The 72,089-nt window shown below is 38.1% G+C and overlaps 4 protein-coding genes across 14 annotated transcripts in view; all 4 read left to right on the top strand.

The window, feature by feature from the left end:
• Positions 1 to 42,092: 42,092 nt before the first annotated feature.
• LOC114284862 (nuclear poly(A) polymerase 1) lies at positions 42,093 to 43,302 on the top strand. The gene is made up of 4 exons (XM_082909543.1): positions 42,093 to 42,187; positions 42,294 to 42,920; positions 43,004 to 43,081; positions 43,176 to 43,302. Exons 2-4 carry the CDS (start codon positions 42,804 to 42,806, stop codon positions 43,272 to 43,274), a joined length of 294 nt encoding a protein of 97 aa, XP_082765669.1. The 5' UTR covers positions 42,093 to 42,187; positions 42,294 to 42,803; the 3' UTR covers positions 43,275 to 43,302.
• Positions 43,303 to 43,354: 52 nt separating this feature from the next.
• Positions 43,355 to 61,876, top strand: LOC114284861 (nuclear poly(A) polymerase 1). Of its 8 annotated transcripts, XM_082909539.1 has the most exons (11): positions 44,589 to 46,431; positions 46,896 to 47,094; positions 57,340 to 57,402; positions 57,506 to 57,667; positions 58,677 to 58,790; positions 58,890 to 58,952; positions 59,044 to 59,373; positions 59,479 to 59,643; positions 59,758 to 60,564; positions 61,063 to 61,136; positions 61,392 to 61,876. In XM_082909539.1, the coding sequence occupies exons 3-11, from the start codon at positions 57,367 to 57,369 to the stop codon at positions 61,444 to 61,446; spliced, it is 1,806 nt and encodes a 601-aa protein (XP_082765665.1). In that variant the 5' UTR covers positions 44,589 to 46,431; positions 46,896 to 47,094; positions 57,340 to 57,366; the 3' UTR covers positions 61,447 to 61,876. The 8 variants fall into 8 exon arrangements, with proteins under 8 accessions (XP_082765666.1, XP_082765667.1, XP_082765665.1 ...); XM_082909540.1 differs by lacking the exons at positions 44,589 to 46,431; positions 46,896 to 47,094 and adding an exon at positions 43,355 to 43,413; XM_082909541.1 differs by lacking the exons at positions 44,589 to 46,431; positions 46,896 to 47,094 and adding an exon at positions 43,399 to 43,417.
• Positions 61,877 to 65,943: 4,067 nt separating this feature from the next.
• LOC114284863 (transmembrane protein, putative (Protein of unknown function, DUF599)) lies at positions 65,944 to 69,166 on the top strand. Its single transcript, XM_028227819.2, has 2 exons — positions 65,944 to 66,245; positions 68,366 to 69,166. Exons 1-2 carry the CDS (start codon positions 66,084 to 66,086, stop codon positions 68,918 to 68,920), a joined length of 717 nt encoding a protein of 238 aa, XP_028083620.2. The 5' UTR covers positions 65,944 to 66,083; the 3' UTR covers positions 68,921 to 69,166.
• A 1,863-nt stretch (positions 69,167 to 71,029) lies between these two features.
• Positions 71,030 to 72,089, top strand: part of LOC114295200 (uncharacterized) — a 16,115-nt gene continuing 15,055 nt past the window's right edge. For 2 of the 4 annotated variants that reach the window (XM_082909533.1, XM_082909532.1), the window contains exon 1: positions 71,293 to 71,631. In XM_082909533.1, the coding sequence (XP_082765659.1) occupies positions 71,464 to 71,631 (168 nt within the window). In that variant the 5' untranslated portion in view covers positions 71,293 to 71,463. Of the gene's footprint in view, positions 71,632 to 72,089 lie in introns of all 4 variants that reach the window. The other 2 variants (XM_028239397.2, XM_028239398.2) reach the window with 2 other exon arrangements.

Below are 72,089 nucleotides of genomic sequence, written 5' to 3'. Positions count from 1 at the left end.
CATCCACCTACAACCCCACCATATACATCACCCCAGCCCATTTACCCAAGCCTGAGGTGTTCATTCCAGAAAACAACGACTTGTGTATGATGGATGCACTTGAACCCCAATCATCTCAAACCCATGAACCCACTACTTCTGAGCTGATGAACATGATTGAAGATTTGCAGAGAACGGTGGCAGATTCAGCCTTTGGGATTTTGGATCTCTCATCGACCACATCACATGCCAGAAATTTCACACCAAAAGGCTTCCCAATCTTGGGGCAAGCTATAATTGAAAACAACCAACCTAAAGCTATCTCGGGTTCAGGTGATCACATGACAACAACAAATGGGCCTCGCTCCGATATAGTCACCCAATCCCCTAGCAAAGCTGAAGCAAATGGCAATAACAAGGTCAGGGCAAGCACTAATCATCATGAACATCTTTAGTGGGCAATTGAGGCTTTGAAGGTCAAAAGGCGAAACAAGCAGCAAGTGCTTGCAGTTATTGCAAAAATTGTGGATGACACTTTCGTCGCTCAGATTGGGAGCATTCTGAATCAAGGGGCAAGCCAAGAAAAGGGTTGTCGTACCAGAAACACCCATTTCAGCTCCAATCCTACACTCGTAAGGGATCTCAAAACCTAGTCGACACCTGCCAAGCCCTCCATCAATCATGTCAGGATTGGTAACCGCACATTTAATCCTCTTTTCATGACCTTATCCAAAGCTCTCCAAATCCTTATAGGACAAGGCCATCTCAAACCCCTTGGCCCTCAACCTCTCCCTGATCCCCTTCCAGCCAAGTATAAAGTTGTAAAGTACTGCACCTTCCATCAACAAATCGGCCATGACACTAACGGTTGTTTTTGTCTTCGCCATGAAGTTCAAGATTTGATTAAAAATAGGGTCATCACTCCACCAAGTCCTACAAAGTCTATCGGTGTTGGATCAATGAACTTGGTGGATAATGCGACTATGTGATTGGGGATGAACCACTTGCTGATGGCGTTCATTTTACTCCAGATGTGGTGGATGGCATGCACTTTTTAGCACTTTGAAAATGATGTTTATTTTACTTTCAGACTTGGGTATTGAGTCAATCTTGTTGTATTGAGTCAGTCTTGTTATGTTAGAGTTAGGTGATTTCAAGCGTGTTAACTCGAACATCACATCGCTGCTTTGTTTTGTTTACTTTTTTGCACTCTTTTTTTTTAGTCTGTTTCTATCATTGAGCCGGTTGAGCCAGAAGATCTGAATGAAAGGGCAGTAATTTTCACTTACTTCTCTGTGCCTTGAAATCGTTACATTGAACAAAGTTTTTCAAAACTGTTTCCAAAATTGTGGTGAAAACAAAGAGGAATGAATTCCTTGGGATTTGCAAAAATTTGATCAACTAAGAGGAAGAGAGGCGTGCTAAGCCCTTAATGAATGAGGTCATGTCTATTAATATGAGTACTGAGAAGGATCCTAGATTGGTCTAGATTGGTTCTACATTGTCTTTAGAAGAGCATGAGTGACTAGTCGCTTTATTAAAAGATTTCAAAAAATGTTTTGCGTGGTCCTACGAAGACATGCCTGGAATTGATCTTGAGATTGTATAGCATAGGATCACTCTCGGCCTTGAGACTCGACCCCCTTGCTTTCAAACCTTGAACCTTTCGGAATGTTCAACGATCAACCAAAATATGAGGCTTGCATGGTCAGATTTAGGGGCAAGAAGGTCAGATGTGATCAAAGGAAGTTTGCATGGCTAGATGAGAAACAACCCTTGAACTAGGGGCAAAAAGGTCAGATATGCTCAAAGATTCAAAAGTAGGTCATTTCTCAAACCAATGGAGATCAGCAAGAAAGCCAAATCTCAAATATGAGAAAAGGAAATTTTTGTTGAAGGATAATCAAGTTCCTATCCACGACACTAGGGGCATAATCAGACCCAATTGGATGGGCCCTTACATCATAAAGACTACATTATCAGCGAACAAAAACCATTCTCCTAGATTTAAATGGCTTAGAGATCCTACGACCGATCAACATGGATAAGTTAAACTTTTCTATCCTTGAGAGGCTCGTTGGGCTGAAAACCCAAAAGGGCAACCCAGACAAAAGTTAGAGCAAGAAAAAAAAGAAAAGAACAAAAATGAAAAAAGAAAAAAAAATGGAAACAGAGCAAAAAGCAAAGAAAAATAAGAAGAAAGAAAAATGAAAAGGAAAAATAGACCTCGCAAGGTTGAAAACCCGGAAGGACAGTTTTGGCAAGAGCTAGAGCGTAAAAGGAGAGTGTTAATACCCGAGTGCACCTGAACTTGGGAACTACGTACGACTTGATTCCTATCTTTGGAATACGTAGGCAACTTCATCTTGAAGTTTGGCCCCAACCATTTTCAACCAGCTTGTCTCATCCATGTTGGTTAGCTTATCCGTATTCAAACTCGGCTATCCTATCCGTGTGCAAATTGGCTCATTTTCGTTCAGAATCGATTGTCCTATTCGTTAAAAGATTCAACTGCAAGACAAATTAAGTTCAGATCTGAGGTTTTGCATCTCAAGAGTTAATTTCTCATTGGTCAGGGTAATGGTAATTTGCAAAAATAGTTTTGAAGATTTTTAGTGAAATTGACTAATTTTCTTAAAAAATATTCTGTTTTTCCAAAATTGGACCATTTCTCGGACCCAAAAAAGGAAAATTTTCAGTGCTCATAGCCTGACTTACATGATTTCAAAGCAGAAAGTTAAACAAGCATGTTAATCTAACTCTTATGTTGGTCAAAATTGTTTTAGCAAAAGCCAAAAACACAAAAAATATGGTCAAAATGATGAACTAGGGCCATGGTTGAGTCAGATTTTTTGTTTTTTCCACGTTATCAGCACTCGCCAGAAAGAGCACAACTGAAGTTAGCAGTAGGGGGCCAAACGCTCTCTCATCCTCCAAACAGTGAAGTATCGAGCCAAGTACGAAACGTGAATTGGAAATAGAGCAGGATATTCCATCCTCTCATCTGGATGGGTCTAATCACGTCCAAATTGGCCAAGGGCATCATCAACCGATGTCAGTTGTAGATCTGTTGCACGTCTAGTCGCACCATAACCCCTCTGTGGGAAAGCTCACTAGTTGTGAGTGAATGAAGTTGTTTAGAGAAAAAGAGATTGAGGGCCAAAGTGATGTGAGAGCCATAAATAAGAAAATGGTGGGAAACAATACTTGGAGAAGTAAGCTCCCCATGAACCGAGAGGTCTCCCGTCATTGGAAAACATCCAAGTGTTATGTTTGCTGGTGTTGTTTGTTTTGATTCTTGTTTTGAGTCGTTTTGATTTCGCTGAGTGTCAATAGTTGTGTTGTTCTTACCTTGTTTTTCCTTTGTTGAGTTGTGGTGTACTGTGACTAGTTGTAGGCTCAATACCCGATTTAGAACTCATTTTCAATTTGTACAAATAAATTGTTTTGTGCTTAGAGTGCCGTGCTATGCTCAACATGATCTGCAAAATAGGATTCGTTCTTTCATAAAACTACAAGGTCCAACCCAGGTCAAAAGAGAGAGCAATAGAACAAGGACCTATCTGAAGCTACATAGGTTTCGAACTGCAAAGCATAAGGAAAGAGGAAAAATTTGGAGCATCTTAGTGTGTTTCAACTTCATCAAATTCCGAGATTGCATTCCAGGTGCACCTTTTCAGGCCTCGCCATGTCTCTAGAGTTTGAGTGTGCCTCGATCCTGAGGTCAAGCCTGCTTCAAGTCAGAATGGCGATCAAAATGGCATTCGTGCTTCTATATGTAAATGTTACCCCTTGTCAGTATTTGAGGACCTTTGAACTGTGAGTTGAAGGTAAAAGTTTGAAGAACACAAGAGGGAAATCCTTGTCAGAGTAGAGCGGTTCATCGCCACTCGCCCCATAAAGTGCTTTCTAAAGCGCCGCTTTGCTTGTTTATTGCATTCTCTAAACATCATGCACTACATTGCTTGTAACATGTATCATATCATTGCACTTATTGCATTTATTTGCATCTTGTGTTATCTTATATAATTTATCCTTTTACGCTGAGTAGTGTTTAGGATCATTGTCCCTCGGGGCTTTTCTCAAGACGCGTAAGATGTGTTCCCAAGCGATTTTTTTTTTTTTTTTTAATCTCAGGGTGTGTGAAGCATGACCTTGAACGATTTTTCTCTTCTCACGGTTTCAGCGTGATTAGAGTATCTCAGGACGCGTACAATGCGACCCTGAGTGGTTTTCTTGGGACCTCTTCTCACGATTTCAGTGTGGTTTGAGTATTCCTTTCCTTACATGATTTCAGCGTGTTTGGAATTTATCTCAGGACGCGTGGAACACGACCCTGAGCAGTTTTCTTAGGGCCTTTTCTTACGATTTCAGCATGGTTAGAGTGTTCCATTCCTCACATGATTTCAGCGTGTTTGTGATTTGTTCTTCCTTCTCTTACGATTCTAGCGTGGTTGGAGTATGTCACCCTATCCATCTACTACATTATCTATTGCACTGTTTTGTGCACCTTGCATCACACTGTCTTGTGCATTTCACCTTGCATTACACTGTCTTGTGCATTTCACATCGTACTGTCTTGTGCACCTTTATCGCACTGTTTTGTGCATTCTACCTATATCGCACTGTCTTGTGTACTTACATTGTACTGTCTTGTGCACCCTATATCGCACTATCTTGTGTATTCACTCTATATCGTACTATCGTGTGCACTAGTATCACACTGTCTTGTGTAACTTGCATCGCACTGTCTTGTGTACCCGTATCGCACTGTTTTGTGCATTCACCTTGCATCGCATTGTCTTGTGCACCCATATCACACTGTCTTGTGCACCTGTATCACACTATTTTGTGCATTCTACCTGCATCGTACTGTTTTGTGCATTCACCTTACCCGCGCTATCTTGTGTACTCACTGGGCCTAGGAGACCTTAAATCATCTAAATGTGTAATTCCTTTGGTGTTTGTTGTGCTTGAACGACTTCAGGCGGTCTGGTATAGCCACCTAACTGTGTTTGTAGTGAGTTCCTAAGAGATTAACTGAGACGGTGGAAACTAGAATTCGAATGGCTAAGGCCTAGAATGCAAAAGTTCAGAATTTCTGAATCTAAAGTCCAGTTTAAATACCTAGGGGTGTATCCTCGGCTTGAAATTTGTATGGTAGCCCCATAGGTTAAGGTAGCTTGTATGCGCTTCAATTCTGGATACTGAACCAACCTAGTTTGTTACCCTGTTGGAGAATAGGGAAAGTTGCAAACATAGTTAGGGAGAAAAGTAGTACCTATGGTTTGGAAGTGCAACCAAGAAGAAGAGGAAGATCCACAGCAGCATAAGGTGAGTCATCGCCAATTGCCCCTGTAAGTAGGGGTGTGCGCGGTGCGGGTCGGTGCAGTTTGAGAGAAAATAGAAACCGTATGGCAGGTGGCGGATTGATAAAAGTGTCACTAGAATTTGCTCTTTTTCTTATCAAAAATCGGCGGTTCGGGCGGATTGGCGGTTTATAAAAAATATAATTCAAATTACAAAACTTAAATCAAAGAGTAAAAAAAAGACGAGAGATATTGTGATGTTAAGCATCTTGCGAAGCTTTCTTCTGATGCAGCAAGTGTAGCAACAACATGATAATATCAACGACTATGCCATCAGTTCATTCCAAGCATCTGTGGAAGCTACAATGATCAAATACAATATATAAAATTAATATCATTCATGGTTTACAATATATTGAAAATGTTTACTGTTGAAAATTATTTAGATTGAAAAGTGAGCTGATGCAAGTTTGCAACATGGCCAGAAAAAAAAAAGGATTGAAAAGTGAATTGGAATCCAACTTTATTTTGGATTACTAACATCTTGAATTCCCCTCGAGCAGCAATGTAATACTATATTCTAAGGTATAGAACAATAAGCAAGCTTAAGTAAAAAAGAATTTTTAGAATCTTATAAAACATGATTTAATAGCGGTGCGGGTCGGTGCGGTTTGGAAGAAAAATAGAAACCGACAGATTGATGAAAATGTCACTAGAATTTGCTATTTTTTTTTACCAAAAATTGGCGGTTCGATTGGCAAATAATAACGAATTTGCCTTGGCGGTGCGGTTCAGTGCGGTTTTGGCGGTTTCGACAGTTTCGGCGGTATTATGCACACCCCTACCTGTAAGATACTTTCACTTCCTAGCTGCATCGGCGGTATTATGCACACCCCTACTTGTAAGATAGCTACTACATCGCATTTATTATCTAGTATCATCCATTACATCCATTACATTATACCATTTTATTACCTGTATCCTTTCCGTGTTAAGTTTAGTTTGGCATGTGCTTGTACCTTTCCCTCGTTGAAACATGGTTCTGTCATGTGTAAGTACCCATGCTGCGCTGAGGCCAGTATTGAGGGTGTCAACACCTTTTCTATGTTTGATGTGGTTTGTTTTGTGTCTATGCCTTTTCTAGGTAAAATGTGGTTTGGCCTGCGCCTTATTCACTTCATCCATTGCATCGTACTTTGTCTTGTTGCATTCAATACTTAGGATCATTTTTTTTTCCTAGCAGATCATTCCTCACTTATATCATACCACCCAATTATCTGTACTCTTTCTCTTTCTGCAAAAGCATAGTCCTGCATATGCTCGCACCCCCTTCACGTTGAAACATGGTTCTGTTGTGTGTAAGCATCCATGCTGCGCTGAGGCTAGTATTGAGGATGTAGACACTTAACCTGTGTTAGGCGTCGTTTGGCTGTGCCCACTTCTTTTCTATATAAAACGTAGTTTGATTTTTGCATTTCCATCGCTTTATGGTATTTGTGTGGTTTTGCACTGCTTGCGGTTTAATTATTTCATTACATTGTATATCATTACATTGTTTTGTTGCATTGTGTATCATTTTGCATTCTGCCCATGAACTACGCTGGTTTGATTCCTTGCAAAGGGATACGTAGGTAACCCTCAGGTTCAACCAACTGCACCTGTATTTTGTTTGTTTGTCCAAGTTTTACGGCCATGTCAAAATGGGTCGTCTTTAGGTTTTGACATTCACTCACGTCATTTTATGACTTCGAGCTCTATCAAAAAGGGGCAACTGTAGACACCCCATTTTTGACCGCCCTTAAGACTTGGGTGCCTTAGGTTGATCACTCGATGATGAAAGCTACGCTGTACAAACGTTCGATTTCTTCAGCGAGAAGAGCTTCTAAATCCCAACCTTACACCCTATTTTAGACCAAAACTATTTTAGGCCTTAAAACCCTCTTTTTCAAAATATTTTTTTCAAAAGTTTCTACGATGTTCCGAGGCTCGCATTTCGTTGAAAATATTGTACTTTTCGGTAAATCAAGTAAGGACAAAGTAAAAATAAATAAAAGAGAGGTGATCTCTTTGAAAAATCTTTAAATTTTTTTTATTTAGAGGTTTGGAGTTGAAGAAAATTGGAGGAGAGGGAAGAAAACTAGTTGGGAAAGAAGTTGGGCATCAATCTGTTAGGATAAAAATGAGTAGCCTTCACTAAAATAGGCATATCTCATTGAACACTTAGAATTTAGATATGAGGCCACCACTATTGGAAAGTAGACTTTCGGGGCTTTAATTTATACTTAAGAATGACCTAAAACCGAATCCAGATGAGAGAGATATGTTTGTTTGAAGTTGGGCCTGGAAGTAGATTTTTGTGGCTGACCACCCACTGATAGTGGCCTACCGGCCACTTGTGTTAAATACAGATATTTATTGCCAGCTGTCCCCCAAAAGCTTCAGCTATTCCTATACAGATATTTCTGACCTAAGAGGCTGTTTTTGTATGTATACCAGGCCAACCCTCTTGGTTTTAGGTTAGAAAAAAATTCCTTATGGGCCAAAACTTGAAATTCTCTCTCTATTTGTATCTTGCAACACACACACACACCTTACCCAAGCACTTCGTAAACCGATATTGGAGCTCTTCTTGCTGAGATTATTGAGTCCAAATTTCAGCCCTTGAGAGTGAGAACTTGTTGGTTTGTTAACAAAAGAGTTGCCTTGCTTCAAGAGGTATAATTTTGAGCATCTTTACACTACTTGTTTTCTATATTTTCTTGCTGATTTTGAACTATTTTTACACTGTTTTTATGGACTAAAACTTGTGGTTTAAAGCTACCAAAGGTGGAGGGGTTAACCACCCTTCTTTGAACCTTGTTCTCTAAGCTTTTGCCATTGTGTTTCCTATTCTTTTCGCAACAATTTTTGAGCTTTTTACCACTGGTTTTCAGAGTTTTCCAGAGGCTAAAAATTAGGTTTTGAAGTCCCAAAAATGGTGGGGTTAGCCTCCCCTCATTATGCTTGTTTACTAGTGTAATTTCTCCATTATTTTAGCTTACTCTTCTAGCTATTTTTACTTCAATTCTAGCACTGTTTTAGTGTAATTTAGGACTTTTCTTTTTATGTGTTTACTTCATTTATGCTTTGTATAATATGCTTGTAATGTAATGGTCCTTATAGGTTTGGTGGTTTAGGCCTTAGCCACCAACCTATTTGAGTTGATAGTGTTTATTTATTGTTTTCCATACTTGTGTTCATCTCTAAATACCTCTGTAGCCTCCCTCTTTTCTTAGCTTTTTCTTTTCTTTGAAAGTTGTTTCAAACCAATTACTTGTTTAAACTTGAGATTGAGGTTGTTGTGCTTAATGGTTTAATCCCTTTGGGGGTTCATTGCCAACGGCATGACATCTCTCTCATGCCTAAAACAACACTTGGTTTGGTACTTCTCTCCATTAGTGGACTTAAAGCTCATTATTGGACTCAATTGACTAAGAAATGTAAGGTAATTAAAATGAAGTAATAAAACTTAGACTAAAATGGAACAAGATAATAAAATAATTTGGGGTTCAATCGGACGTTAATTAAACACACAGAGACTTAAGTCATTTCATACTTGTTAGTGATGAAATGGTTCAAGTTTCCAAGGTCAACCAGTTCCCTTGATCAAATCATGATAGGGATGAGGTTTGCGAGTGTTTCATTATGCATTTATTGAAATTGTTTCCCTTGATTCATAAGTCATCACATAATGAAATTGCGCCAATTGATTGCTTGCGAATCAAGCCTACCCCTCATTTGACCTGTTTGCTGATGAGGAGAGGCAGGGTAGAGAAATATCCCCTGTGAATACTCTGGTTTGTGCTCTGTTTATTCTTTGTTGCTGCATGAAAGAACCAACATTAGTGGTCGGCAGATCACTTTTACTGGATGTCTGGCCACTACTTTTAGGTTGCTGGCCACTTTTTCCAAGCAAGTAGTGTCCTTTTTCCAACAAAACAGAACAGAGCAAAGGCTGAGGTTTGAAAACAACGCAATTTTCAAACTATGCAATAGAGGCATTCCGGTAACAAAACAGAGAGCATTATCGGGTGGAAATCCACATCCATGCATGAACCATCCCTCGATTCTCGGGATCCGTCAAGTAATGTTGTAATAGTAGCATGTTGTAAATAGCGGACTTGTAACTAATTAGTTAGTTTTGTGTTGTACTTAATTAATTAGTTAAAGTAGTTAGTTACTTCGTAGTAATTAATTAGCTAGTTAGTTTATTCGGACCCTCCCGCGCGAGGGCAAATTATAATAAGTGTGTATGTCTTCCAACCTCACGTCTTTCTCTCTTTTATTTATCTGCTTATGATGGATAGTTTAGAACATTGTGCAGGGAGCAAATATTCCAGCAAGCCCGTACTCCTTTCTTTCGAGCTCCATTTATGTCCGATCACCTGCGCGCAAACAATGGTGAGCTACCCGGCGGTGTGTGGCCAGAAAAACCCTCCGACGATCAAGTTAGCACACACCTTAGGATAGAGAGAGAAAGAGAGAGAGAGAGAGGTGTTTGAATGTAAGAAATTCCTTACAAAGTGTTCATCTGTCCGCGTATGGGGGGCGCAGACATGCTTATATACCCTCTGCGCTCCATATCCACTCCCAGTCATCTCCTGACACGTGGCTCCGCTATCCCATCTGTCAGCATAAACCTTGCTGAACACCACCTAACCCAACTGCTAGCCCACTCTACTGGGAGCTCGGCAGCCGGGCTGCAGCTTCTCGGCTGCCAACAGCCATACTGCACTTCAAGACCAAGTGCTTCCAATAACCGAGCTTTGTTTCTGTCACGACCCAAACCCGGCCCTATGGGTTTAGCACCGTAACCGGCCAGTAATCCGAGATTACCGAAGGCCTGCTTAACAGTAATACAGTAAAACAGAGTACAGGGCCTGGCGGAAGCCAATACAGTAATTAAACAATGTCCAATGAGCTGTGACAGTCAGTATGCCAAAAAGATTTTTCATGCATTCATACATAACCAGTACAGAACAGTATGTACAATGTTGACATCCATTCAAACTAGGGACTCAACCCTACATAACGGTACAGAAACATTCCGTCTGTACAAAACAGTACGGTCTATACAAAATTTACAGTCACACAGTACGGGGACCTAATCCCTTGATAGCAGTACGATAAACAGTCAGTCTATACAGTACAGTAGTCCAAACAGTATGGAGACAGACGGGGGAAAACAAACAAAACACCCCCAAGCCAAAGCATGGCAACTCGGAACCTCGCAGTGAGGCACAAAGGCTGGCTTGACAAAACTGGAGTTACCCTGACGCTCCTAGCTCCGATCTGGTGCCTGTACACCTACATATATATATGAGCAGTGAGCTAAAGCCCAGTGAATAACATAATGCGTAAAGGGGTTTAGAATGAATGTCCTTACAGTAATGAAAACAGTTCAATTCAATCAGTATTTCAGTTGTTCAGTACAGTAAACAGTCATATGTGGTACATCCATTAGCATAACAGTAACAGTAGGTCTTAAAAGACCAAACAGTAATGATGGCCATCAGTCAGTAAACAGTAGTGGTTCCACGAGGGAACCGACAGAGATCTCTGTGACAGTAACAGTAACAGTAAACCGTAGATACTAAGGATGCCACAGTACAGTTCAGAAATAAAGGACATACATTCATTCAGTAAATAATACCAGTTCAGTAAACAGTTCAGTTCAGTATTCAAAAGATATCAGTTGAACATATCTTTACACAGTTGTTACTCACAGAGTTCTGGGCTACAGTATGCTAGAGCGTGTCTCCCCAGTTGCCAACCCTACACAGTTCACAGGTTGAACACACACTAAGCTATACAGTTGGGAAATATTATAACTTAATCCCTAATTCCTCGGTGTGTTCTACATCTATATCCTCAACAAGATGCCTTAAACTAGGCCTAAGAATGCCTAGAATGGGATGAGGATGCACAGATGTACATTTAAAATCATGTTCAGGATTTTCAGAAAAACAAAGTCCCGCTCGAGCTCAGGTTTCCCCGCTCGAGCGTACAGGCAAACAAAGGTACACGCTCGAGCGCAAACTTTCCCGCTCGAGCGTACTGTAAAAGTACTGGATGGGTGAAATCTCCGCTCGACGCCCGCTCGAGCTTGAGACATGACTCCGCTCGAGCGCCCAATCCTCCGCTCGAGCGGACTGCAAAACAGTGCAGAGAGATGCTGGTTGCTCGGATTCCACGCTCAAGCGTAAATTTCCCCGCTCGAGCGTAAGTGCGAAATCTGGAAAACCCAGATTGCACCTCCAAGCTCAAACTCAAGTTTAAATGCATCAAAACCGATCCTCTTGGGCTCATTTTCTGGAAAACTCTTATAAACACATGGAGTAACATGATTCAAGGCTCAATTTGAGAAATCAAAGCCCAAGGGTGTTTTATTCAAACCCAATTTCAAACCATTTTCCAAGAACAATCCTCAAACATGACATGCATGATCATAAATCATTTTCAAAGCTTCAATGCTGTTTCAAAAGAGCTCAAACCTTCAAAAACAAGATGAACTCATGGAGTATGACCAAAAGATGGACATGCATGTGAGGCATTATGAACTACAACCTCGAAACTTCAATATATGTACATGCATGCAACAATTAAGCTACAATTCGCCATCTAAACCATGTTTGGCTCTACACTCCTTCAATATGACATCAATCATGCAAGATTCAACTTAAAACATGAATAAGAAGACAATGGAGCTACCTTAAGTCTTGTATTTCAAGAAGGGAGCTCAAAAATGCAATCACTTCAACAATTTCTTCAATTTCCAAACAATTCTACAAGTGAACTCAAGGCTCTCACTTCCTCTCTCTCTAGCTCGGTGGTGTGCTCAAAATATGGCTGAGGAAATGTTTTGTAATGCAAGGCTAAGGCTTCAAATATGAGTAAACAAAGGCCCACTAGATGGCAAAAGTGTAATTACGTCAAACTCTTTAATTAGCTTATTTTAATCTAATTTAATCATACCTAATCAGTTTTCAGGTGAATACACCATAAAATCACATTAATTACGATGATCATTAAACATCAATCAGTTTCTAATTCGGCCGCCGATAAGGCCTTCAATTAGCAGTTTAAACATATAAGTATGAACAGATAATCATACAATCAAACAGATAGAATGCAATTTAACTAACATATACTCAATCAATTCGGTTTCCAGTTTCAGTCAGTCAGTTCAGTACTTTTAATCAGTTCAATTATCAGTCAGTTATCAGTCATTATCAGTCTCGTTTAACAGTAATCGGTGATCAATCGGTCATTAATCAGTAAACAGTATGAGGGTTGTTACAGTCTCCCCTCCTTATAAAGAGTTTAGTCCTCTAAACTCGAGTTACCTTTATTCTGGAAGAAAACAGGATTCAGTGGAAACAGTTCAGGATATCTTTTGGCCATGTCATCTTCCCTTTCCCAAGTGGCATACACACCACCATGGTTCTGCCAGTCAACTTTCACTAGCGGGATCTCTTTGTTTCTCAGTTTCTTGATCCGTCTGTTAACAATCTGTATAGGCCGTTCCTCGTAAGTGTAGTCATCACTCAGCACTACACGAGTAGGCTCTATTACATGGAAAGGATCCCGAAGATAGTCTCTCAACATAGAGATGTGGAAGACGTTGTGCATATGCTCCATTTCAGGAGGAAGCGCAACTTGATACGCCACCGGATTGATTTTCTCAATGATCTCATATGGTCCGACGTATCTCGGTGCTAACTTGCCTTTGACTCCAAAACGAGTCTGGCCTTTCATTGGTGTCACTTTCACAAAAACGTGATCACCCACTTCATACTCTCTGTCCCGTCTTCTGACATCTGCATAACTTTTCTGTCTACTCTGCGCAGTTTTCAGTCTTTGCTGTATCAGTTTCACTTTTTCAGTTGTTTCATACACAATCTCGGGCCCAAGCAAAGGCCCATCTCCAACTTCTGCCCAGCAAATTGGAGATCTACATTTTCTGCCATACAATGCCTCAAAAGGTGCCATACCAATACTCGAATGGTAGCTGTTGTTGTAGGCGAATTCAGCTAAGGGCAAATGACTTTCCCAGTCTCCCTGAAAATCAAGGACACACATTCTCAGTAAATCCTCCAGAGTTTGGATGGTCCTTTCTGACTGTCCATCTGTCTGAGGATGATAGGCACTACTCAGTCTCAGTTCAGTACCCAGTGCCGTCTGTAGGCTTTGCCAAAACCTCGATGTAAACTTCGAATCCCTGTCAGAAACAATAGACACAGGCACTCCATGCAGTCTAACAATTTCATCAATATAGATGACAGCCGATTTGTCCGCATTATAAATCGTCTTGACAGGTAAGAAGTGAGCAGATTTGGTTAGTCTATCAACAATAACCCAAATGGAATCCATACCTTTTCTGGAGCGAGGTAATCCAACGATAAAATCCATCGTGATATGCTCCCATTTCCACTCTGGTATGGGTAGGGGTTGCAATAGTCCGGCAGGTCGTTGATGTTCAGCTTTGACCTGTTGGCAATGAAGACATTTGGATACAAAATCAGCAATTTCTTTCTTCATTCCCGGCCACCAGAAATTCTGTTTCAGATCTTGGTACATTTTCGTATTCCCCGGGTGGATAGACAATTTCGAATTGTGGCCTTCTTGCAGAACTCTTCTTTTCAGTTCAGCATCATTTGGTACACACAGTCTTTCATGAAATTTCAGTACATTGTTCTCAAATTTGAATCCCGGTCTCGGTTTAGATTCTCTTCCTTCGATGATCTTCTTCAAGAAGTCATCCAGTTGCTGTTTCTCTTTAATCTCTTCAATCAGTGCCGGTTGAGCAGAAATAGCAGCTAAGGTTCCACCTTGTTCTCGTAAAACAATTTCAATTTCAGATTTTTCAAGGTCACAAAGCAACTCTTTCTGTCCGGTAAGCAAACAGGCTAAGTTTCCAATCGATTTCCGGCTCAATGCATCGGCAACGGTATTGGCTTTTCCCGGATGGTACAAAATTTGTAGGTCATAGTCTTTAATCAGTTCTAGCCATCTTCGCTGTCTCATATTCAGTTCTTTCTGTGTGAAGAAATACTTTAAACTCTTGTGGTCGGTGTATACTTCACATGTCACCCCGTACAGATAGTGACGCCAGATTTTCAGTGCAAACACCACTGCAGCAAGTTCCAGGTCATGGGTCGGGTAGTTCTTTTCATGTGGTCTCAGTTGTCGGGAAGCATAAGCAATAACTCTCCCATTCTGCATTAAAACACACCCCAGACCCTTATGAGAAGCATCACTAAATACAGTATAACCATCCGTACCTGAAGGTAAGGTAAGAACTGGTGCAGTCACTAATCGAGTTTTCAACTCCTGGAAGGCAGATTCCCTTTGGTCAGTCCAGTCAAATGATGTCCCCTTTTGTGTTAACTGTGTCAGTGGTAGGGCAATTTTGGAGAAATCTTTGACAAATCTTCTGTAATATCCAGCCAATCCCAAAAAGCTTCGGACTTCAGTCACATTTGTTGGTCTAGGCCAGTTCACTACAGCTTCAATTTTCTGCGGATCAACAGAAATTCCACTTTTGCTAACAACATGCCCCAGAAACATAACATGGTCAAGCCAAAATTCACATTTAGACAGTTTAGCATACAGTTTCTGTTCTCTTAAGGTTTGTAGGGCAAGTCTCAGATGATGTTCATGCTGTTCTATACTTTTGGAGTAAATCAATATGTCATCGATAAATACAACAATAAAGTCATCAAGGTATGGTTTAAAAATTCTGTTCATGAGGTCCATGAAAGCAGCTGGTGCATTCGTGACTCCAAAAGGCATAACTAAAAATTCGTAATGTCCATACCTCGTTCTAAAAGCAGTTTTATCAATGTCTTCCGGTTTAACCTTCAGTTGATGATACCCCGATCTAAGATCAATCTTGGAAAACACTTGTGCACCCTGTAACTGATCAAATAAGTCATCAATACGTGGCAAAGGGTATTTATTTTTCACCGTTACCTTGTTCAGTTCACGGTAGTCTATACACAACCTCAACGAGCCATCTTTCTTCTTTACAAACAAAACTGGTGCACCCCATGGTGAAGTGCTAGGTCTGATGAACTTTTTGTCTAGCAGTTCTTGCAATTGCACTTTCAGTTCTTTCAGTTCAGTTGGAGCCATTCTGTAAGGAGCTTTAGAAACTGGTTGTGTTCCGGGAATCACATCAACGGTAAATTCAATCTCCCTGTCAGTCAAATCTCCTGGAAGATTATCTGGGAAAACATCTGGAAATTCTCTGACTATAGGAATGCAATTCACATCAGTTTTAACACTATCATCAGTCGACACAGTCAGTACAGAACACAGATATCCTTTACACCCCTTTCTAATTAATTTAACAGCTTTCACTGACGAAATCAAATACGGAGGAGGTACTACTCCACTCCCATTAAACACAAATTCAGGCAGACCAGGTGGACGGAAAACAACTTGCTTGGTCACACAGTCAATAGTGGCATGATATTTTGTTAACCAGTCCATTCCCAATATGACATCAAAATGATCAATGTTCAATGGCAGTAAATCAATAAACAGATGCATATCCCCAACAATAATTTCACATGCGGGGTACATATAAGCACATGTCATAGATCCCCCTATGGGTGATGATACGGCTAGCAGAGAGTTCATAGGTTCTAAGGGTCTATTCAATTTCCGTGAGAAAGCATGCGATACATAAGAATGTGTAGACCCCGAATCAATCAGTACATATGCATTTTGAGTACAGATAGAGAGAATACCTGACACAACGGTCTCGGTATTCTGCACATCTCCCGGTACTAGTGCGAACACCCGGCCTTGCCTCACAGGCTCTTTCCCGGTAGCTTTAGGGTTAGGCTTTGGTGGAGCATTTGATGCTGCTGCGCTTGGTGCAGCTTTACCACTGGCTTGTGGAGCAGAGGGGCAGTCTTTAACCATGTGGCCCACCTTGCCACACCTGTAACAGGCTCCAGATATTCTGTAACAGACTCCCTTGTGCTTCTTGCCACACTCAGGACAGGGTGGTATGAATCCACTCCCTTGACTGGGGCTAGTTGTCGTCCCCGTATTCTGTTTCTTGTTGGCTGGGTTGTGCTTGCCTTTCTTAAATTTGAAACTTTGCCTTTTTCCATGCCATTCAGTTGTTGGTGTTTCAGATTGTTTCACTGCTGCAATGTTCGACTCGGCCATCAATGCCCGGTCGAGAACACCCACAAAAGTCGGTAGTTTCAAGACATTTATTCGATCAAGGATCGCAACATTAAGGCCGCCTTCGAATTTCCTGGCCTTCTTATACTCAGTATCCACCATATGCGGTGCATAACGGGCAAGTTCAGTAAATTTCGTTTCATATTCGGCAACCGACGTGGTGCCCTGTTTCAGTTGCTCAAATTCAGTCACTTTCCTATCCCTGACACACTGAGGGAAGTACTTTTCAAAGAAGGACTCCTTGAACTGAGCCCAAGTCATAACAGTATTTGTATCACGGATCAACATCCACCACCTTCTAGCTTCTTCTTGGAGGGTGAAGGTAGCTAACAATACCTTATTCGCTTCCGAGCACGGAAACACTTCAAATAATTTTTCTGTTTCAAGCACCCAAGCTTCAGCCTTTAACGGTTCGAGGCCTCCCTGAAAGGATGGCGGTTTCATCTTGCTGAATTTATGGGTGAGAGCAATAATATCCCCATCATCCACATTCGCATTAGGTTCCGGCTGTACCGGAGGAGGAGGAGGAGGTGGGGGCGGTTGGTTCTGTTGTTGTTCCAGTCTAGCAGTTATCAGTTCTATCATTCTTTCCATTCTTTCCATTCTTGCCTCAGTAGATGAGGACTCAGGTTCATTTGCATTGTCCATTTCACTATAAGTAGTTATAACAGTTTTAAACATAAGCAGCCATTTGTTTAACAGTTTAACACATTAACAGATATTCAGTCATAACATAACCACACACTTATCATGCTCATGAGATGCCCTAATCACTTTTCTAGGACACCCTATAGCTCATTTGGACACGTGTGTGCGGTATAACTCGTGGTTAAGTATCGCTCTGATACCACTCTGTCACGACCCAAACCCGGCCCTATGGGTTTAGCACCGTAACCGGCCAGTAATCCGAGATTACCGAAGGCCTGCTTAACAGTAATACAGTAAAACAGAGTACAGGGCCTGGCGGAAGCCAATACAGTAATTAAACAATGTCCAATGAGCTGTGACAGTCAGTATGCCAAAAAGATTTTTCATGCATTCATACATAAACAGTACAGAACAGTATGTACAATGTTGACATCCATTCAAACTAGGGACTCAACCCTACATAACGGTACAGAAACATTCCGTCTGTACAAAACAGTACGGTCTATACAAAATTTACAGTCACACAGTACGGGGACCTAATCCCTTGATAGCAGTACGATAAACAGTCAGTCTATACAGTACAGTAGTCCAAACAGTATGGAGACAGACGGGGGAAAACAAACAAAACACCCCCAAGCCAAAGCATGGCAACTCGGAACCTCGCAGTGAGGCACAAAGGCTGGCTTGACAAAACTGGAGTTACCCTGACGCTCCTAGCTCCGATCTGGTGCCTGTACACCTACATATATATATGAGCAGTGAGCTAAAGCCCAGTGAATAACATAATGCGTAAAGGGGTTTAGAATGAATGTCCTTACAGTAATGAAAACAGTTCAATTCAATCAGTATTTCAGTTGTTCAGTACAGTAAACAGTCATATGTGGTACATCCATTAGCATAACAGTAACAGTAGGTCTTAAAAGACCAAACAGTAATGATGGCCATCAGTCAGTAAACAGTAGTGGTTCCACGAGGGAACCGACAGAGATCTCTGTGACAGTAACAGTAACAGTAAACCGTAGATACTAAGGATGCCACAGTACAGTTCAGAAATAAAGGACATACATTCATTCAGTAAATAATACCAGTTCAGTAAACAGTTCAGTTCAGTATTCAAAAGATATCAGTTGAACATATCTTTACACAGTTGTTACTCACAGAGTTCTGGGCTACAGTATGCTAGAGCGTGTCTCCCCAGTTGCCAACCCTACACAGTTCACAGGTTGAACACACACTAAGCTATACAGTTGGGAAATATTATAACTTAATCCCTAATTCCTCGGTGTGTTCTACATCTATATCCTCAACAAGATGCCTTAAACTAGGCCTAAGAATGCCTAGAATGGGATGAGGATGCACAGATGTACATTTAAAATCATGTTCAGGATTTTCAGAAAAACAAAGTCCCGCTCGAGCTCAGGTTTCCCCGCTCGAGCGTACAGGCAAACAAAGGTACACGCTCGAGCGCAAACTTTCCCGCTCGAGCGTACTGTAAAAGTACTGGATGGGTGAAATCTTCGCTCGACGCCCGCTCGAGCTTGAGACATGACTCCGCTCGAGCGCCCAATCCTCCGCTCGAGCGGACTGCAAAACAGTGCAGAGAGATGCTGGTTGCTCGGATTCCACGCTCAAGCGTAAATTTCCCCGCTCGAGCGTAAGTGCGAAATCTGGAAAACCCAGATTGCACCTCCAAGCTCAAACTCAAGTTTAAATGCATCAAAACCGATCCTCTTGGGCTCATTTTCTGGAAAACTCTTATAAACACATGGAGTAACATGATTCAAGGCTCAATTTGAGAAATCAAAGCCCAAGGGTGTTTTATTCAAACCCAATTTCAAACCATTTTCCAAGAACAATCCTCAAACATGACATGCATGATCATAAATCATTTTCAAAGCTTCAATGCTGTTTCAAAAGAGCTCAAACCTTCAAAAACAAGATGAACTCATGGAGTATGACCAAAAGATGGACATGCATGTGAGGCATTATGAACTACAACCTCGAAACTTCAATATATGTACATGCATGCAACAATTAAGCTACAATTCGCCATCTAAACCATGTTTGGCTCTACACTCCTTCAATATGACATCAATCATGCAAGATTCAACTTAAAACATGAATAAGAAGACAATGGAGCTACCTTAAGTCTTGTATTTCAAGAAGGGAGCTCAAAAATGCAATCACTTCAACAATTTCTTCAATTTCCAAACAATTCTACAAGTGAACTCAAGGCTCTCACTTCCTCTCTCTCTAGCTCGGTGGTGTGCTCAAAATATGGCTGAGGAAATGTTTTGTAATGCAAGGCTAAGGCTTCAAATATGAGTAAACAAAGGCCCACTAGATGGCAAAAGTGTAATTACGTCAAACTCTTTAATTAGCTTATTTTAATCTAATTTAATCATACCTAATCAGTTTTCAGGTGAATACACCATAAAATCACATTAATTACGATGATCATTAAACATCAATCAGTTTCTAATTCGGCCGCCGATAAGGCCTTCAATTAGCAGTTTAAACATATAAGTATGAACAGATAATCATACAATCAAACAGATAGAATGCAATTTAACTAACATATACTCAATCAATTCGGTTTCCAGTTTCAGTCAGTCAGTTCAGTACTTTTAATCAGTTCAATTATCAGTCAGTTATCAGTCATTATCAGTCTCGTTTAACAGTAATCGGTGATCAATCGGTCATTAATCAGTAAACAGTATGAGGGTTGTTACAGTTTCAGCCGTGCTCAACCGCATTCCGGCGACACCGAGCACGGGATTGGTCATTTCGGTCAACCAAAGGCCTTCCTGCCAAGCTTCAGGCACGAATCTTCACGCCGAGCTATGGGTGCGCGCCTTCCGACCGAGCAACGTACGAACCATGAAGCCCTTCTAGGCCGCGGACGTCTCAGCCGAGCTCTCACTTGACCGGCCTTCATACCAAAGAGCCCAAGTAGCTCGGCTCCGCAGGCCCTTTGCCATTACTGAGCAAAACCACGGCACAATCTTGAAGCCAAATACCTCGGCCCAATCTTGTTTAGCCGAAACTAGATCATAAATCTCCCTCTCAAACATCATGTTTCATTCAGCATATTCCATGATTTACATCCACTTGTGTTGCATGAATCGAGGCTCGGTTCATCATTCTAATAAAGCATTGCCGATTATTATTTCATTGAATACATGTGTAAACCGTATGCTATCAAATTGACTTACATGACATAATTAGTAGCCGAGCCTATTAGTTACATATCGCATGTGTTGTATCAGTCATGTTACATTAGTTAGGAGCATCCATGTTTTCTAACTCTTTTGTATCTTTTGGGTCGCTTCGAAGTACTAGGTGAGCATTTTTGTGCTTTAGTATATCGCATGTGTGTGATTGTTACCATGTTTAGTATGCTTGCCGTAAGGCTAAGTGCTTAATTGATATACATGCTTGAACGCCTATGGATGAAGGCTAATTGCTTGAATTAGAATAATTTGAGTAATGTGCATATGAAATCACTTTTTCAAGTGATACATATTCAAAACAATTTTCAAAAATAAACATGAAATCAAATGTTTCAATTTTTGCAAATTAGTCTATACTTGTGTATGCATCACATAGTAAGTTAGCCTAATAATCGAAACAAGAGCATATAATGTAAATAAGAATGACATCATGATTAGTAGAGGCCGATCTTTGATCAGGCTAATGGGGTGCTTAATTCATGACATTTCCCTCCCGTACCTATGTTCCTGAGCCGAGACATTTTGGTGATGACGGATAAGTGACCTTTGGCACGAGTCTTGGGTTTCCTAAATTTTTCAAAATATTTAGGTAGCGACTCTATAATCTGGCAAAGCAGTCCATTTTTGACATTTTGATTCAAAATCAATTTTTCAACAGATTTGCCGGACTTGGACTCTCTCGTGTTTATCTATTTCACATTGCACTTGTGAGATCAGATTCAAAACCACGGGAGTCTGAACTGTAGGGCTAGTCGTATCCGAAAGGAGCACAAAAAGTCAAGCTATAGTATGTTCATGCAATTGGCATGGATTTGGCATTTATGACATCACCGTACAAAACCAACACAATCCTCCTCCATGGTTGACTACTAATAACCTTGTTTGAGGATCTTCCGGGCTAACATCACACCATTCATGTGTGCCCCGCACTCTCCTCCGTGGATAGCCTCCATAAGATGCTTCGATTCCTCTTTCTCCACATACAGTTTGTGCATTCCCAGATGACCCATTTTATACAGCCTACCCCCACAGATAATAAATTGGACGGCCAGACACCGTATTCCCCGTTTGTCCTTGGCATTTGCCTCTGGTGGATACGTCTCATTTTCTAAAAAGTTCCAAATATCGTAATACCAGGGGTTTTTATCTTACTCTTCATCTATTGTGGTAATAGTCGCATAAACCAGCGTGTATTTCTGTTCGATGATGATGAGACGTATATTTACTCCCAGGGGGATGTCTACCATAGAAGATAGAGTTGCCAAAGCATCAGCGAACCTGTGGTTATCTCTAAGCAGATGCGTAAATGTTAGTTTTTCAAACCTCGAAATTAGAATATCCAGGGCCTGATGGTAAACCTTCATCTTCTCTTTTTTGACTTTCCAGTCTCTGTTTGGTTGAGAAACAACCAAATTTGAGTCCCCAACGACATCCAACCTTTTTGCCCCTAGTTCTAGGGCAGCTTCTAGTCCAGCAATACATGCTTCATATTCCGCTTCGTTGTTGGACACTTTGAACCGGAGTTTGAAGGCTAAGGGTATATAGGAATCATCGAGTGCAATCAGCAACATGCCTATCCCATAACTGTATTGGTTGGACGCTCCGTCAAAGTACATCGCCCAAGTTTTTTTTCGACTTGCAGAATGTCTTCATCTAGGAACAAGTATTCCACTGCTTCATCGCCCTCTACCGAGTGGTTGGCCAGGAATTCCGCTACATCCCCTCCTTTAACTGACTTACATGTAACATATTTGAGACCAAATTCGGAGAGAAGAAGAAACTAGTTAGCTAGCCTACCTGTAAGCACTGGTTTCTCAAAAAGATATTTGATGGGATCTAATCTTGAAACTAGGATTACAGAGTGAGCTAACAAGTAGTGCCACAACTTCCTAGTAGCTCATACCAAGGCTAAGCAAGTTTTTTCCAAGGGAGTATAGCAGGTCTCGTAGTCTAGCATCTTCTTACTCAAGTAATAGATGGCCTTCTCCATCTTATCCTCAGATTCTTGAGTTAACATGCACCCCATAGTCGAGTTTGTTATTGACAAATACAAAATCAAAGGCTTCCCCAGCTCTGGTGGTGACAACACAGGTGGATTCTGTAGGTACTGCTTGACTTGCTCAAAGGCAAACTGACATCGATCATCCTATCATAATTTCTTTCCTTTCTTCAGGAGACCAAATAGTGGTTCACAAGTCAAGGTTAATTTGAAGATAAACCATCTTATGAATTACACTTTACCTAGAAAGCTGTGCACCTCCTTTTCAATCCTTGGTGGTGGCATTTCTAAGATGACCTTGATTTTGGAAGGATCTACTTCAATTCCCCTCTGCGTGATCAGAAATCTCAGCATTTTCCCTGCCATTATACCAAAAATGCATTTTTACGGGTTTAACCTCAATTTATATTCCCTAACCTGTTGAAAGAATTTTTCCAAAGCGGTGTAGTGGCCTTCTCACTTTTTGGATTTGACAATTATGTCATCCACATACACCTAAACCTCTTTGTTGATCATATCATGTAGAATGGTGGTTGTACCCCTCTGATAGGTAGCCCTAGCATTTTTCAACCCAAACGGCATGACTCGATAGTAGTATATACCCCACGGTGTAATGAAAGTAGTCTTTTCTCTGTTCTCGGGTGCCATCAAAATCTGGTTATACCCGAAAAAATCATCCATAAAAGAAAACAAGGCATGGCCTGCGGTGAAGTCTACTAACTTGTCAATATGAGGCAGAGGAAAGTCGTCCTTCAAGCTTGCTTTATTCAAGTCTCAAAAGTCAACACAAACCCTGATTCTACCATCCTTTTTCGGCATTGGGATGATATTGGCCAACCAAGTCAAATACTCAGATACTAACAAGAATCTTGCATCAATCTGCATAGCGACCTCTTCCTTGATTTTCAGCGCCTAATCCGGATGAATTCTGCGTAATTTCTGCTTGACGGGTAGGCCTCAGGGTCAAGAGAGATCTGGTGTTATAGGATCTCAAGGTCAATTCCAGACATGTCTTTATAGGACCACGCGAAAATATCTTTGAAATTTTTTGACAAAGTGATTAAACGCTCGCGTTCCTCTGAAGACAACGTGGACCTGATCTGAACCAAGCACGGATCCTTCTCAGTGCCCACATTAATGGCATTGATTTCATCAGAACAAGGCTTAGCAAACCTCTCATCCTCTCGATTAATCAAGTTTTTCAAAGTCAGAGGAATTCCTTCCTCTTCGTTTTCGTTAAAATTTTGAAAATCTTGGTCAATACAATAAACCAGCGGTATAGAGAAATACTCAGAATCTATAGCATTTTCATTCAAGAGGTTCAGATCTTCGGTTACAGACTCAAAAGAAAAGCAGAATGAAGACCTAGATAGGACTTTGGCATCCCGGTTATCACCCCTGGGAATGCCAGACTCAGACTTCCCAGACTGACTTGAATCTGATGTCGACCTCACAGACTCAGTGGAATCAGATTTTGGCTCATCACCCAATTCAAGATTGGAAAAAAAGCCTCCCTCCAGCTGCCAAGTAAGACATGGCGCCTTTGATGCATCCAAAATACCACTGGTTGGGTCCACACCCGATTCTTCCCCAATCATGGAGACAGTAAAGTTATCCCCCAAGTTCTCTAGGTCAGCTGCGGGATCTGTAAAGAGATTGGCCAGTGCTGCCCCTACTTCAATCTCGTTGTTGTCTGAGTCATCTTTTGTGCTCTGGCTAGTTTTGATGTTTGCCTCAGCTTTTTCTCATCGTTGTCCTGCAACTGTAGATCAAAGAAGAACTCGAATCCGAGGACGCACTTCTTTGAGGAATTTATCCCAGGCTCAAGAAAGTCGCAAAAAGGAAAATCCTCTCATTCTCGAACAAAACGGCTGTTGAGCGTACCTCGAATTGCCTTATGGATGAGCTCATAATGCTTCCTAGCTCTCTTGGCTTTGGCTCTGTCTCTCATTTCTTCCCCCTTTTTGATCTAGTCCTCTCTGGTAAACACATAGCCCAGTCCAAAGGCATGTAGGTTATGTGGCACATCTGCCAGTGTTGCAACACCTTTCCGACTACTCTTTCTGAGCCCTATTCCTGGAACGTACCACAGTTTGTGCATGAAATAGATGGACTGGGCATTGACATACATGCCTTCATCCGCGGCCAGAATGGTTTGTACTACCTGGGGATCAACGAGAGTGAATCCCGAGAGGAACATATCTTCGTCACCATAGTTGATCTCTAGCACTGGCGTGGTCACCTCCGGAAATAGATAGATGGATAAGTTCCTAAAAACAGGTGCTACCCCTCCCTCATGAGGATACTTCAACATATGATGGAGGGTGGAGGAAATAACTTTCACGTGATGTAACCAAGGCCTCCCTAGCAGCAGTTTAAAGGTAACTGGTACATCCAGAACGTCAAACTCGATCTCTTGCTTTGACGGGCCAACTTGGACTCGTATTTTCACTGTGCCCATGACCTCTCGACTTGTGTTGTCATATGCTCGTATCACTTGGGCCATGGGGGTAAAGTCTGTCAGTTTAAAGCCAATTACATAGGCAGTACGAGACAGACAAACATTGATGGCAGAACTGGTATCTACCAACACGACCGGTACCCACTTCTTCTTACATTCCACAGATATGTACAACGGTTTGTTGTTAGCCGACCCTTCCGATGACAACTCTTTGTCAAAGAAAGTAAGCATTGGCCTGGTACCACCTGGAAAAACCAGGCCCACAAGTTGCTCAGGTGTAGTATCAATGGATAATTTGGCCTTGTCCATTGCCGACAATACGACATGTCGGTGTACTCGTGAAGCTATGAGAAGACCCCAGATGGAGATGTTAGCTTGGATTTTCTTGAGTTGTTTCAGTACTGACTCTTCTTGAGTTGCTTCTCCTTCTGTTTCTCGACCTCCTTGTCCTTTCCTGATGGTTCTGCCTGATCTAAATATGGTGGTTTAAAATACCGCCCACTGTGGGTAAGATGGTCTATCTCCTCAGCATACCATGTATTATCTAGGAGGCAACCTCCCCAATCTTCGTCGATATGGTTCAGAGACAAATCATTGTCATCCCAGCACTAGCTATCAGCTACCGACAAGTAGTTGTCTGGCTCTACTTGGACCATTTTCACATCATAAGTATCTTTCACAAGATGCTACGCAATTACGATTTTCTGACTGTCTTCAATTCTTTCTCTTTCAAACTACTTCAGTGTAGCTTCCTGTTCAGTATCTACAGTGTTCACAACGCCCACTTCCTGGGCTGGGTTTCCCGTACTAGCGCCCTCCAGCAACTTTCCTTTCTTATTAGCCTTTTCGGCTACTATAGCTATCTCCACTTCCTTTTCCTCTGGTTTCATTCCAGTTTCTTCTTCCTTGTCTGGCTCATCACTTAGCCATCTGGTGTTCTCAGTCGATCCGTTCAGGTCGAACCATCCAATCTGTACATATCCTTGATTATGCTTATCAAAGAACTACAAGTTGTCTAGATCTTCCTCAAGATCTACAAGATTGTCCAACCCCTAATTTAGGCCATTTTCCCTGACCACATTAATCTTTACAGAGGTCGGTAACACCACTGCGGGCTTGGATTGAGCGGTTGGCACGATGTAGCAACTCGGATCATATGCCTTTTCATAGTCCCCAAGACACTCTGAGGTCAAAACCTCCTTTACGACGGATGTTGTCACCACTAGTCTAGAAAGCTCAGGTTGTAGGTTAAACGTGTCCATCATGCACAAGTTCGTGCCCTCAGGAATGAACAACGTCGCTTTCAGTAGGTGAGAGGGGATAATGTATATACTGGGGTCATATGCGGTAGACATCATATGAATCAGGTTAAGATTTCGAGGTAGGGAAACTTGATTATGGGCTGGAAGTGGATTTGTGGTTACGTTTGGTTTCTAAGGTGGAGCGATCACCTTGTTGTCAATGAGATCCTGAATCTCATGACGTAATCGAAAGCACTGGTCGGTGTCATGACTGGGCTGCTGGTGAAAAGCACAGTATTTTGTACGGTTATGCTTAGGTGGAAGATGATCAGGAAGTGGGCGAGGTTCTAAGGGTTTTAGGTGCCCTTTTTTTACTAGCACTTGCATAGCGTTGGATAGAGTCATGTACAGCTGGTTAAAGGTCCTACTCTGAGTTCGAATAGGGTTGGATGGTGTTTGTGAACCTATGTTGTCAAAGAGGTCGGTGGTTTTTGTTGTGGTGACAACACTTAAGTCCGAAGGCCTCGCAGTTGTGCTACCACTGGTAACATTGGAACTGCAAACAAAAGGTCTCTTGGATGGCTCCTTGTCCTCAGTGATAAGTCCTTGTTTCATGGCAATCTCAATTTGAACTCCCATTTTAGAAAGCTCTGTGAATGTAGATAGAGGTAGAACAATCATCTTCTGCAGTAACTTACCATACAGATTCTGGACAACTATTCTGATCTGATCATTTTCTGAAGGTCGAGTGGTCATCATCGAGGCTTTGGCCCTCAATCTTGTCATAAACTCTGAGAAACGCTCATTTGGCTCTTGACGGGTTGTCTCAAGATCACAAGTTATGACATCAATTTGTGTATTGTAAGAGTACTGGGCAATGAAGGCTTCTGCCATCTCCTCTCAACTCTGCTTGATTGAATCTTCCAACTTAGCATACCAAATAGCCGCTATACCCGACATAGTACGACCAAAGAGAGACAACTTCTGTGGTCTAGTTAAGCCCATCGGCCACAAGATATCAGAAAATAATCGCAAGTGGACCATTGGATCCCCAGAGCCATCAAAATGATCAATGTGTGGCATCTTAAACCGATCCGGCAATGTAACTGCAAAATCAGTGTATACATTCTCTATGTCAGGGATGGAGTTAACCCTTTGTGCTCTCTTGAACAGCTTCTCCAATTTGTTGACTTTAAGGGCAGTTGGATCGACTTTGAATTCAAATGGTGCCTCGGTCTGATAAATCGGTGCTTTGGAAGCTTGTGCTGGGATTGGCTCTGTTGGATTGCCTTGGTTTTCTTGAACATTAGTAGTATTAGCAGTGGCACCGGGCACAAAGATAGCTACGGTGGATACATGTGATGCAGAGGCCACTATTGGCTGCGGTTACTGTAGCCTGGTTATAACCTCGGCCCGTAACCTCAGCTTGACGGACTGCGTCATGCTGTAGTGTCTCGACTGTCTGTTATAAATGATGTATTAGTTTCTCCATACTGGCCAGGGGATACTATGCCATAAGAATAGGTGACTGGACTTGTGCTGGACTAAAAATAGATGACTGTTCCTGAACCAAACTGGACATAGGTGAGCTGAGGAGTGACTGTTGTAGGAACTGGACTAGTGAATTTTGTCTAATCCTCCTTTACCTTGTAACTAGTGGTAGTGAGGTAAACATGGGTTATTCCCCAACAAGATCCTAGGCTTTACAAAGTCTTCCGACCCAGGTCCAGAGTACTTGGGGGATATCCGAACTTTCTGAAGCTATGGTTTTAGACTACCTAGCAAAAGAAATAAAGTAAAAGAGCAGCAACCAAAAACTACATAGCACCTCAACTAAGATGTTATTAACATAGACATGATCAAAGTTGTAGGACTGCACTCCACACTGAATTCTGCCCAAAACAGATACCAACTATACCACTGATATGCACATTCCTGCACAGTTTCACTGTAAAGTACATACTAGTTAAGAGAGAGCCAAAACACCTCTATGATGGAGGTACGGTTACCTTGTCCTAGTTTTTGTCATGAACTAGGATTCACTATTTTCAGTCAAGCGGTTTCACGTAATCCTGCATTCGGGTGAGCGTCTTGTCCTAGTTTGGAACGGTCACTATGGTTTTTCTATATGCAACTAGGCCAAATAGTCAAAAATGGTGCCTCAGCAAGACTACCTAATATACCTCTCACACTTAACAACGAGAAGTGAAAGGAGGATCAAACGATACAGCGGTAGTCCAGATCCAAGGATTGTGTTCCAACACGACAGAGCCCACGACTGGTTAGCCTTTTGACAAGCTTTTGGGCAAGCCTCTGGCAAACCGTCTAGGATAACAGATGGCAAACACAGTGACTTAAGTGCACCAATGCAAAGAATGTATATGTGTAAATAAGATATCACATCATGATTTCAAGTTAAGTTTTCTATCTTTCTCCAGCAGAGTCGCCAGAAACTGTAGCTTGTTTTTCGTGCTTCTTTCGAATACGATAACCTTACGGTTCGGACTCCCGTGGTTTTGAATTTGATCTCACAAGTGCAATATAAAATAAATAAATCACAAAAGAGTCCAAATCCGACAAGGTTTTTGGCAAATCGATTTTGAATCAAAATGCCAAAAATGGTCTGCTTTTCCAGATTATGGAGTCGCCACCTAAATATTTTTGAGAAATTTAGGAAACTTGAGACTTGTGCCAAAAGCCACTTATCCGTCATCACCAAAGTGTCTCAGCTTGAGAACTTAGGTATGAGAGGGAAAGGTCATGAATTGAGCACCCCACTTGCTCGATCAAAGATCGGCCTTTACTAAGTATGATGTGATTCTCATTTACATTATATGCACTTGTTCTGATTATTAGGCTAACTTATTATGTGTTGTATACACGTATAGACTAATTTGCAAAAATTGGAACATTTTGATTTCATGTTTGTTTGAAAATGTTTCGAATATGTACCAATTGAAAAAGTGATCTCATATATACATTAATCAAACGATTCCAATTTGAGCAATTAGCCTTCATCCACAAGCATTCAAGCAAGTATAACAGTTAAGCACTTAGCCTCATGGTAATCATGTTTGATGTGACAGCAATCACACTTATGCAATATGCTAAAGCAATAAAGCTTACCTCAATTCCCGAGGCGAGCCAAAAGAGAGAAAATAGTTAGAAAAATGTATGATCTTAACTAATGTAATATGCCTAATGCAACATATTCAGTATGCAATTATTTAGGCCCGACTACTAACATGACATGTAAATCAATTTGATAGCATACAACTTTAAGCACGTATTCAAAGAAGTGTTAACTAATAATGTGAGTTAGAATGATGCGCTGGGCCTAATGCATGCAAGACAGTGGATGTAAGTCATGAGAAATGCTAAACGAAATGAGATGCTCTAAACCATCTCATCGCAAGCGGGTAAATAAAAGGGAGAAAGACGTGGGGTTGGAAGACATACACATTATTACAAGTTTGCCCTCACGTAGAAGGGTCTGAATGAATGAACTAGCTAAGCTACTTTAACTAATTATTACAACAAAAAATGAAATAAATCAACTACATTGGCTAATTATTACAAATCGGGAATTGAACTTACTAAGTAATTAATTATTACAAGTTCACCACTTTAAGTACAACATACTACTATAACAACATGATTTAAACAGGCCCAGAAATGCTAGGGATGGCTCATGCATGAATGCCGATTTCCACCCGAAAATGCGTTTGTTTGGTTGCTAAAATGCTTCTATTTTGCAGTCAGAGGATTGCATTGTTTTTTACCTCTGCCTTTGCTCTGTTCTGCAAGAAAAAGGAAACTGCCTGGCTGAAAAAGGTGGTCGGCAGGCCAAAAGTGGTGGCCGACCGCCTACTACTAGTGACCTGCCGCCCAATAAAGATGGCATGTCAGCCACTAACGTTGGGTTTCTCCTGCTGCAACAGAAAACAAATAGAGCACAAACAGAGCATCCTCAAAGGATGTTTGTCCACCCCACCCCTCTTTATCATCGAACAGCTCAAATGAGTGGTATGCTCGATTCGCAAGCCATCAATCGGCGCAAATTCATTGCGTGATGACTTATGAACCAAGGGATACAATTTCAATAAATGCACAATTAAAGACTCATGAACCCCCTCCCTATCATGATATTGATCAAGGGAAGCGGTTGGCGTTGAAACTTGAACCATTTTCATCACTAGTTAGCACGAAATGCTTCAATACTCAATGGGTTCAATTAACGTCCAGTTGAACCCCAAACTATTTTATTATTTTACTCCATTTTATTCCAATTTTAACACTTCTTTTAATTACCTTTCCATTCTTTAGTCATTTTAGTCCAAAATGAGCATTAAGTCCACTAATGGAAAGAAATATCAAACAAATGATTATTTTGGGCATGAGAGAGATATCATGTCGTTGGTAATGAACCTCTGAAGAGATTAAACCATTAAGCACAACAATCTCTATCTCAAGCTTAAACAAAAAATCGGTTTAAAACGACTCTCAAAGCAAGGAATAAGCCAAGAAATAAGAGAAGTACAGAGATGATTAGAGATGAACATAAGTATGAAAAGCATGAAATAAATGCTATCAACTCAAATAGGTTGATATCTAATGCCTAAAACACCAAACTTATGAGGACTATTACACTACAAGCATGCTATATAAAGCACAAATGAAACTAACACATAAAAACGATTCTATATTAGCTCAAAACAGTGCTAGAATTAAAGTAAAAATAGGTAGAAGAGTAAACTAAAATAATAGAGCAATCAAGCTAGTAAACAAGCCAAGTGAGGGGTGGCTAACCCCTCCATTTTTGGAACTTCAAAACCATTTTTTTAAGCCTTTGAAAACCTCTAAAAATTAGTGATAAAAAGCTCAAAAAAAGTTAATGACAAGGTGGGAAATACAAGAGTAAAGGCCTAGAAAGCAAGAGTCAAAGATGGGTAGTCCACTCCTCTACCCTTAATGGCCTTAAACCACAAGTTTCAGGCCATGAATACTGGTGAAATAGTACAAAAACAGAAATAAATGATGGTAAATGAATAAGGGAAAGAAGTGTGGAGTTATACCTCTCGAAGAGGAATGACCCTTTGAATCACAAACCACTAATTTCACACCCTCAAGAGCTTAAAATACAAGCTCAAACACCTCCGCAAATAACCCTCAAGGTTTGGTTTGGAGTGTCTAGGCAAAGGGTATAGAAGTTGCAAGAGAGAGAGAGAGAGAGAGAGAGAGAAATATTTTCCAAGATTTTTACTTCACAAATTTTTCTAATCCTAATTTTTTAGAGAGAGTCCTCTATATATAGAAATATATCAGACCATCTCAGAAATATCCATATAGACACAGCTGGTGTAGTGAATGCATCTGTATAAACAGCTGGCACAGTTGGTAAAAAGATCTAAAATTTTACACAAGTGGGCAGTCGGCCACTAATAGTGGGTGGTAAGCCACTAGGATGGTCAGGCTTGAAAAACTACTGTTTTGGTACAAAAACAAGGCACAAGGCTTGTAGGTTTTTTGAGGCTCAAAACTAAGGTCTCCTGTTGAGGAATTCGAGCATTTGGACAAGCATGCACATTCATCATTGGGTGATCAATCGGTGGCGCCCAAGTCTTAAGGAGAGTAAAAAATGAGGTGTCTACACCCCGTTTGAAAACCATAATTGATATCACTTAAAAATTTAAATGTATCTTAAAATATAGGCTAAAACTTAAGAAAATTTTAAGTCATATAAAACTTACTTAATTCTAACTGAATTTATAAATATTAAATATAAATATTGATATACACTATTATAAACTCACCACTACCACAACCAGCACCATCATGTCACCACCACTATTACCATTGCTATCACCATCACTACCGCTATCATTACCACTACTACCATGCCACCGCTACAACCACAACCACCACCACCACCACCACCACTACCATCACCATCACCACCACTACCATCACCATTGTCATTATTACTGTGAACACTACCATCATTTTACTATTATTATCACCACCACCACCACCATCATCACAATATAAAAATTAAAATACATAATCGAAAAATAATAAATTTCAAATTTTATTTTATACATATCAAACAATTTATTTTTAATTCAAAATTTTATCAAACAGTTTTTGAACATGAAAAATTTAGCATTTAGTTTTCAATACTTAATTTTCAGTTTTCAGTTTTATGAAACACCACCTAAGTCTATTTTTATGTGAATGTGACATTTGGTCAAATCATTGTTTTTTGAAAAAATTATTATTTAGTTGTTTTTTCACAAAATAATTATGAATTCATAAAAAGTTTAAGATTTTAATTATTGATATTCATAAAAGTTATCACCATTATTTTTCGATTTTTTTATGAAGTCAATGATATGATTAATAAAATTATTTAGTGAGAATAACAAATTATTGTTTTAAATGGTATTTTTTTTTCATTTTTACTATGATTAGATTATCGTTGGATCATCGCCAATGCTAAAAAAAGTTGCCTACAACAGTGACTGATGGTAGTGTTGTAGACGAAGAGACAAATTAGATGGATATATAGGTGATACATTGACAATTAAAAAAAATGACAAATAAGTAAACACATAAACAAATAAAAAAACGACATGTGAGTAGATAAACGATACTTGCACAAATAAGTAGGCACTGGATAAGATAAATAGATAGATAGTGGTTATAAGGTCTGTTCAAATTGTTTTATCCTTTTTTTTTTTTTTTTTGATCGGCGAAAAGAAGACTTTATTGATGAATATATAAAAAGTACATCAATAAAGAAGAGCTTGGAGCTAAAACAAGCTCCAACCTCCTAGTTGGTGAGAAACCAACGAGCACAACAAGCACATGAAACATAAACCAGAAAACCAAAAAATAAGGCACAAACAGATCACTCCCTACAATATCCCTACAAAGCAGAACAGCAGCACGTCGAGGTAGAAAAATAGACCAGGCATAGAAGATTATTTAAACTACATCCATCATTCAACCAATCTAAGCACCAAGATTATTTAAACCATCACAGCAGCAAGACTGATCAGACAGATCATAGCACAACAGCAAGCAGCCATGCACCAGAGAAGAACAGCACCCAGATATAACAGAAAAACAGCAGAACACAGGTTACCACCCTCAGTGCAACATACAAAATTTCACATTTTGCAAATTGAAAACCAAATCATCAACTGAATAACAAAAGGAAAGGGTAGAAGCTCTGAACCACAATGCAATCCGTGTTTTGATAAGATCACACAACTTCTCGAAATCTAACTGTGACTCATTAAAAATGATTTCATTCCTCTACTTCCATAAGGACCAAAGCACAGCCAGCGGGATTAGCCTCCAGATTGCCTTCAATCTGTTGTTGCATCTAAACCCAGTCTACCATTGAATAAGACCAACCACTAAACCCGGCTGCACCCATGATACACCCCACCATCCAATAATATGAGACCAAACTCTCCAACTGAACGTGCAGCACAGCAGCACATGAGACACAGTTTCCCTTTCATCCCTGCAAAATACGCAGTTAACATCAGAATTGACACTTAGGATTCCAATTCTATGCAAGTACGTGGCAGCTTTGATCCTCATTTTCCATGCTAGCCAAGCAAAGAATTGCACTTTCGGAGGTGCAGCATTCTTCCAGATGAGATCCACCACTTTTGCAAGCATAGTAGATGGTGACTCCTTCCACTTGTAGGCAGACGAAACAGTAAAGGTGCCAGACCTGTCTGCAGCCCAAGACAACCTGTCTAACACACCATTCTTAAGCTCTGGAGCAGTTTGTAGCACTATCTTCATCCTCCTCAACTCTTCAAGTTCCCATTGGAACAATGCTCTTCTGAAAAACAAATTCCACTCCTCATTTCCAATACTCCTGCTCTTAATCACTGCCACTAATATGCCTTTATGCAAAGACAAAGAGAATAATCTAGGAAATAAATTCTGTAAACAGTCTCTACTAACCCATTGATCCAGCCAAAAACTTATGAGCCTCCCGTCCCTAACATTAATCTTTGAATTGGCCTTAAATACCTCCAGCAGCTCTGGGCACTTAATAGCAACCCTCAAGATGTCCCTCCACACCATAGAACATCTGGAATTTGCATCTTGATTTGGCCACCTAGACCCACCCTGCTGTGGGTACTTGCTAAGAATCGCTTGTTTCCAAATAGAGTCAGCTTCGCTCCCAAATCTCCACCACCATTTGAGAAGAAGACATTCATTCATGATTCTAACCTTTCTAACACCAAGACCCCCGTTACTTTTGCTTTGAGTAATTTCCTCCCACTTTACCATATGAATTTTCCTTCTGAGTTCATTAACCCCCTCAAAGAAATCTGGACTGAATTCTATCAATTTCCTTGGCTACCCCTTCAGGCATTCTAAACAAAGATAAGTAATAGATCTTTGTTTTATCCTTTTAATCTCAAAGGAATAGATCTTGACGTTATTGCCTTAAAATTTTTAAGATTCTGTTTGATTATAAATAATATTTAGTAAAAAGTGAAACGGAAAGAACAGAAATAAAAAATAAAATATATTTTCTTACAAATATTTGATTAAGAGAAATTTTTTTAAAATTTGTAAGAAAAAAAAAATAGAAAAATAGAAAAATTTAGTTATAAATAACTCACACATTCAATTTTTCTTGTATTTTTTGGAAAAAATTAAAAATCAATTATAATGTTAATATGGATTGTACAAGAAATTTTAGTTTTTTTTAAAAAATTTAATTAATTTAATTTTTTTTTACCACTTTCTAATTAAACAAACTCATAAAAGTTTTTTTTTTTTTTTGTTGGTAAATTACACTGACCTCCCCTAAGATTTACCTTAATTACAGGGACCCCCCCTATATTTCAAAACTTACACTGACCTCCCTTACTTTTGAAACTAATATACAAAGACCCCCTTAAAGAGCCTTAACGACATTAACTTGATAGTGAAATTGACCATAATACCCTTCAACCCATTGTCTTCCATAAAGACCTAACCCACTCTGTATCATTAGCATCTTCCTCACTCTACTACCCATTTCTGCCATTGTCTTCCTCACACTTTCTTCCTAAACCTCTTTAATCAAAATCCCAAAACCTAAACCAACAATAACCCATCTTATACACACCCAAATCGCTAACTCAGCTTGCGATGGAACTCTTTATCTAGATCTCTATGTCTCTACAATCTATACATTGAATGCTCTCTTGTGCCGATCAAACACACACATGCATAAAGTGTTAAAGAATTCAAATTGGCAATGCATACATAGATAATTCGATAATTGATTCAAGAGTTTAAGAAATGAATCAGATATGTAAAATGAGAGAGAGAAAAGGATATGAAGAACAAGTATGTTGGAGTGTGGGTCGAAGGACATGACTTGGCCTTCGAGCTCTTCTCTGAGTGTGGTTTTGATTGAGAGAATGCATCCCACTATTATTTCTTCGGCTTCGCCGATAATTGAATCCTTGGCTCTTTCTCTGTGTGTGTGTGTGTTTACTCAATCACAATTGTTTTGTGCTTGGCAAGAACATGTCCAACCCATGTCAAATCAGGTGCAAAGGTTCAAGACGATAACAAATCGAGATTGAAGTTTTAGTTGAGTCGAGAACTCTGCCGCCCTCTCGTCTCTTTGAGCCTTACATCTTCTCCTCATTGCATCGCCACCATTACACTCAACCACCACTGCGATTTCTCTATTTCTCTCTCACTCTTTCTGCAACCATCACAATCGCCATGATCGTCATCACGATCTGCCATCACTATAACCCTCGCGATCAAATCACGACCATCGCGACACCAAGCTCCTCAGATCTAAGGTTTTTGGTGGTGGTGGTGGTGGAGATGGATGAGTTGAGAGAGAGAAAAGTTTAGTATGGAGAGGAGTTCGATGTGGTGGTGGTGGCATTGGGCGGAGGTTTTGGAAAGGGAAGCGTCGGGGCAGTGGAGGACGACGGGAAAAGAGAGGCAGAGCACAGAGAGAGAGTGAAAGGAAAGAAAAAGAAAGTAAGAGGGAAGAACTGGTACAGTGATATATATATATATATATATGGGAAGGTAAGGGCAATATTGGAATTTGAAGAATAATTTTGGATGACATCAGCCAAATCTTTTTGAATTTGGACGGGTGGGTAACAGAAGGGGTTATTTGTATATTAGTTTCAGAAGTAAGGAGGGTCTGTGTAAACTTCGAAACAATAGGGGAGGTCCTTGTAATTAAGGTAAATCTCAGGAGAGGTTAGTGTAATTTACCCCTTTCCTCTTTTTTTTTCCTTCTTCTCCTCACTTTCTCCCTATTTCATTATAAACAAATTGAGCCTAAAATTAGACTATGATTGAGTATCGAAGTAATCTTTATATTTTTTTATTATTTGATTTTAAATAAATTAAATAATCAATCAACTAATGAATTATACTCATTTTTCAAACTCAACGATCAAACAACCAATTATTTTAGGGAGCTTTTTTGATAAATCCATTTTCTAAGAGTTTTATTCCATCCAACCCATATTCTTTTTGACTATTCCATTAGGTCCAATTTGAGATAAGAAGACCAAAATACCCTTTTCATCTACTTATGTTCCATTTAGTTCACATTATTTTCTTATGTTTCAATAAGTCCTATGAGTGACATAATTACAGAAATACCCTTAATATGAATGTTCACACCGTCAATATAAATGTTTACATCGTCAATGTGTAGGGGTCTAACTCATGTCGATCCTCGTGGATGCCCGGAAAAATTTGAGTCGGGCCAGACCGGCCCACAAGCTAAAAAAATAGACCCGACCCGGCCCGTTGATAATATGAATATTCACATTGACAAGTTAACATTCACATTGATAGGAGTGTAAAATTGGCCTGCGGCCCGTGGGCAGCCCGAAACCAGCCCGTCGCCCGGGGCGGGCCCGGGCCGGCCCGTTCACAATATGAATGTTCACATTGACATATTAACATTAACATTAACATTGATAAGAGTGTAAAATTGGCCCATGACCCGTGGGCAGCCTGAAGCCCAGGCCCAGGCCCGGCCCGGCCCGTTGACAATGTGAATATTCACATTGACATGTTAACATTCACATTGATAGAAGTGTAAAATTAGCCCGCGGCCTGTGGCTGGCCCGAAACCCGCCTGCGACCCGTGGGCTGCCCTGGGCGGGCCCGGTCCGACCCGTTGATAATGCAAATATTTACATTGACATGTTAACATTCACATTGATAAGAGTATAAAATTAGCCCGCGCCCCGTGGCTGCCCGAAACTAGCCCACGGCCCGTGGACGGTCCGGGGCGGGCCCGACCCCGCCTGCTGACAATGTGAATATTCACATTGACATATTAACATTCACATTGATAAGAGTGTAAAATTGACTCGCGTCCCATGGGTAGCCCGGGGCGAGCCTGGTTCGGCCCGTTGACAATGTGAATATTCACATTGACAAATTAACATTCACATTGATAGGAGTGTAAAATTAGCTCGTGGCCCGTGGGCAGCCCGAAGCCCGCCCGTTGCCCAGGGCGGGGGCGGCTCGGCTCGTTGACAATGTGAATATTCACATTGACATATTAACATTAACATTGATAAGAGTGTAAAATTAACCCGTGACTCGTGGGATGCCCGAAGCCCGGCCCTGGGCCGACGCGAGCCCGGCCCCGGGCCGACGCGAGCCCGGCCCGTTGACAACGTGAATATTCACATTGACATGTTAACATTCACATTGATAAGAGTGTAACATTAGCCCGTGCCCCGTGGCTGCCCGAAACACGCCCACGGCCCGAGGCGGGCCCGGCCCGGCCGGTTGACAATGTGAATATTCACATTGACATGTTAACATTCACATTGATAAGAGTGTAAAATTGACTCGCGTCCCATGGGCGGCCCGAAGCTCGTGGGCGGCCCGGGGTGGCTCGGGTTTGGGTCCGGGCCTACCCCGGGCCTCGGGCGAGCTTCGGGCAGCGGACAAGTTTTACACTCCTATCAATGTTAATGTTAACATCCTAATGTGAATATTCACATTGTCACGGGTCGGGCCAAGCCTGCCTCGGGCTGCGATCGGGCTTCGGGCCGCCCACGGGCTGCGGGCCAATTTTACACTCTTATCAATGTGAATGTTAATATGTCAATGTGAATATTCACGTTGCCAACAAGCCGGGCCCGCCCTGGCCCGAGGTCAGGCTTCGGGCTGCCCACGGGTCACGGGCCAATTGTATACTCTTATCAATGTGAATGTTAACATGTCAATGTGAATATTCACATTGTCAACAGGCCGGGCTGGGCCCGCCCCGGGCCGCCCACGGGCCGTAGACGGGTTTCGGGCAGCCACGGGGCGCATGCTAATTTTACACTTCTATCAATGTGCATGTTAACATGTCAATGTAAATATTCACATTGTCACGAGTCGGGTCAAGCCCGCCTCTGGCTGCGGTCGGGCTTCGGGCTGCCCACGGGCTGCGGGCCAATTTTACACTCTTATCAATGTGAATGTTAACATGTCAATGTGAATATTCACATTGTCAACGGGCCGGGCCGGGCCTGCCCCGGGCCGTGGGCGGACTTTTGGCCGTCCATGGGCCACGGGTCAATTTTATACTCTTATCAATGTAAATGTTAACATGTCAATGTGAATATTCACATTGTCAACGGGTCGAACCGGGGCCTCCCTGGGCCGCGGCGCGAGTTTCGCGCCGCCACGGGACGGGGGCCAATTTTACACTCCTATTAATGTGAATGTTAACATGTCATTGTGAATATTCACATTGTTAACGGGCCGGGCCAGGCCGAGTTGGGCCCGCCCTAGGCTGCTGTCTAGTTTTATACTCTTATCAATGTGAATGTTAACATGTCAATGTGAACATTCACATTGTCAACAGGCCGGGCCGGGCCCGCCCACGGCCCGTGGGCGGGTTTCGGGCAGTTATGATGTCACGACCCGCTCCCCATACCCAAGGGTTAGGCATCGTGATGGCCAGTAACCGTGGTTACCTCTGGCCAAATCTTTAAACAATTTAATAAACGCAAGCGGAAGAAATATTTAAATAAGGGTACTAAAATAATCATTTGATATATACTTCAGATCATTTAACATGTAATACGGAAATCACTATACAACCATAACCACGGTACATCACTAAGTGCTAAGCACTACACTGGTCAATGGATCCACGACAAACACTAGACCACAAAGTGGTAAATCACTAAGCCAATGGTTATTTAAGTCCCCCAAGGCATGGGACTCACTAAACCAATGGTTATTTAAGTCCCCCAAGGCATGGGACTCCTGTGGTGGTACTTACAAAATATATTTTCATATAAGGTCATAGCCAAATATTCTTTAAAAGCAAAACAACACATCCATGAGTTTCCTTTTAAGCAAATAGGGTTCAGAACTAAAACCACGTAACTGAAACCTTTATAAAACATAACTTTTATTAAAAACATAACTTGTGTAAAATAGATTTTGGTAAGTCAAAACATACGTAAAATACATTTTGGTGACTCAAGGTATAATATAACTCACCTTAACTTTAATACCTTATTCTTTCTTTCCACTATGAAAAACTTTTTCACCTTCCACTATTCTTTCCTTCATTTCCTCTCTTTTCCTTCTTTCCTTTCTTTCTCTCTTTCTTCTTTCTTCTTTTCTTTCTCTCTTTCTTTCTTTTTCTTTCTTCCTGCCGTTTTCTCTCCAGGCGCCTCCGTATTTACCGGGAAAAAAGGCGCTACGTGGCAGATTCAGTAATAATTATATAAATTCGTTCTTATCTTTAATAGATATTTAAGATAATTATTTTTTGACCCAATATTTTAATATAATTATATAAATTAATTAATTCTTAATTAAATTACACATTATCATATATTAACAGAAAATAAATTATTTATTTTATTATTTTATCCATTATTATTATTATTATTATTATATTTTGATCCCTGAACTTTTAATAATTATATTATTTTATAAAATTACACATAATAATATATAATAAATTATATATTTTCTTAACTAAAATTAAATAATATTAGTATAAATTCTACGAAATAATTAAAAATCTGGGTTGTTACATATGAGGTGCGGACTAATTTTACACTCCTATCAATGTGAATGTTAATATGTCAATGTGAATATTCACATTGTCAACGGGCCGGGCCGGGCCCGCCTCAGGCTGCGGGCTGGCTTTTGGCTGCCCATGGGCCGCGGCTCAATTTTATACTCTTATCAATGTGAATGTTAACATATCAATGTGAATATTCACATTGTCAACGGGCCGGACCGGGCCCTCCCCGGGCCGCCTATGGGTCGCGGACGAGTTTCGCGCCGCCACGGGACGGGGGCCAATTTTACACTCCTATTAATGTGAATTTTAACATGTTAATGTGAATATTCACATTGTCAGCGGGTCGGGCCGCCCTGGCTCGCGGGCGGGTTTCGGGCCGCCCACCGGCCAATTTACATTCCTACAAATGTGAATTTTAAAATATGAATGTTCACATCATTAAATTGCTAATCGTTGAAAAAATATTTATAAGGGTATTAAAATTAAATATAAGGGCATAAGTGTCTAAGAAAATAGTGTAAATCAAGAAAATGGACATTATGGAATAAAACTATACATACATGGGACTAAATGTGTTAAAAAATTCATTCATGGACTTCTTGGGTTAAAACACTTCTAAATTGGACTTATCAATAAAAATCTCATTATTTTATGTATTAGCCTTTTTTCTCACATCTTTTTTAATTATCAACCAAACATCTCACTTACACTTTAAATCTAAAATATGATCTAAAAAGTGATCTTATATATATTTTTGATGATAAAATGATTAGGAGTTTATTTCACTACCAAACAATATGATAGTATTCACTTTGTTCGGTTGAATACCCTTTTTGGAAAATTGAATTTTTTTATTTTTTTTATATTTATTGATTTTTTTAATACTTTAATTAATTTTTTTTTTTAGTTTTTTAGTTTTTAAATATACATAATAAAAATATACTTAAAATTTATAATATTTGTAAAATTTTTTTAAAAATTTACTAAATATCATGTATAATATTTGTAAATTTTTTTTAAAAATTTACTAAATATCTAAAGTATAAAAAAAATACAGAAGTTCAATATATTTTCATATATTTTTTATATATTTATTAATTTTTTACATATTTTTTTTACAAATATTTTTATTTTTAAATACAGATAAAATATATATAGAAAATAAAAAAAATTATTTAAAATATTAAAGAAATTCACTAAAAATAAAAAAATTCAAAATTTCAATTTCAATTTTTTTTTTAATTTTTAATTTATTATTTCATCCTTTTTACCATTGTCACTGCTCACACGTATAAGAAACACCCAGAAAATGATTGAATCGAATCACAAAATCAATTTTTCATCGCCGTTTCTTCGTAAGCACCTCAGTCATTTGAACAGATTGTTTGTTTTTATTTTGATAGTATTATTAAAAAAGAAATTTTATCTATTATTTTATTTATTAATAAATTTCAAGATGATATTTTAAATCAAAATGTTTTATTACGTATTGATTGTAAAAGTGCTAAATATGTTGTCGAAAAAGATGTTTAAAATATTGTTAGTAAATATATTTTTGCCTGATGACGATCTATTTTAAGTATTTTTAATTTTGATATTGAATACATACTTGGTAGTCAAAATTTTATTCCTGATTTATTTATCCGCGAATTTTTATAGGGATTTAAAATGTATAATTTTTGTATAAAAAAATTAAAAATTTACTAAATATTAAAAATACAAAAAAATAATATATTTTCATTTTTTTATATATTTATTAATTTTTTAAGTTATTTTTCTATAAATATTTTTATTTTTAAATACAGACGAAATATATACAATTAAAATATTAAAAAATTCACTAAAAATAAAAAATATGAAAAAATAAAAAAAAAATTTAATTTTTAATTTATTATTTCGTCCTTTTTACCATTGTCACTGCTGACACGTATAAGAAACACCCAGAAAATGATCGAATCGAATCACAAAATCAATCTTCCATCGCCATTTCTTCGTAAGCACACCTCTAAACTTTCTCTTTATCAAAATTTTTATTATTATTTTTTGTTATCGTGTTTGTTTTATGTAATTGTTATTTATATTTTGGTTTTGGATTACAGTGTTTCGTTCTTGATTTGGGTTTTGATGCTCTGCCCATGGCCGAAGAAACTCGGAGAATTTTGAAACTCAGTGCTTGGGCGATAGCTGAATTGGGTTTTAAATGATTATTCATTGTTAATCTGTCTGTCTTTGTTCAATGTCTAGGTTAAGTTTTGTTTCTAGAAGTCAAAAAAGATTATAGAAAAATATAAATGCCCAAGTGATTGTGTTCTGTTCAGTTATCTGCTCATAATATCAAGTATCAATTCTGGGGTTTTCAATTTTTTTTGTTTTTTTTGTTTTGTGTTCTTCAATTTTTATGTAGCTTTCGGCTTAATGTATTGGGCTTTTTGACCCAGTGATGGTACAGTTAACAATGATTTAATCTTTCTGTTATTTTTCTTTGTTCGTATGACTTCAATTCCTGGTTTTCTGCTTGAGAGCTAGGTAAACTGCGCATTGCTGCCAATAAAATAGTGCACACAAGACCCATATTGTTAAAATTAATTGTTACCATAATAATAAGATAAATGGGTAGCCCTGGATTGAACAATTGGAATAAGGTGCAACGGTTAGGCATTACAGAACCAATCTCTTGGAGTGGACCCGCGGAATTTGATGTAATCAAGGCCTCCGAGCTTGAAAAGGTTTCCTTTCATTTGTCTATACACCACTCTTCTATTGCTTGCATTAGTTGAGTGGATACTAAATTGACAAGTTGGGTATTCAGTATTTGGCAGTTGTGGGATTGTATGAGAGCCAAGAGGAAGCAGTTAGTAGGGAGGAAGTGCTTGGGAGATTAGACCAGGTTGGTTTTCTTTTACACTTTTGGTATTTCCAGTGTATTGCAATTTTTGAGTCATGATATTTGATGTTGTTTTCGATGTTGCAAAATTGAACAGATTGTGAAGATTTGGGTTAAAAGCTTAAGTCGTGCCAAGGGCTTGACTGAGCAGATGGTGCAAGAAGCAAATGCTAAAATTTTCACCTTTGGTTCTTAACGGCTAGGGTTATGAAGATCTTCTTGACCTGGTTATTTCATTGTGCAATTGTTCTTTCCTAGCTTATATTTGTTCTATAAATCCAGAGAGAGGGAGAGAGAGAGAGAGGCATCAGAATTATTGATCATGTAACACTCAGGTAGGTGAGTTCTTCTATATTGATTTTGTTATCAAGAGAGGCAAACCGAGGGTGAATTGGGTTGCTAAATACATTAAAAATCAACACAATAAATATAAACCAAAAGCTCCAATGTCATGAATAAATACACTGACAATGTATATACTGAAAGTAAGTGTCAATGATAAAGTTAATATTAAGCAAACCCAAGGGATTGGCTAAGTGGTAAAGACTAGGATAAGATCCAAGGTCTCGAGTTCTCGTCACCCAAGGGGCCACTGGAGGTTTGCTCGATTGTTAACTTCAAGACTCTAGGATTAGTTGAGGTGTGCACAATATGGCCCAGGCACCATCAAAATATATATACACAAATATTAAGCAAGATAAGAGAGTAGAGAGGAGATAAAGCAAACACGAGAAAAAAAAAAATTTCCCTTGTTTTTGCAGTGTTTTTGATGATGTTGGATGTTGATGAATGTTTCTTAGATTGTATTGATGTATTAGATGGTGTCTCTTTTGACTCGTGATTTATGTATTTTGGTGGATGATCTATTCATAATTAAACTTAAATGCTTTAAATACTTTCTACATTTGTGATGTAACGGTTTATGATTGATGAAATAATATTTTGTATGCTAAATAAATGTTTAAATTATGTTTTTATTTTTTATTTTTGAATTAATTACTTAAAAGTCCTATTTACAAATGTTATGGTAACTCAGGTCTTATCTAAGAATTTTTTGGATCCAATGAGTCCTATTTAGTAAAACTGAGAATATTATCAGTTTTTCTCAATTTTTAAAACTAAGAATATTATCAAGTTTACATAATAATGTTCCAGATAATTGTTTCACTGACTTATGAAAAAAACAAAGTATGAGATTAAACTTGTTTGTTTTTCTACTTATTGGTTTGATTCAACGATCCGATAAAACTGAGAACATTATCAGTTTTTTTATTTTTAATTTTTTTCCCCAATTTTGCACATCAATATTCCATCATCATGCTCCTTTATAGACACACAATTTTCAGTTTTGCACAAAAAAATAATTCAATTTTTTCAAAAAATAAAAATAAAAATTTGTGCACATATTTTTTTTTTCTTTTCAATTTGAAAGTTGATATTTTAAAGTTTTGAAAATCAAAATAAATGTCAAATCATCATGTTCCTTTATAGATAATCATAAATGATGAATAATCATTGTTTGAAGGGGTAATTCCAATTATTAAAAATTTAATGGGACTTGAAGGTCCAAAAAATCTTAGTTAGGACTTAATGAACTATAAGTTCATAAATTGAGACATGTGTGTAAATGCCCCTTTATTTTTTTTTGTTGAATTAATGTTAGTTTTCATTATTTTTTGTTGTTTGTGGATTTTATATTGATATACATAGAAAATTAAATAAATTAATTTTTTTGTTGTTGTATCCTTATCGTGTGTGTAACTTGATTTTTTGAAAATTGCATTGTCCTGGGTATGAGTCTGTGCTTCTCAACAACTAAAATTGGGTCTAACACTTACGATGCTATAAGGTACCTTCTTTGTATCTTGTGAGAGCTAAAGGTCTAGGTAACACCTCTAGTGTGACATCCTTGTTCTGTAATATGTTAATTGGTCCTTAATATGAGTATGATTATGTGTTTAATATGATTTTGTGTGCCATTATGTGAAAATATGTAGTTTTAAATTCCTATCTGTTCACCGTAAGAATATCTGTTTGATTATCTGCTTTAGAAATTAAATTGAAGGCCTTATCGGCCACAGAACCCGAAATTGATTGCGCCATTGTGATTAGCGTAATTTTTAGAGCTTACGGTGAAATTTAATTGGAAATTGATTCGGATCAGATTAAATTGATTAAATTAGTAAATTGGTGCTCAATTATTTTTAATATTAAGAATTTTGATTAAAAGAGCTTTTAGTGGGCCACTTTCACTCAAACTCCCTCTTTAGTTTATTTTGGCTGATTTTTGACTCTAAGAGTAGAGAGAGGGTCGGCTAGAGAGGATGAGAGAAGAAGAATTGTGTTTGGCTCAAGTTTGTGAAGAATTGGAGGATTAAACTTAAGATTTTGCTATAGATTGGGAGAATTAAACTCCTAGGTGAGTATTTCATGGTTTCTAGTTGTAATTTTGTGTATTCAAGCTAGTTGGGTAATCAAGAGTAAGTTTGACATGAAATTGGGTTAGTTTTGTTGAATTGAAGGTCAATGTATGCATGCATGTGTGTAATTGCTTTGGATTTGCATGTTTGACCACAAAATGTATGATCCATGTAAGATTTTGGTTAGAATTCATGCTTATGATCACCATTTGCACCACTTGAGCTGATAAGGAGAGTTATATCTCACATGCATGTACAATTTATAAGAATATGAGCTTGAATGCATGAAATTGTTATGTTGGAGGTGAATTTGGTGTAGATTGGGACATGCATGTGATTAATTGGTGAGATTGAGCTTTATTGGGTTGTAATTTGGGGTTTATACCATGTTAGTACAAGTGTATTTGAAGTTTGAGCTATTGCATGCAAGAAATGTTGGTTAGAATGTCGAATTGAAGCTCAAGAACATGTTTTGGATTTTTTAGAATTTTGATGTCCGCTTGAGCGGGGAAACCGCTGCTCGAGCGTGAAATTCGTGTTCCCAGTATTTTCTGCAGACATGGTGTCCGCTCGAGCGGGGAGCCATGTAGAGAGGCCTTCCGCTCGAGCGCCAGAGTTCGAGATCAAGCGTAAATTTGACATATCCAGTACTTTTGCAGGCCTCAAGGGTCCGCTCGAGCGGGGGGAGTCCACGCTCGAGCGGGGACCCTATTTTCTGAAATTTTGAAAAGACATTTTGTGTTTCGTTTTCTGTTCTCTTTCACTTCTAAGTACTCTTAGGCATGCATTGAGTATTGTAATTGAGTTAAAGAGATAAGAATGAAGCCTAAAGAGGAAAATGTGAATTTAGAACGGATCGAATTGTTTGTGACCCTTTTGTGTTCATGGAATGTGTAGGGTCGAGCTCCAGGGCAAACCAACCAACCGATCACTGTGAGTAATATCTTAACAGAGATATTTGAAAGATGTTGTTGTCCAATTGCTTACTTCTATGTAAGTTTTATAAGTTTATTGATTTGATTGGCGGACAATGTTTGCTATACCAAATGAGTGGGCCAGAGGCCGTTTTGACAAGAATGAATGGGCCGGAGGCCGTTTTGACATGAATGAATGGGCCAGAGGCCGTTTTGACATGAACGAATGGGCCAGAGGCCATTTCGACATGAACGAGTGAATGGGCCAAAGGCCATTTTGACACAAATGAAAGTTTGAATGGGCCAAAGGCTAGTTTGTTTGGAACTGCAGTCACTTGACCTAAATTGTGTATATATGTTAAATAGAAATATGAATTAGACCTAAGGCCGTTTGAAGCATGTTGTTCTACATATTGTTTGCATAGCTTCTTTAATTGATATTAATCACTGGGCTTTCGCTCACGCTCATTCATGTGTTTGTAGGTGAGCTAAGGGAAGTCCAAACCCAGCTCCAGTGAAGTCTATGTGGAACAACAAAGGTTTTGGGAGAGTCAGCCCTTGTGTCTCACGCACGAGACCCGTCTTCGCCCTTTTGTTATGTATTTATATTTTGCCGTATTGGCGAAGACTTTGCATCTGTTGTATATAGTCGTGATGGGTTGACTTAGACTTACATGATCCTGTATGTACAGAACCTTATATAGTACATATTTTGTTGTGAGTTATTAATATGCATATGTATGTTTTGTTATGATGTGCCATGTAAGCACAACTCTATGGACAAAGTTTTAAATTGCTTCCGTTTAGCCCCCATTAACTCTGTTAAAATACGTTTGGTTTGGTTTGAGGCCGTAGGTAATCTCATGGTTATTGGCCGGTTATGTCCTTAACCCACGGGGGCGGGTTCGGGTCATGACAGAGTGGTATCAAAGTACGAGTTAATAACTCACGCACTTGTCCGAAAGAGCAATAAACGTCTAGAAAAGATCTAGGATGCATTCATATGATAAGTATGAATTTGGAAGCACCGAGAATATGCTTAAGTGTTTTGATTTGAACAATTATGTGCTATAAATTGTGATTTACTTGCATTGCAAATTATTTGACTACATATGCTCTCTAGTATATGCATATTTGTGGAATTTTTGTATAAAGTATAATGTAAGTTTAATCAGATGGTGAGAACAAGAGGTGATAAGATAGAAGAGTCCTCTACTGCCAGAATAGATAGAATGGAGAGATTGATTCAGGAAATGACAGAAACATTGAGGCAACAATAGGAATGGCAACAACAGTGGCAGCAACCACATCCTCCACTCCCACCTCTGGCACCACTCGTGCCAGATAATCAGAATGATGATCGGATAATAGCTCTTACCAAAGAATTCAAGAAAATGAAACCACCACAGTTCCACGAGGGACTAGATCCGTTGAAAGCCGAAGCATGGGTTCTCGGCATTAGATCCGTTGAAAGCCGAAGCATGGGTTCTCGGCATTGAGAAATTGTTTGAAGTGTTCCCTTGCTCGGAGACACAGAAAGTGCTTCTAGCCACTTATATGCTAGAAGATGAGGCAAGAAAATGGTGGATGTTAATGCGAGAAATCACAAGGATGTTGATTGGGTGAAATTTTTGAAGATTTTCTATGACAAGTACTTCCCGCAGTGTGTTCGGGATAGGAAAGTAGCAGAGTTCATGGAACTTAGGCAAGACAGCATGACTGTAGCTGAATATGAGGCTAAATTCACTGAATTGGCAAGGTTTGCACCACACGTGATTGATACGGACTATAAGAAGGCGAGGCATTTTGAAGGTGGACTTCGAAGCGACATTTTGGAAAGAGTGAATGTTTTGAAGCTAGAAACCTACATTGGGGTGCTAGACAGGGCCATCATATCAGAGGCTAACACAGCTAGACAGGCTAGGCTAACGACAGAATGGAAAGGCAACAAAAGGCAAGGCTTCTTTTCAAAAAAGAAATTTCTGAAAAAGCAAAACACGGGCTCCTCAAATACTTCGAATTCTTCCTGAGACACAGCTCCCATGTGCAACATTTGTAGCAAAAGGCACCGTGGAGTTTGTTACCGTGCATCAGGAGCCTGCTTCAAATGTGGGAAACAAGGGCATATGGCCCGAGATTATAATCAGAATGGTGGGAAGATAGCTGCTAGTTCCACTGCATCGATCCCAAAGCCAGGAAATACTTTGAGATCTGCTACCACCGGGGATACCGTGAGATAGGAGAGAGTTTTTGCACTTGTTCCGGGCGATACACGGAATGCCAACGCAGTTGTCTCAGGTACTATTTCTATATGTAATCAGGATGCTTTTGTGTTAATTGATTCCGGATCCACACACTCTTTTGTGACATATGCATTTGCATCTAGACTGAATAGATCCTTAGAATTATGCCATATCTGCTATGTGTGTCTGCTCCATCTGGGGAATCTGTATTGTGTGAATCTATATACCGATTTTGTGATATGCGTGTTGAGGATGCTATCCTATATGTGGATTTGTTGCCCTTGAATTTTAGACATTTTGATGTAATTTTGGACATGAATTGGTTGACCAAATATTGTGCCACCATTGATTGTGTGACAAAACGGGTTGTGTTTAAACCACCAGAACAAAAAGAGATTGTGTTTGTGGGTAATGGGGTAGTGCCTCTATCTTATTTGATATTTGCAATGAAAGCATGTAAACTGATCAGGAAAGGGTGCTAGGGTTATTTGTGCTTTGTGTTGTCTGAACAAACTGTGAATGTTGAATTGAATGACATCCCTATTGTTAGAGAATTTCCAGATGTGTTTCCAAATGAATTACCAGGGGAATTGGTAGACAGGGAGAGAGAGTTCACTATTGAAACTGTGCCAGGCACCCAGTCCATTTCTAAAACTCCTTACAGAATGGCTACTGCTGAAATGAAAGAATTGAAAGAACAGTTGCAAGACTTGCTTGACAAGGGGTTTATTCGACCTAGCACTTCGCCTTGGGGTGCACCAGTATTGTTTGTGGAAAAGAAGGATGAAACTTTGCATTTGTGCATCGATTATCGGGAATTGAACAAGGTAACAATAAAGAACAAATATCCCCTACCTCGTATTGATGACTTATTTGACCAGTTGTAGGGATCACAGGTGTTTTCTAAAATAGATTTGAGATTCGGGTATCATCAGTTGAAAGTTAAGGCAGAAAATGTTGAGAAAACTGCGTTCAGAACGAGGTATGGACATTTTGAGTTTCTTGTTATGCCATTTGGAGTGACTAATGCTCCGGTAGCATTTATGAACTTAATGAACCGAATTTTTAAAACCTACCTTGACGAATTTGTTGTGGTTTTTATTGATGACATTTTGATATATTCCAAAGATAGACTTGAATATGAACGCCATTTGAGAACTGTCCTACAAATACTTCGGGAAAGGAAATTATTTGCTAAGCTAAAGAAATGTGAGTTTTGGTTGGATGAAGTTGTTTTCTTAGGGCATGTAATCAAGAAGGAAGGAATTTCAGTGGACTTGCAGAAAATAGAGGCGATTGTGAGTTGGCCTACACCGACCAGTGTGACAGAAGTCCGTAGTTTCATGGGCTTAGCTGGGTACTACAGGAGGTTTGTGAAGGACTTTTCGAAATTAGCTGTGCCTCTTACCCAATTGACATGAAAAGGGCAACCGTTTGAATGGAACGACGAAAGGGAAGCTACATTTCATGAACTGAAAACAAGATTGACCATTGCACCAATTTTGACACTACCTTCAGGTACGGAAAATTTCGTAATTTTCAGTGATGCGTCTTATAAAGGTTTGGGTTGTGTGTTAATACAGAACGGAAAGGTTATTGCTTACGCCTCCCGACAGTTGAGGCCACACGAGAAGAATTATCCAACACACGACCTAGAATTGGCCGCAGTTGTTTTTGCTTTGAAAATCTGGCGGCATTATCTGTATGGAGCAAAGTGTGAAGTCTACACGGATCACAAAAGTCTGAAATACTTCTTCACGCAGGAGTTGAATATGCGGCAGAGGAGATGGCTGGAACTGATAAAGGATTTTGATTTAGAGATTCAGTATCACCTCGGGAAAGCTAACACAGTTGCTGATGTCTTGAGCAAAAAATCAACAGGGAGTATGGCTTGTTTGCTTACTGAACAGAAAGAGATCTTGCAAGATTTTGAGAAGTCTGAAATTGAAGTGGTAATGTGTGAACAGGGCGGATTGATAGCCGCTATTACAGCCGAGCCGACAATCATTGACGAAATCAAGCAGAAGCAGAAAGAGGATGAATTCCTCAAGAAAGTGATTGATGAATTTGAGACAAGTCCGAAAGCAGAGTTTGGCATTGAGAATAAAATGTTGAGATTTTGGAACAGAATGTGTGTCCCAGATATTCCGGAACTAAGGAAGAGGGTTTTAGATGAAGCCCACAGATCCGTATTAGCTATGCATCCGGGTAATAATAAAATGTATTGGGATTTGAAACAAACCTATTGGTGGCCTTAAATGAAGAAAGAGATTGCAGAATTTGTGTCCAAGTGTCTTCAATGTCAGCAAGTCAAAGCTGAACATCAGAAATCGGGCGGTTTATTTCAACCTCTTCCTATTCCTGAATGGAAGTGGGAGCATGTGACTATAGATTTCGTTGTTGGCCTACCTTGGACTTCTCGAGGTATGGATTCTATTTGGGTTGTTGTTGATAGACTGACTAAATCTGTACATTTTCTACCAGTTAGAATCACGTTTAATGCTTATAGACTGGTTACCATTTATGTTGATGAGATTGTCCGTTTACACGGAGTTCCGGTATCCATTGTGTCGGATAGAGATCTGAAATTTGTATCTAGATTGTGGAAGAGTTTGTAGGAAGCTATGGGGACAAAACTAAGATTCAGTACTGCATTCCACCCACAGACTGATGGGCAATCAGAACGAACAATACAGACTTTGGAAGATATGTTTCGGATGTGTGCTTTGGATTTTCAGGGGAGTTGGGAAGACTATTTGCCACTTACAGAGTTTGCATACAATAATAGCTTCCACTCCAGCATCGGTATGGCACCATACGAGGCTTTGTATGGTAGAAGGTGTAGATCACCTATTTGGTCGAGGATAGAGATTTACTTGGGCCTGAAATTGTGCAAGACACTTCTGAGAAAATCAAGATTATTCGGCAGAGGCTCAAAACAGCTCAGGACCGACAAAAGAATTATGCTGACGTTCGAAGGAGACCTCTAGAGTATGAGGTCGGTGATCACATGATTATCCGTGTGTCCCCAATGAAAGGCCAAGTCAGGTTTGGAAAGAAGGGCAAGCAGTCGCCCCGTTATATTGGGCCGTTTCAGATTCTGGAAAGTCTTGGCCCAGTGGCCTATAGAGTTGCTTTGCCACTGGGATTTGAACAAATCCATAATGTGTTTCATGTGTCGATGTTGAGGGGTTACCTCCGAGACCCGTTTCATGTGATTGATTATCACCGGGTAGCCATTGATGAAAATATGGAATACGCCGAATGGCTGGAACGAATTGTCGACCGGTAAGTGAAACAGTTGAGGAGCAAGTCCATCTCAATGGTGAAAGTGGAATGGAAAGAATACTATGGGACGGATGCTACATGGGAAAAAGAGGAGGAAATGCGACTACGCTATCCACATTTGTTTCTCGACGAAGGTAAAATAAGTTTGGAGGACCAAACTTCCTAAAGGGGAGAAGACTGTGATATTCCTGTTCCGTAATATATTAATTGGTCCTTAATATGAGTATGATTAATATAATTTTGTGTGCCATTATGTGAAAATATGTGGTTTTGAATTTCTATCTGTTCACCGTAGGAATATCTGTTTGATTATCTGCTTTGGAAATTAAATTGAAGGCCTTATCGGCCACAGAACCCGAAATTGATTGCGCCATTGTGATTAGCGTAATTTTTAGAGCTTACGGTGAAATTTAATTGGAAATTGATTCGGATCAGATTAAATTAGTAAATTGGTGCTCAATTATTTTTAATATTAAGAATTTTGATTAAAAGAGCTTTTGGTGGGCCACTTTCACTCAAACTCCCTCTTTAGTTTATTTTGGCTGATTTTTGACTCTAAGAGTAGAGAGAGGGTCGGCTAGAGAGGGTGAGAGAAGAAGAATTGTGTTTGGCTCAAGTTTGTGAAGAATTTGAGGATTAAACTCAAGATTTTGCTATAGATTGGGAGAATTAAACTCCTAGGTGAGTATTTCATGGATTCTAGTTATAATTTTGTGTATTCAAGCTAGTTGGGTAATCAAGAGTAAGTTTGACATGAAATTGGGTTAGTTTTGTTGAATTGAAGGTCAATGTATGCATGCATGTGTGTAATTGCTTTGGATTTGCATGTTTGACCACAAAATGTATGATCCATGTAAGATTTTGGTTAGAATTCATGCTTGTGATCACTATTTGCACCACTTGAGTTGATAAGGAGAGTTATATCTCACATGCATGTACAATTTATAAGAATATGAGCTTGAATGTATGAAATTGTTATGTTGGAGGTGAATTTGGTGTAGATTGGGACATGCATGTGATTAATTGGTGAGATTGAGCTTCATTGGGTTGTAATTTGGGGCTTATACCATGTTAGTACAAGTGTATTTGAAGTTTGAGCTATTGCATGTAAGAAATGTTGGTTAGAATGTCGAATTGAAGCTCAAGAACATGTTTTGGATTTTCCAGAATTTTGATGTCCGCTCGAGCGGGGAAACCGCTGCTTGAGCGTGAAATTCGTGTTCCCAGTATTTTCTGCAGACATGGTGTCCGTTCGAGCGGGGAAGTTAACGCTCGAGCGGGGAGCCATGTAGAGAGGCCTTCCGTTCGAGCGCCAGAGTTCGAGATCAAGCGTACGAGGTTGAATATGAACAAAACATACACTACCAAAAACCAGAGGCGGAAGGGAAGAAGTGTGATAAGTCATAGGAAGAAGTTCAAGAGGAATTTGAAAGTTAAGGACACCAGAGGGCATACGGTTGATAAGGTAAAAGACATAGGAACTTTCATGGTAAACAAGAAAGAGCGAGCAACTTCAAGGAGGTGGCCATTCTTGCGTTTAGCAACTCCATTCTGCTCAGGAGTGCCAACACAACTAGTCTCATAAAGAATGCCATTCTCCTCGAGGTATGCCCTGAAAGCTCCATCAACATATTCAGTTCCATTATCACTTCAAAGAATTTTGATAGTAGCATCGAAGAGATTGGACATCATTTTATGAAAAATTTTGAAGCACGAGAAAACCTCATTTTTAGTTCAAAGTAAATAAATCCAAGTCATACGGGAATAATAATCAATAAACGTGACAAACCACTGATAATCAGAGATAGAAACCACAAGGGAAGGACCCCACACATTGGTATGAATAAGCATAAAAGGAAAAGTACTTCGTCTATTAATTGCAGGATAACAAGTACGTTTATGCTTAGCAAGCTCACAAGTATCACCAACAAAGTTATTCCTAGGACAATCTTGAACTAATGAAGGAAAAAATTTCTCTAAAATACTAAAGGAAGGATGCCCCAAACGACAATGCCACTGATGAAGAAGATGAAGGGAGGAGCCGGAAGTGCATTGAAGAGCCTGAGAGGACAAAGTTGATGTAGGAGGAATGCCATCCAGAAAGTACAATCCACCTTGTGCTTTACCACTGCCAATCATTTTCCTCGTAGCCAGTTCCTGAAAGACACAATGAGTCGGAAAAAAGGTTACAGAGCAATTGAGAGCAGTAGTAATGCTACTAACAGAAAGTAAGTGGAAAAATTATGAACATGAAGAACAGATGAAAGAGAAAGTAAAGAGGTGCAATGAACTGAATCCTTGCCGGAGATAGCGGATAAAGCGCTATCAGCCACTCTAACCTTATCTCGCCCAGAACCAGGGGAATAAGAATGGAAAAGATTGGAAGTACCCGTTATGTAATCGGTAGCACCGGAATCAATGATCCAAGGAGACGACGAAGAGGTACTAAGTGCACTAGTAAAAATACCTGTGTGGGCAAAGTTGGAAGAGGCAGAAGAGAAAGGAGATAAGGTAGATGAAGAATCAAGTTGAGCCATCAGACGTCTGAGAGTGTGAAGCTCATCTTGGGAAATAGAGCCAGTGTCACCCGAGGCATTAGCAGTAGTACTTGAGGACAAACACCACGACCACAACCACAGCCTCAAGTAGGCCGACCATGCAACTTCCAACAGTGCTCTTTATCATGTCTATCTTTTTCACAATAATCACACTTCAACGGGTCCTGATCAACCAAGGGACCCTTACCACCACCTTGAGGCTGACTAGGCTGAGTATCACGTGACTTTGGGGCTGCAACCATCGCTAAGCGATCCTGAATACGGACATGCACCATAGCACTACGATGACTCTCCTCCTATTGTACCAGTGCATAAGTCTCGCGCAATGTGGGAAACGGGGAGCGACCCAACACCTGAACCCGGTATCTGATCATACTCCAAATTCATGCTAGCAAGAAAGTCATACACCCTCTCCTTCTCTAGAGCTTGTTGAAACATAATGGCATCCGTGGATCAAACTAGCTGGAAAATCTGGTAGTAATCTAGTTCTTATCATAAACCACTTAACTCAGCATAGTAGACTGCAAGAGGGCATCCTTCTGATCTAAGCTCCTCTTCTTTCTCAATTTATAGGCTTGTGCATCATTACCCTATTGAGAATACATCTGAGATGCGACTATTCAGATCTTGTAAGTAGTATCCATCAAGAGAAAAGTCTGATTAATGGTAGGCTCAATAGAATTGATTAGCCAGGTCATAACTAAAGCATTCTCAAAAATCCATTGAGCAGATAAAACACTATCTTCAGTAGGTTGCTTGGTACTACTGGTAATATAGCCAGTCAAACATCGGGCGACAATGGCAAGACTACAGGAGTGGGACCAAATCAAGTAATTGGTACCATTAAGCTTGACCGGACTAATCTAGAGAGAAGAACTATCACCAAGAGTCATACCATGACTCAGTCCACTATCCTCCTTGCCCCTAGAGTCTTGACCCTCGCTTTCAGCCATGAGATGAGAGAAAGATGGTGCAGAAACACAAGCAGGATATCAAACAAGTCCTGAAAACACCTAACTAGCACAACAACTCACCTTCTAAGGCTGAAATAGTGCAAGATAATCCCAGAACAAAGCAACAAGATAAACTAGGAGCCCGAAAATCGAAGTAGACTATCTAAAACTCAAAAAAAATCCAAGGTAGGGCCAAAATACATCAAAACAGGGACAACAAACCCCTCTATTGTTACAGTCGACTCCCCAAGATGTGAGGGGAAGGGAAAAAACCAACCGAAAAGAGCTCAAACAGTGACTTTCGAAAAATCACCCAGTTTGGACGAAAAAAAAATAAAATAGAAAAAGCAATCAATAATAAGCAAAAAATCAAAAGAAGATTATAAGGTACATACCCATTAGATTTCGAGCATAATGCAACCTTCTTTTTTTTTTAATTTTAATTTTTTTTTTTTTTTTTACACGCACAAGGATACAAGAAACAAGGAGGGAAGAATGAAAGGAACAATCTTCAAGGAGGAAAATATAGCTTTGATACTATGTTGAATGTATTGAATGTATAGATGAGAAGAAGTTGTAGAATGAGAGAGAGAGAGAGAGAGAAACCAGTGTTATTAAAGGTGCGCCTAGGCGTGCGCCTAGGCTCAAGTCCCATTCAAGCCCAAGGTTTGTGCCTTGTAGTGCTCCAGGCCAAGCGACTTCAATAAGGCGCGCCTGGGCCCAAGGTTTGTGCTTTGTAGTGTTCTAGGCCAGGCGACTTCAATAAGGCACACGACTGGTCCAAGGCACAGTAAAGCCCAAGTCTTGAGGGTTTTTTTTATTGTTGTTTTAATTGGTTTTGTTTAAAATCTGATCATTGATTTAAGATGATGCAGCTACAAAAGATCCCTACTCTTCTTACACATGCCAATACATTGGGCATTCAACCATAAATCAATGATAAAAGAAAAATTAGCCCTAAATCCTAATATCTGAAGAACACTTTATTATACTGCATGCCTTCATTATTCAGTCCAGCAAATCCAGAAATTATTCTTCACGTTGTTGTCTTTTTTTTCCCTTTCTCTTCTTATGTTTTTGTCTCATTCTCTTCTTGTCCACATTATTGTCTTCTCTATTTTTCTCCTCTACGTTGCTATCTTCTTTTTCACATGGTTGTGATGATGTTGCTTTCTTCTTCTTCCATTTTCTTATGCTTATTCTCTAGACTTCTTTTCTTTCTCATCATTCTTTAGACTGATCTATTCCCCTCCCCCCCCCCCCCCCCCCCCTCTTATTCTTCTTCTCCCCCCTCATTTTATTCATGTTTTTATGTTCAATTTTGAAATATTGTTCATTTGTCTATTTTGAAATAGTGGTATTTGTTGGTATATATATTTTTAAATGTTTAAGATTTCATTTTGTTTATGTTGAACCCTAAATTGTTTATTTATATTAAATTATATATTTTTTTACGTATAAGGTGCGCCTCGCTTTGGTGAAGCCTGCGCCTCGCCTTGCGCCTAGGCCCTAGGAGACCTTGGCTCCTTGGTGTACCTATCGCCTTTAATAACATTGAGAAACGGTTGTTGTATATTATTGATTAAAAAACATAGGGTTTCCCCTTTACAACTATTTATAATAATAGACATAAAGACCAAACTACCCCTAACACTTAACAATGATCTTTTTTTCTTTATAGTAATTATTTCCTTATCAGAACTCTACTATTGCTTGTAGGTAGTTCATATCTATGGCTCATGCTTTCAAAATTTGCATTGAGTGGTCCAACGATGTTGTTTTGTGCTTTGTGTTAAGATTTGTTTTATTATTTCCATTCTTTTCTGATGATTCAGGGGCATCGTATACTGGCCTTATTGTTATTTTGTTTTAATTCCTTAACTAGGTACATGGCCCTGGTGCAGACATAGACATGCTTTGTGTGGGACCTCGTCATGCAACACGAGAAGTGCGATCTGCTCTTTCTTAACAATTGTGCAAAAAATTGTTCTTTCAGTCTGTAAGTGGTGTTGCTTGATGGACTTACAGATACCTTGATGGATTGTCCGCAGGAAGATTTTTTCGGTGAGCTACACAAGATGCTATCAGAGTCGCCCGAAGTAACAGAGTTGCACCCTGTACCTGATGCTCATGTTCCAGGGATGAAATTTAAGTTTAGCGGGGTTTCTATTGACCTTCTTTATGCAAAGTTATCACTTTGGGTTGTCCCTGAAGTAAGCCTCTTATTGTGCTTTTATGTCTCCCTTTGAAGCATGCCTTAAGTTTTTATTCTTTGTTACAGTTGCAGTAGTGGCTAGGTAACTTAATTTGTCCCCTTGCCTATCACCTTGGTGAATGCTCCGACGCTGGAACCATGATTAAGTGATTTATGACTTACATGACTGGCAGTGATTTGCAACATGGACATGACACTGCATGATGCATTTGTATTGATATATTTGAAGATGGGTGCGGGAATATGTGTGTTATATCATACATATGCACAGCCATACTTTAGAAATTTTAGTGCAAGCACTCAATTTGATTTTCGCTTAGGATTATATTTTTTTCTTTATGCTAAAATGAAGCTGTATATAAGCTTAAAGTTTATTCATTGTGATTTGGGTAGAGTTCAAGTGTCTAGAATTATGAGTTCTATTTTATCATTTTATGTTATCCATGCATCAAAGATGTGTCTGAGAGATCTCTGGGGACTGTCCAGTCTGACTTGGACATGGCTTCTTCATGTTACTGTCTGTTTCTTTAGTTGACATCTGAAGAATGAATTTATTAAGAAGAGGTGAATTGGTTGTACTTGGAGGCTGGAGTACAACATTATTTGCAGGTCCACTCTTTTGCTGTTAGTTTCTAAACTTCTAGTTATTTGTAGTAGGGTTGGCAATTTGAAGAAACACTCAGTTGACCAGAACCATATTGGGACAAGGATGGTTCGCTCATAACCATGAATTGGTGATTGGATGCGATTGTTTCCAGTCCACCTTACCTTGTAACAACCATTGAGGCATGCTTAATGTGCCATTTGAGACAAATCATGTAAAATCAAGATTTGTGTACTACACATACGTATCAAGCTGCTATGGGTTATGCTTAACTTCATTTATAAAACTAAGATTTGTTTGTCATGTTGCAATTGCTTGTTACTTTTTGAAACCTTTTTAAGGTTACCTTGTAGTGCATTTGGTGCTTATGGTTTCTAATAAGTAAGAAGTAATGATGGTGCAGGACTTGGATATTTCACAAGACTCAATTTTACAGAATGTGGATGAGCAAACAGTTCGTAGTCTTAATGGTTGTAGAGTTACTGACCAAATTCTTTGTTTGGTGCCAAATATCCTGGTTATGGTCATTGGTACTATTTTGCAATATGTGCATTTAGATATTTCTGTCCTTGTAGTATTACTTGTCTTGATTGTGTGTCTGTTTTCCATGGTGCAGAATTTCCGCACAACATTGAGATGCATGAGGTTTTGGGCAAAGCGTCGTGGTGTTTACTCTAATGTATGGGAGGATTTTCTTGATATCAGAATTATATCCTGCTTCGTACTATGTTATTCTCATACCTTACTAGTGCTCTCTTTGTCATGGGCAGGTTTTAGGGTTTTTAGGTGGTATAAATTGGGCATTGCTTGTTGCTCGTATATGCCAGCTTTATCCAAATGCACTGCCCAATATGTTAGTGTCTCGATTCTTCAGGGTTTATACGCAATGGCGTTGGCCAAATCCTGTAATGCTCTGTGATATTGAAGACAGGTCTCTTGGGCTGCAAGTTTGGGATCCTAGAAGATATCCTAAGGACAAGTTCCACTCGATGCCTATCATCACTCCTGCTTATCCTTGCATGAATTCTAGCTATAATGCATCATCAAGTACCTTGCGAATTATGACAGAAGAGTTTCAGAGGGGAAATGAAATGTGTGAGGTATGATTGCCCTAAGTTGATATTCGCTAATAGTTGAGTGGGTCTTGGTGTAATTAACCCTTGATTTTATTTCATGCCTGAAATTGATGTTTATGAGTCCTGCAGACTATGGAAGCAAACAAGGCTGATTGGAACACACTGTTTGAGCTTTATCCTTTCTTTGAAGTGTACAAAAATTATTTGCAGATTGATGTTACTGCTGCTAATATTGATGACCTGAGGAAATGGAAAGGGTGGGTTGAGTCTCGCCTTCGTCAGCTCACATTGAAGGTGAGAGAATCCTTCATCTTTCCACCATTTCCAGCTGTTCTTTTATTTATTTATTGGATTCTGGACTATTTTTATATGCTTGCCCTAATTCCTGTTGTGCATGTGCAAGTTTAGATTGAGAGACACACTTTCAACATGCTTCAGTGCCACCCACACCCCAGTGACTTTTCAGACAAATCCAAACCTTTTCATTGCTGTTACTTCATGGGCTTGCAGCGGGAACAAGGAGTTCAGGCGAAAGAAGGCAAGCAATTTGATATAAGGTTGACAGTTAAGGAATTCAAGCATGCTGTTGGCATGTACACACTCTGGAAGCCCGGAATGGAGATACATGTAAGCCACGTGAAACGGAGGAATATACCCAATTTTGTATTTCCCGGTGGAATTCGACCTCCGCGTCCTTCCAAATTGGCTGGAGAGAGTAAGCGAGTTTTGGAATCAAAGGTTCGTTGCCAACCTGAAGCAGACAAGTCAACTGAGGCAGTTTTAGATGGCGTAGATGACAGAAGGAAGAGGAAGCGAGAGGATGATAATGTAGCTACTACCATGGGAAGTTTGAGATGTAGTGCCGTCAACTCTATTGCTCCGTGTTCTACAAAAAGTAATGAAGTCGTGAGAGACAGTCCACCTGTTGGGCTTTTATCTGCTACTGATGTGTCATCAAGCACTAAAGAAGCGGAGAGCCTTGCGATTGAGAAGATCATGTCCAGTCCATATGTTGCTCACCAAGCCTTTCCAGAAGAACTCGAGGAGCTTGAAGATGACTTTGAAAATAGGAATCAAGTCAAAGATTTAGTTGGGAGCTCAAAAGGTGGGCCCATGGAGTCCTCAACAGCAAAAGAGGTAGTTACTGATACAAGTATCGATGGAGCTGGTCCTTGCTCTGGTTTGCGCTTGAAAGGGAGCTTAGAACAGCTTGAGGTATTTTCTGTTCACTCTTTTAACATTCATTGATGCATTATCCTTTTGCATAATTTGCACAAGTGACTGCCCTCTGCTTCGAACCCATAACCTCAAGGTTAGTAGGCTGATTTTTAACCACTGGACCAGTGGCGGGTTTGAAGTGCTATGTATGTACAACCTCAAGGAAGTGGGGAAAATATAAATATCACTTCTTAAGCCTGGTTTGAGTTGTTCTAGGTTCTCTGAAGTAGATTCAGTTAAATTAGAAATATCTCATCATCACAGATTTTACACAAACTAAAATGCAATTCTGCCCATTACATGTCATTGATTCAAAATGGCCTCTTTCCAACCCGTGTCACTTCTGCTATATATATGTATATATATATATTTCTTTTCTTTTCTTTTCATGTGTATGATAATTGGAATGAAGTGATAGTTGTCGATATTATTGAATCGATCTCAGGTCATTTACTGTGTACTTTGTGTTTACTTTTTATTTTTCTTTCAATATAGACTGATGAACTTGCGGCAAAATTGTCGAATGGGATCCATTCAACATCTACAGCACAACGGAAGCCACTTGTCAGGTAATAAACAATTCAGTTAATTATAATGTTTGTTTCCACGAAGAATGAAATTGTGCGTAGTGGTATTGAACTTCTTATACCTAAAACTTGTTATAAAGTTGATAACCTCAAATTCCATTTTTCACTCTTCAGGTCTGTCTAGATTCATAAATTTGAGGAATGGACTGTTGTAACTCATTGCAATTTAGTTTTATAAGATGACAATATCTAAAGATCTCGCTCTATCTCTTTTTCTTTCTTTTTTTGTGGTGGCAGATTGAACTTCACTTCCTTAGCTAAGGCTACTGATAAGAGAGAGCAGTTGAAATGAGATCCACCCTCTATAGGGTAAATCATATAGTAAATAAATACTTTATCGCCTTCTCTGTGTGTGTGTGTGTGTGTGTTTGTCCGTAATGTTTTGGGCAATTTTTCTGGGACTTTTGAGTGGTTATTGAATTCATGGCTGTTGGAATTCTGGACTTTGGTTTCTTGAGGTGGAATTTTGGCATGCATTTGGCTCTGTGTATGGCTCCTATATATGTCCTTTCCAGTAATGCTGTGATGACAATATTTTCTGATATATATTTTTAATTAAATTTGTTTATTATTGATGTGATATTATTATATATCGGTGTAATGGACCTTACTCTTCATATATTATTACTGGAAAGGTACTACGTTAGGGGCTAAGCAAATTTTGTACAAAAATTTAGTTATCTTACCTTTTATTTTATTTTAATGGGCAAATTATCACGGCAGTTCCTGTATTTTGATCCTTGTATTATTTTAGTTCTTGTAATTTCAATTGGTTAATTTTGACTTTGAATTTATGATTTTGCCTTAATTTGGTCCAATTGGTTACAATTCTTAGCATTTCGTTATGGAAAATATGTATATAAATGTCATGTGCCATATTTTTTAGGATAAAATTATAAATTTACCCAACCCAGTAAGTTAATCTCAACTAATTTAGTGATAATTTTGTTTAAAAATCACTAATGATATTATCAATTAGATTAAATTGACGCAAAATTTAAAATTAAGATTTAAAATTGAATCAATTGGAAGCATAAGGTTTAAAATGATATAAATAATAAAATATAGGGACTATTGGTGTAATTTGTCTTTTTTATTTTTAAATTTTTGGGTAAATTACTGTAATTTCTCTCAAGATTTAGAGAAAATATAATAAATTTTATAATTTTGACATAATTACATCGACTTCCTTTTTAGTAAGGTTAAATGGATTGAAATTAATATAAATGGTGTGAAAACATAAGGATAAATAAGGTAATTATATATTTTCATGTAAAATGAAATTACAACGTTATTTTTCAATTCATATAACTAATGAATTACTTATGAAAATGAGATTTTAATATGTCAAAGTTAAAATTGTGTGAATTAAAATTGTAAGAGATTTTAATATTATTATGTCAAAGTTATTGGTTTTATTGTATTGTTATAACTTTTGGGTAGGTTGGTGTAATTTACCCTTTATATTTAATTTCTTTATAGTATATAATTTTCCCCAAAAAGTAAAGTTTGTGATGGTGGTATATCCAGGAGTAATTTGGCAACGTGCTAAAAAGTTAATTTTTTTGACATTTTATTAAGTTTTTTTAAAAAAATTATAAAAAAAGTTAAAAAATTAAAAAATTAACTTTTTAACAACTTCTCAAAATATTCCCAATTCAACTCCATCCTAATAGGCTGGAATGATTTTTATTTTTATTTTTATTTTTAATTTTAATTTTAAAGAACGCAGAGTAAAGGAAAAAAATGAGGTTTTGCTAATTTAAAATTCAGGACAATTGGTAAGTGGGTGTCAGTGTCAATGCCAAGCTGGTATGCAAGTTGCAACTGATAGACGAAAAGCGTTATATGCATTTTCACACTCGTAAATGTGCCAATGATGTTTGGTAACATAGCATAATAATTATTTAGTGCCAAACAACAACAGAAGAAAACAATAATTGTTTATTTGTTAAAACAGGAAAAATTACAATTCAGGTGTACTTTTTTAAAATAATTATATATAAATAGAATTAAAATTTATAAATTTTATCATTAATTTGAATTTTTTTCAACTCTCCACTAATTTGTTATTTCTTAAAAAATAAAAAATAAAAAATAAAACACAAGCTTAGTTTGGGAAGTGGATTGGCTTTTTGAGTTTTGGCTATTTTAGCCTGGACTAAAAAAGCTCGTTTGAGTTGAACTTTTTGACCTTTTTCACTTTTATGAGAAAAAAATAAAATGATTATGATTTAGATATAACATCTTATCTTAGAGTTCTGCTATTATCAATCTATCAATTATTTTGAACTCTTCATTTTTTAGTTTTTTTTTTATTACAATAATAATCTCAAATGAAATTACTAAAATGGACATTAATAATTTTGGGACACCCCATCTCACAGTTAAGCCTACACATCCACTACATCATGAGTTAGAGTTTATGAGAGCGCCCACTTCCATCACTATCCATCAATCTTCCCCAAATCCTACCATCAAAACCTACTCACCCTTAAAATCTTGAAAACCATTTGGCAGAAATATTCCTGCGGTAACAGTGACAACTATTTGATTATCTATACTTCTCCAGCAATGACTGGAAATTTTTTCGACAATCATAACTCCATGAGATGAAAATGGTACAACAATAAAAAGCTCGGAGGAAATTCATAACTTTAATGGTCTTAATTCAGAAAGATTGGCTTTGTAAGGGTCAGTTTCTTGAAATAAATAACAAAAATAATAAAAATTGTTCATTATTTTTTTGGGACTGAACTTCCAGACATATGACTGAAATTCAGTAACACATGCCCAAACATTATTTATTTGTTCAGGAACAGGTAATCGAACATTTCTTACTTGTCAGGAACAAATAACCGAACATTATTAATGAACCTTTTTCAAACTTTAAAATCACAAAACCCAAGTAAGATAAAGAACAAGAATTGAAACTGTTAGATAATTCAAAGAAACTCACCTAAGAGATCACAAATCCAAACACGTGAAAATCGCAGAATCCAAAAAAGGAGAATTTTTAATAAACAAAAAACAAATGTTACATTTATTTTTTGAGGTCATGAATAAGTATGTGGGGATGAAGTAATAATCACCTTCGTGAGTTTTGTTACAGTTTTTGGTAGAGAGACTTTTTGGGGTGTGAGGGTGTGCATTCAATTGAATGTGTATAACGTCTTTATAAAGATAATTTTATTATTTGGGAGATAGAAGAAATTTGGATAAATTACAAATATACTCCCTGAGATTTTATTAAAATACGAATTACCCTCTGTGGTTTTAAAAATTACATTTCACCCCTTAAAGTTTCTAATTTCATAACAAATTGTCCATTTTATTAATAAATCATTAAGTCAATTAATAGTTTTTAATGATGTTAAAAATATGTTTAATTAATAATTTAGGTAATTTTATTATTGTATAGGAGAGCAATTATGAATTTTATTTTTTCAGTTAATTCTGTTAAATAAAAAATTCTAATAAGGAGTATTGGTAATTTTTCAAATCATAGGGCTAATAAGTATTTTGAGCAAACCTCAGAGAGTGTAATTGTAATTTATCCAAGCAATTTTAAGAGTTTTAAAATTTATAAATAGAGGTCTAAATAAATAAGAGGTTCAAAATAATTGATGAGATACTAATAATAATATTTTTTATTTTATTGAATTTTTAATCTATTTTGTTTTTTATGACTATTTTAACATTTTAATCTCCCTACTCAACATGCCAAGTGAGGGCACAATCATTATACTTTGACTTTGTTTGGGAAGTTAGTTATTTTAGTCAGTTATTTTAATTTTTGGTTATTTTAGTAGGTTAAAATATGTATTTTGGGAAGATAGTTAGAGTTTTTTATAGTTAGATGTGATGTTTCTGAGAAAAAAATAAAATAATTATGAATTTGATGTGATATTTTATCATATTAATTATTTAAACTTGTTTTACCTTTTTATAAATTTTAGCTCAAAAAACCAAAAAAAACCTTTGCCAAACAGGGCCTTTTTGTGATTTGTGGTCCACGTAGGAATGGTTCGTCACCCTATCAGGCCACACAATGAGCTCATCTGAGAACATGAGTTATAAGTTGTTCGACTTTTCTTAAGTGTGTAACTTACACCTTACACTTACGTCTTTTTGTTTGTTGTCCTATTTTATATTTACACCTTCCATTTATACCTTTTATGTTGGTTGCATATAGTGTGCAACCTTAAGGAGTTGCACACCATAACAGTACCCTAAGTTGTTTACTGATTTATTTGAATCGTATCTGTTCTTTATCATTTTAGATACTTTGTTATAAAAAAATAAAAGTCATTTTATAATTCATCACCAAAATAACCTAGGCTTTGTTTGTCATGAGTTATTTTAATTAAATTAGTTAGTAAAGACAAAATATACTAATTTAATTAATAAAATGAAATATTACATGTAAATTATAATTATTTTATTTTTATTTTCACAACTATCAAATTAGTTAAAAAAATATCTCAAATATAACTTTTTTTTTAAATCCAATAATAAAACCATCAATTAAAATATCTGACACCCTCTCTGTCCTATTTTCTCAATCATTAAGTACTCATAGTACATACAATCATTGTGTCTAAACCTAGCTCAACCCAAACGATTGCTTAACAAATTGGTATGTACCCAAACAAATGATTAAATTTTTTTTATCAAATCTTTCGTATAATTATAGGATTTACACCAATTATATATGTAAAATCTCGCACAATAGTATAAAATTTGATAATTTATTTAAAATTTCTATCTGACAAATTCATTTTTGGCCAAGTAAATTCGCTTTTTCCCTTTGCCACTTTCAAACATATTTTCTGCTGCCTTTCTGTCTGTATTCTTACATCTGAGAGAGAGAGAGAGAGAGAGAGAGAGAGGGAAGGAAGGGTGAGTTGTGGTTTGGACAAAGGGCAGATGGAAGAAAAAGAGTTGGACTATGTACTGGTACCATTGGGTTTGGCCGTGTTTGGCTCATACCATATTTGGCTTCTCTTCTCCATAATTCGTTATCCCAGACGCACTGTCGTTGGCCTCAACGCTGAGAGCCGCCACCAATGGGTCTTCTCCATGATGACTGTTAGTCTCTCCCCCTTATAAATTACACACTCTTTTCTCATATATTTGCTTATTATTGTCTCTGATACTTACTATTTCAACTGGGTTTGTGGTATCTCGGTTTCTTTTGTGAAGATACTCTAATTTTACTTGATTTTGGTTTCATAGATACAGTTTGTGTTCATTGATTTCAGGATACTTTGTCTCAACAACCCAATCTTAACCACAATCTGCAAATCTGTTATTTATTTGGGTTCTCAGTAGTATTACATGCGGACCTCAAAGACCAAGGTTGCTCATGATTATTCCCAAATTATGTTGGGTTGTTTTAGAAAATTTTAAGTTCTGTTTGGTAGTGGATATTTTTTTGAAACCTTTTGTTGTTCATGCTTTGTAAGAAAATGGTTTATTGTGATAAATGAAAACCCATTTGTTGGATCTTGCTCACAACCCATTCATTAAAATGTCTTGAGGGAAAAGGGTTCAGGAAAGATGTTAACTGTCTGATTTCAATCTGTTAATTATATACCTTCCCCTGTTGTTTAAGCTCAAATCCTGTGCTCTGTACTATTGCGTAACTTTCCTTTGTTGTTGGCTTTTTTGACCCCTTTGGTTTGTTTTCTACTTATATTTTAAGTCTGGCTTGAAATAAACTTTCTCCTCTAATGGGTGCCTGTATATGTCAATTATTGGCTATGTTTAGTTCTCCATTCTTAAGATTTGCAAAGATGGTTAATTCCTTTAATTTTACGTTTTTCTTGAACACTATGGTTTAATGATGTGCTAGTGTTACCATAAAGTGCCTAACATGGGTACTTACTTCAACAGAGGATCATAACTAAGGTAGTATCCAAGGAATTTCTGATTATTAGGAATAACTTCCTCTCATCTCTTATAACACATGCAAGGAGGGTGTGCCAACTCATATCCCTTTTTTGCTACCTATGTCATGCTGAGTCTAACACCGTCATTCAATCTGTAGCAAAGTGTTCCTGAACGTTGTTCCAGTTAGAGCTACATTTATGCATTTCCTTTGACTATTCTGGTTAATAAAAAGGCTATAGATGTTGAAACCCACTATCCTGCTAGAACAGTAGTGGAAATATTTCCTTCTTTGAGTAGAACTTGTATTTCTCTCCCACAAGATTTTCATTTGGAGTTGATTCCTCATTTTTCCATCCGTTGATCCATCAGTTGATCATACCCATCCCTTGATCACTCAGTTTGGCATTGACAAATCACCCTGCACATGACTGAATCTATTGCTGGATGCTGTTAAGATGACTTCTTGTTGCACTCAGCCCACCAAATCTCCAGATTGGTGAATTGCTATGCAAGAGGAATTCAATGTCCTCATTAGGAGTGGCATGGGGGTCCTTGTTTCCCCCTTTTGACCTACTAATGTTGTTTGTTGTCAACATGTATTCAAGAGCAGAAACTCAATGTTTCAATTGGTCATATAAAGCTCAATTGGTTGTTAAAGGCTTCGTGTTGACTATGTTGAGACATTTAGACCTATTATCAAGCCTATTGCCATCAATCTCTGTCTTTTGGGTATTCAATGTATTTTCGTTTGGTTACAGAAAGGAAACTAAGTAAAGTTGGAGTCTTTGGTGCCGTTTAGAGTTTGGTTGGTTGTGAGCTCTATTTATGAACATCTAGATGTGCAATAACCTGGAGGGAAAATGGTCATTAATTTTCTTCTCACTATATCTGTGCATAAATGTCGTCATGACTTGTGTCTCTCTCATCAGTGTTACATGCTATATTCTTTCCCTACTTTTATTTAAGGACATTATTATTTTCTGTTCATTGATTTCTTAATTCTTGATTTTAATTGTTGATATATTTTTGTGATAGTTAATTTTATATTTAAGTGTTTTGGTGTTTAAATCCACATTGCGGAGGTCTTTGTTCCAGGTGCAAGTCCATTCCTTGATAAATGTTTCTACTAAAATACCAACTTTATGGATGCATAGCAGTCTCCTACTTAGAGCTAATAATTGAGCAATTATGTTATCTGCATTTTGTATATTAATGATTTCTGGAATGATAATCAATTTTCTCAGTGAATGATGTACAATTCAAGCATAGGTCTTCATTTGAATTTTGCGAAATAATACTATTGAGCTATTTACTAGGATCCACTGAAGAATGGGGTTTTGATTGTCCAAACAATACGCAACAACATAATGGCGTCTACGCTTTTGGCAACAACGGCCATTACTCTTAGTTCACTGATCAGTGTTTTTGTGAGCAACGCATCAAGCTCTTCCAATGTATCATCGGAAATAGTTTATGGAAACAAAACTGCCATTATGTCTTCTATCAAGTACTTTGCTCTCTTGTTATGCTTCCTCGTTGCCTTTCTTTGCAATGTGCAATCTATTAGGTACTATGCTCATGTTAGCTTCTTGGCTACCTTGCCTACGTCGATAGACAAAAGGGAATCTATTGAGTATGTCGCTAGAAGTTTGAATCGAGGAAGCTTGTTTTGGTCACTTGGGTTACGAGCATTTTATCTGTCGTTCCCTCTCTTCCTTTGGATCTTTGGTCCCATACCCATGTTGGTGTGTTGCTGCATAATGTCATTTGTGCTGTATTTCTTGGACACCACTACCACTTTTACACGGCGTCTTCACATCAACTCCCTGAAAGAGGGATCAAGAACTGATGACATTGGGTCTGTATGTTGATCATTGTAGGCGTTGGCTTTATAAAATGTTATTCCTGAAATTAGAGTAGTAATGAAAGAACTCTGTCATTAGTTTTCTTTCTGAAGTTTATTCTTGAGTTGGAAGGTGCCTCTAGTAAGCAGTTACCTATATATCAGCATGTCCTTTGTTAGGGCATGCATTTGTATCTTTTTGAGGTGAGAAAGTAGTTTAGGTATGTACCAACTTCACAGTGAAGAATATAAAAAATTACATGATTATTGCCAATGTTTCCCTGATTTGAGCTGATAGGAACATATACTCTGGAAATATGAAATATACATGTTTCTGGGGGATTAATTTGCCATGCTTGTGCATGCATGTCCAAAAAGATCATGAGGAGAAATTAATGTGAAATTACATTAGATCATGTTTCAGTCATGTCCAAGAAGATGTTTCCAGAGTACATTTCATGTATATAGAATTAATCACATTAGACAATGTCTCCAATTAAATCACATCAATTAAAGGGCAAATTACACAAATAGTCCATATAATTTGGGGCTTGTGTCATTTTGGTTCCTGATTTTTCAATTGTGACACATTTAACCCTGAATTTTGAATCTTGTTTCAAATAAGGACAATTGAATATATAATTAGATTTTTCAAGGGTAAAATTGTCAATTTGATAAAATATAAACTAATTTGAAAAAAATAAATGTCAAACAAATATTTTTGAATTTTTAAAAATTATTTTTATCTACTAAAAATAAAATTATGTAAAATTGATAAATCTTTTAGACATTTATTTATTTATTTTTACCAAATTGATTTTTATTGTGTTTGGATGATGATCATATAAAATTAATTTTAAAAAATTAATCATGTAATTTTTATTAATTTTACATAATTTTATCATTGGTGGATAAAAATAATTTTAAAAAAATTAATATTTTTTTGGCATTTATTTTTGTCAAATTAGTTTAAATTTTATCAAATTGACGATTTTACCCTTGAAAAATCTAATGATATTTTTAATTGTCCTTATTTGGAACAAGATTCAAAATTCATGGTCAAATGTGTCACAATTGAAAAGTCAGGGAACAAAGTGGCACAAGTCCCAAACTATAGGGACTATTAGTGTAATTAACCCTCAATTAAAATTAGAAAAGTTAAAGACTACATAAAAAATAATTAATAATTTAAGGATGAAATATAAAAATAACGATAAATTAGAAATAGAGTTAGCCTATATATATACACACATATAAGTATATAACTAGATGAAAGTCTCGGACACTTCTATGAAAAATGAAAAAAGAAAAGAAAAAAAATGGTGAAAACCAAAAATTTATCGCATATATTTGGTCCCTTTATTTTTGAACATCTTTTAAACTTCTAATTTTTGGGTTTAAGTTTTCAAATTGTGTTTTAGATTTTAATGCGACTTTTAAACATTTTATCAAGAAACTCTAAATTTTAAGTTTTCTATTTAACCCCCTTAAACTTTCATAATTAAATCAGTATTGTCTCATCTCTTATTAGACATGGAAAAAACGATCACATTTTATCATCTACTTTCTAATGTAAATCATAAGATATAAAGATAACTTCACTTGAAAGTGTTAGCAATTTTCACTTTCTATCTTTTTATTTTATTTGTATATCTCGTATTTAAACTATTATTTTAGATAAATCCGAAGTACACGCTAAAATTAGAGCACTTAAATTAAAAAAATGTAAAAAATTGATAACTAAATTAAAATGAAAGGTTAAATTATAATGATCTCTTTTGAGATTTAAAAAAAATAAAACAAGTTTAACAGTTTTGACATAAGGTCAAATGAACTGAAATTAATATAGATAGCGTGAAAGCACAAAAATAAATAATAATATTATTTTTTCATCCATAAAACTAAAAAATTATTTATGAGAATAGACTAAATATTGTATGAATTAAAATCTTTAGAGTATTTAATATAATTATGTTAAAATTATAAAATTTATTGTATTTTTTCAAAACCTCAATACAAATCAATATAATTTACCCAAAACAAAAATAAAGTTGAAGGACTACTTAATAATTTATGGGAAACAAACAAAAATGACAAGGCCATTATTTGACCTTCATCTCTTTAATATTATAGGGACATGATTGTATGATTGCGATCTTCATCCTCATCACATGTATATAGACATTATTAATTTTTATTTTTTGGATAATATTAAGATATCAAATTTTTTATTAAATAAATAATTAAATATATATAAAATATTTGATAATTTTTTTAATACAAAATTTAAAACTTATAATATTTTTTTCATTTTTTTATTTTATTTTTTGGGCTACAACAAGAAGTTGATATTTGCAGACGGAAATTGACATTAATGTATTTTTATTTTATTTTATAATTGATGTACAACCCCCCACTTTATCAATCATTCTGAATCCATCTGTGACACATTTGTCTTCATATGGGCCACTCACCCTCTGTTTCTCCATAACTTCTCTCTGTGACCTCCTCTGTTTCTTTCTCTCTCTTGCTGTGTAGAAGCTGTTTTTGAGAGAAAGAAAGATAGTGAGGATGGAATTGGAGGGGGTGGAGTTGGAGCATGTGCTTATAGGATTGGGTATGGGGGTTCTCGGCTTATACCATGGTTGGCTTGTCTTTACAATTCGTCACAATCCTAAAAGAACTGTCATTGGTTTGAATGCTGAGAGTCGTCACCAATGGGTCTTCTCCATGATGGCTGTTAGTCTCTCTCTCTCTCTCTCTCCATACATGTAGCATAGTTATAGATTTGTTTTATCTTATGTTAACCATAATTAATCTTGATGGTAAGGACAGAGCATGTCTTGTAAGTCAAATATTAGTAGTTATAAGTACCCACCAAAGGTCTTCACTTTCCTTCACCTTAGTTGAGATTTTTTTATGAAGAAATAAGTTGTTGAAGATGAGCAATATCCATGTTTGATGATCTCTTTACATCATGTAATCGTCTACTTCAAGTTTTGAATAATATTCTCTAACTAGATCCAATCTGAGGTAGCTTTACACTTCTAGCCATATAGAGAAATTTGAGAGCTTAAAATTTAAAACACGTTTTTGAGATCTACACTTTTTTTGGAAACTAATTGAACTGAAAGAGACAGCTGTTTTTCATCTTATTGATTATGTGAGAGAGCGATTGATTACTCAATGTTGGGTAT

Source organism: Camellia sinensis, chromosome 15 (assembly GCF_055761805.1).
Source record: "Camellia sinensis isolate YWXY chromosome 15, ASM5576180v1, whole genome shotgun sequence".
In the NCBI taxonomy this organism is placed as follows: domain Eukaryota; kingdom Viridiplantae; phylum Streptophyta; class Magnoliopsida; order Ericales; family Theaceae; genus Camellia; species Camellia sinensis.
Note: the sequence above shows the minus strand (reverse complement) of the source record. Positions and strands in the feature narration are given on the sequence as shown.

Coding starts and splice junctions, on each gene's coding strand:
- LOC114284862 (XM_082909543.1), top strand. CDS start 42,804: ATGGGTAGCCCTGGATTGAACAATTGGAATAAGGTGCAACGGTTAGGC. Junction 42,921..43,003: donor AGGCCTCCGAGCTTGAAAAG/GTTTCCTTTCAT, acceptor TTGGGTATTCAG/TATTTGGCAGTTGTGGGATT. Junction 43,082..43,175: donor TGCTTGGGAGATTAGACCAG/GTTGGTTTTCTT, acceptor AAAATTGAACAG/ATTGTGAAGATTTGGGTTAA.
- LOC114284861 (XM_082909535.1), top strand. CDS start 52,006: ATGGGACGGATGCTACATGGGAAAAAGAGGAGGAAATGCGACTACGCT. Junction 57,403..57,505: donor CTCGTCATGCAACACGAGAA/GTGCGATCTGCT, acceptor GATTGTCCGCAG/GAAGATTTTTTCGGTGAGCT. Junction 59,374..59,478: donor GGGGAAATGAAATGTGTGAG/GTATGATTGCCC, acceptor TGAGTCCTGCAG/ACTATGGAAGCAAACAAGGC.
- LOC114284863 (XM_028227819.2), top strand. CDS start 66,084: ATGGAAGAAAAAGAGTTGGACTATGTACTGGTACCATTGGGTTTGGCC. Junction 66,246..68,365: donor GGGTCTTCTCCATGATGACT/GTTAGTCTCTCC, acceptor GCTATTTACTAG/GATCCACTGAAGAATGGGGT.